This window comes from Zea mays, chromosome 3, assembly GCF_902167145.1.
Source record: "Zea mays cultivar B73 chromosome 3, Zm-B73-REFERENCE-NAM-5.0, whole genome shotgun sequence".
In the NCBI taxonomy this organism is placed as follows: domain Eukaryota; kingdom Viridiplantae; phylum Streptophyta; class Magnoliopsida; order Poales; family Poaceae; genus Zea; species Zea mays.
The window spans coordinates 75,100,209-75,172,297 of NC_050098.1; the positions used below are offsets into that span (position 1 = coordinate 75,100,209).

General features: G+C 42.2%; 1 protein-coding gene and 1 long non-coding RNA gene across 2 annotated transcripts; both read left to right on the forward strand.

Annotated features, from left to right (window-relative positions):
• Positions 1-29,983: 29,983 nt before the first annotated feature.
• Positions 29,984-30,445, forward strand: LOC103650218 (uncharacterized). The gene is made up of 3 exons (XR_002268372.3): positions 29,984-30,094; positions 30,174-30,252; positions 30,341-30,445. It is a non-coding gene; the product is annotated as an uncharacterized lncRNA (long non-coding RNA).
• A 1,297-nt stretch (positions 30,446-31,742) lies between these two features.
• Positions 31,743-33,139, forward strand: LOC103652014 (60S ribosomal protein L11). Its single transcript, XM_020551082.3, has 3 exons — positions 31,743-32,072; positions 32,497-32,539; positions 32,625-33,139. The coding sequence occupies exons 1-3, from the start codon at positions 31,860-31,862 to the stop codon at positions 32,795-32,797; spliced, it is 429 nt and encodes a 142-aa protein (XP_020406671.1). The 5' UTR covers positions 31,743-31,859; the 3' UTR covers positions 32,798-33,139.
• The last annotated feature ends 38,950 nt before the right edge of the window (positions 33,140-72,089 follow it).

The following is a 72,089-nucleotide window of genomic DNA, read 5'->3' on the forward strand; positions in this document are numbered from 1 at the left end:
TTTTGGCCCAAGCCATGATCATAGGGTTTACATGACCTTTTGATCCTACTTTCATCTAGGGTTCCCATTGTCCAAAGGGGTTTGCTTTAGGGTTTTGGGCAATTCTCTCCTTTAGATATGCATGATAAGTTAGGGTATGATATCCATGATAGGTTGCACTTGCTTAGGACCTTGAATTCTAAGTTTGATGTACTTTGCTCAAAATAACCCACATGTGATAGTAGGTTAAATAGTGTAGCCCTAGGTGGACACCCTGAGTAACACCTGGGATGTTACAACATAGATCATTGGCTGTCCAAGCAAAAACATCCTTGTTGTTAAACAAGAATCTTAACAAAGTTTTTTCCTGTTCATTAGAGAGCTGAGATCCCAGTAATACTCTTTGCTCTGCTATATCTTAACACAAAAGCATAGGCTTCGGTTGGTCTGCTGAAGCAGCTTTCTCTCTTTTATGCTTATACTGCTAATAAGCTTCGGCTTCATCTATATTATGAATAGCCTTCGAATCTGTCCAATTCCCTTTAGCTCTCCTGGAAGCTTCTTGACTCCCGTGTACAACAATGGGCCCTTGTTGCGAAGGTATCTGCATGCAAAGATATGCTAGATGAAGTATTGCTTCGAAGGCATTAAGCATCCCTCGACCAAAGATTGCATTGTATGGATACTCCATATCAACAATGTCAAAGACAACCTGTTCTGTTCTTCTGTTATGAACATAGCCGAAGGTAACTGGCATTGTTATCTTGCCAAGTGCCACAATCTGTCTTCCTCCGAAGCCACAAAGAGTGTGTGTTGCATCATGTATCTTATCCTCTCGCTCTTGCATTTGCCTGAAAGCCTTTGCAAAGATGATATCGCTACACTGCTTGTGTCCACTAAGACATTGTGCACCAGAAATCACTTGATAACACAAGATATTACCATTGCATCATTGTGAGGATAATCCTTAAGCTGAAGGTCTTTCTGAGAGAAGGTAATTGGAATATGAGACCACTTGGACTTGATGAAGGGTCCTTGCACCCCAACATGTTGTACTCTTCTCTGCACTTCTTTCTTTTGCTTCTTGTTAGCTGGCTCAGAGCTTGAGCCGCTTGTGATTAGGAGCATCAGCTTTGTGGCCGAAGGTGCTACAACTTGGTTGTTTTGTGAAGCCTTCATCGCAACTGTGGAAGTGAGTTCACCGGAGGTGGGCGCCAATGTTGGTCTTTGTTGTCGAATGCTATACATCAAGAACAAAGCAACACAATTGTTAACAATTAAAGACCTTCGTCCTTCGAAGCATTATCTCCTTTGGGATATAATGATCTTCGGACGAAGGTCATGAAGGACATACCTTCTACATCTCAATGAACGAATATAAATAAGGGTACATGAAATATAAAAGAATATAAATAACTATTACGAATCAGTAAATTATTTATATTCTCATTTCATAAACATGAATAAACATCAACGATATTTATATTACATTGATACCTTCAGCTTGCCAGAAGGTGAAGATGCGAGAGTGATGTAGGAGTAATTACAATCCAGCGTGAATAGTACAGGGGTACTGTTCGTCTATTTATAGGAACAGGACGTAGCCCGGACAAAATTACATTCATGTCCCTGACAGCTAATTGTAATCATAATGCGAACTATTAAGGATAGGATAGCTTATCCTCCTTAAGTCGGTATCGTCCTTTGTCTTCATCATAATGCTAAGCTGAAGCTCCTTCAGTCATGGCTTCGGCTTCTGTTCGCATTATCTTCGGGTTGTATCTTCATGTCGCGTATGCCTCTATAGTATTTTGCCGAAGGTGTTTTTCCTTGAGGACCTTCGGCGGGAAAGAAGACCCCCAACAGCAGCTTCCTCTCTCAGGTGTTCAATAATGGCGGACAGGGGATAGTGGCATGGGTCGAGGGAGATCAGAGGGAGGAGGGGACGGTCGCCCGGATACTTATAGCCTGGTTAGTTGGGATCTTAAATGAATCCCAAGTTCCCACTACCAGAATTCACGGCGGCCAACTAGCTCGGATTCGCGAGGGAGAAGAGACGTTCTGGTGAATTGACTGCACAGGTCGAACGACTGGGAGCGGCGCGTGTGATTGAGGAGCTGCCACGATGGTTGAAGCGGTCCACCGAGAACTCCGGTGGCGCGGTGGGGATTCGGTTGGGCCATTGTTGAGGATCTGCGGTGCCCAGCTTCCGTATCCGTCGTGAGGTTGCGGGTGACCCTGGTGATGGGACCCACCTGGAAGTGGTTTGTTGTCACACCCGGGCTTTAACGAACAAAGTCGGGTGCATCTCATACATGCGCCAAGAAGACAACATATATAATAACAGAGTGTATAGAGATAAATATCACAATAACATTAGAGTATTTATTACATAGCGGAAGTCTTATTACAAAATAAAAGATAAATATAAAACGAACTAAGGATCATCCTTGGCGCAAGTCAACTAGGAAACGCCACCTAGATCAGATCAAACTCCTTGCTTTGTGGCTCATCCTGGACCACCTGTTCTTCTCCTGTGGGGGTGTGAGACAGCAAGGGTGAGCTCACACATGATCATAGCTCAACAAGTTGTGGGGAAACCAGTGGGCATGAACTCACCAAAGGTGGGAGTTCATGTGATGTGTAAGGTTGATCAACAATAGGGGTTAAAGCTGAGCATTGCTTTTAAGTTGTTGGTCAAAATTTTATTAGCAGATACTAAATGTAAGTAAATACCAAACCTTAATAAAAGTAATAGAATAAAATTAATACATAATCCCATGCAATGCAAATGACAAATTGAGTTTAAGTTCCATAAATTAATCATGCGAGAGTCCTAAGCTGCTCATGACCGCGAGCACGGCTAGTACACCAGTTTTACACTCTGCAGAGGTTGTACCCTGTACCCACAAGTCATGTTACCCATCTGCCAAGGGATCGCGACTCATACACCTCTACCAAGGAAGCGAGGCAGGGCAACACTACGAGGCCTTTACAAAGTTCCACTAGTTTCCGAAAACCCGCTACAGTTTATGGGAAGAGCACCTGCAAGAATCCCCCGTCTGACCGCCATCGCAGCAAAATCAACCCGAGAACCTCCTTGCATGCAACTCCCCTACTTCCCTTGCCCCTTTCGGGTAAGGTAGTCTTCCACTAGCTTTCCTAATTAGTTAGCCAAGGGCATCCCATACTACCCTTGTGGTGGCACGTGTTTCTCAAGTTAAGCTCCATGTTCTAATTAACATTAATGATCTTGACATGAACATAAATAGAATAACAAAATAACTGGAACATGAATATAATATAATAAAATATTATCCCAAAACCATGTAAAGCACTACTAGAAATATGCTTATTTAAGACATACATATTAAGACAAATATCAGTGCATTTTATAGAAGCGTCTTTTATCATATGGTGCTGAGTAAGGTAAGACGGTTTGTTGGAAATCCATCTTTAATGAAGAAGGTTTTTGAGACAGATATATGGTTGAAAATGTCTTATATTGATTTAATACAGTTTGATTTGGAAAACCGTCTCAAATAAATATACCTTTTGAGGAATTAAGTTTACAAGAAGTGTCTTTTATTTTGGTTAGTATATTAGACACTTCTGTATATAGAACCATCTCAAATAAAGATATTTTTAGAGTCATCTAGACTATACAAATTGTCTTAGATGTTAGTGAGTATACTAGAAACTTGTAAACATAAAACCGTCTCGTATGATATTTCTGATAAGACATATTATGAAAAAACGTAGTCAATAGTAAATTCTGATTAGATTGAACTAAACATTTTTTGGAATTTAAAATGAACTAGTTAGATAACTGTATGTTCGTACGGTTTCTATATATTATATAGGTAAAAAATCTTGCTTAAATAAGAAACTTCTCCAAATAAAACTATACGTTTGAAATATGATTATTTTTTTCATTAACAGTATATTCATAGTTATAATATCGTTTCTTTGTATGGTATAAGCAACCTGATAAGCGGTGGTTAATGCCACGGATAATTCTCTTTATATGCGTATTGCACATATATACAATACGTTTTATTAATATAGCATAAGCAGCCATGTAGCATAGTGGTTAAAGACTTAGAGTATTGTTGGAGACATCCTGAGTTCGATTCAATCCCCAACTCATCTAATTTACACTCATTTTTTTGCAGGCGGAGTGGCAGCACGGAGTGGGTTGCGGCATGGTGGGCAGCCTGGTGGCGCGGTTGCGGGCCCAAGGTGGCGCGGTTGCGGGCCCACGGTGGCGTGGTGGCGTGGCGCGGACTGGGCCGCGGGCCCATGGTGGCCTGGTGGGCGACCGCGCGTGGCCTGGGCGACCACGGACTCGGACTTGGCCTGGTGGGCGCGCGTGGCCTGGTGGGCGACCACAGACTCGGACTTGTGGTGTGGATCGAGTCTCAAAACACTCCTAAAAATACATATCTTCCCTTTGATGAGTCCATCTAACTCCACGTTGAAGTACGAGTTCCTCTCACACTTTTGTGAAGAAATTTTCTCTCATTCATTCATCTTTCAGGGTAATTTAGCTGCGATTAAAATATATCATGTAACCTACTAGTTTATTAAATATGTGATATTTTTACGCTAAATATTTGTTTTAATTCCTTCAAATTATGTTAGGATCGTATTAATTTTGCATGCATAGTAACAATACTATTTTAATTATGACAAATGTTTTAATTATTTAATTAATTGTTTATTTGTTAGTCATTAAATAACTTTATAATATATGAAAACCTAACAAATTACCTAGTTTGTTTTTCCCTATATAATCTCATATTGTTTGCTTCTAGTTTATGAGGCAATGTAATATGAATCTTTAATAATTTTTTCAGATATAGACCGAGAGAAATGGATGTATGGAATTGATCGGTCTGATATCAATTATTTCCGTCATGTGCAAGGGTTCCTAAATATGGCTGAAAAACATCGATTAGATAATAAGGCAACAGCTATCTTATGCCCTTGTGTGGACTGTAGAAACTTCGATCCAATTATCGACTCACGTGTAATCCTCGGACACTTGATAATGCGTGGTTTTACATCGGGGTACACATGCTGGACAAATCATGGCGAATGTTCTATTGGTGATAACAATGGAAACACTGAGTGTCCTTTAGATACTAATGGCGGTCCTATGGATACTAATGAGGCGAATGACCATTATGTGCATATCCAAGATACAAAAAGTCATTTTGCGGACGCGACGATTGTTCATGTGCCCGTCGATCATCTAGAATACATGATACATGATGTTACTGTAACTCGTAATTTGAGTGAGGCTCAAGCATCACAAGTACGTGAGATACTAGTTCGAGAGCGTGAGACACCATTATATCCGGGAAGCAGTGATAATCGACTGAGTTTTACTACGGAACTTCTACGATTCAAGGTGGCTAGTGGATGGAGTGATAAGAGCTTTACAAATTTGTTAAATTTTTTAGCAGACAAGCTGCCTAAAGGGAATATGGTGCCACGAAGCACAACTAAAGCAAAGAAGATTTTGTGTCCTATTGAGTTGAAATATGAGAAAATACATGTTTGCCCCAATGATTGCATTATATGTTGGGGAAAGCATGAGAACAACATATCATGTCCAACATGTGACACATCATGCTACAAGAAGATTGATAACCTAGAGGAATTGGGCTCCAATGAGAAGATAAAGATTCCTGCAAAGGTTTTCTGGTACTTCCTTGTGATACCTCGATTAGAAAGACTTTTTGCTAATCCAGCAAGTGCAAAACGTTTGTGTTGGCATGCTGACGAACGTAAGAAGGATGGAAAGTTGAGGCACCCTGCAGATGCTTCACAATGGAGAGAAAATGATAGTAATTATGAAATATTTGCAAAAGAATCACGGAATATCCGATTCGCTCTCAGCACCGATGGTATGAATCTATTTGGCAATATGACCACTACCCATAGCACATGCCAGTATTATTAAGCATATATAACCTGCCACCTTGGTTATGTATTAAACGGAAGTACATCATGTTGTCAGTATTGATCCCTGGACCAAAACATCCGGGCAATGATATTGATGTGTATCTTGAGCCGTTGGTACAAGACCTGTTGAAGCTATGGGAAACTGGTGTTGAAGTTTGGGATGCTTGTAAGAAAGAATATTTTAACTTGAGGGCCTTGCTTTTTTGTACCATCCATGACTATAAAGGCCTTGGAAACATTGCAGGATTATCCACTCAGGGATACAAAGCGTGCTATATTTGTCAAGAGAATACAAATAGTCGTTATCTAAAAATAGTAGAAAATTTGTATACCTGGGACATCGTAGGTGGACACACAGAAATCATCCATACCGAAAGAATGTTGATGCATTTGATGGGAGTATTGAAAATGAAAAGGCTCCATCACGCAGGTCTGGGCATGCGGTTTATGAGAGTGTGAAGGACATTGAAAATAAGTTCGGGAAACACAATTTAGCATTGTCTGGAATTTGGAAGAAAAAATCCATATTTTGGAGGTTACCTTATTGGCGCGATCTAAGTGTGTGTCATTGTCTTGATCTTATGCATATTGAGAAGAATGTGTGTGAAGCTTTGATTGGTACAATTTTTAACATAAAAGGGAAAACTAAGGACAACACCAACAGCCAGTGTGACCTTGATGAGCTCAACATTGGAAAACCCCAGGAATGGCATACTCTGACCAAGGAGGAAAAAAATAAAGTTTTTAATCTGTTACATGATGTCAAAGTTCCATCTGCTTATTCAGCAAATATTAGAAGGCTCGTGTCAAAGAAAGACCTAAAACTGTCAGGTATGAAAACTCATGACTGCCACGTTTTAATGACACAGATCCTCCCCGTGGTCCTTCGTGGGTCTTTCAAGAATATCAAAATACGAGATACTATCATTAGATTATGCTATTTCTTTAATGAAATAAATTCAAAGGTGCTAGATATTGAAGCCCTTGACAACTTACAAAGGGAATTGGTTCAAACTTTATGCCAACTTGAGATGTACTTCCCACCTTCATTCTTCGACATCATGGTACATTTGACCGTGCATCTAGTTGAAGAGGCTAAGATTTGTGGGCCACATTTCTTACATTACATGTATCCGATCGAAAGGTTCATGGGAATCTTGAAACGCTTTGTTCAGAATAATGCACGCCCGGAGGGTTCTATTGCAGAAAGTTATGTAATTGAGAGTGTCATCGATTTCTGTGTGGACTACATGGATGAGGTGGCACCGATTGGCCTTCCACTGTCACGCCATGAGGGAAGACTTAAAGGGCAAGGGGGACTTGGATTGAGCACAGAGATACCAGATCAAGAATTGCTCCATAAAGCTCATTTCTTGATCCTTCAATCTGCTAAAGATGTTTCAAAGTACATTGACAAACACAAGAAACAGTTGAGAAAGAAAAACCCAGAAATGGTGCACGAAGACATTGTGAGGCTCCATAACAAAGAGTTTTGTGATTGGTTTCAAAAGCGGTGTGAAAACAAGGTACCAAAGAATGACACTGTGAGACGGTTGGCACAGGGACCCTCGTCCAGCGTAGCGACATGGCAGAGTTACGACATTAATGGATACACTTTCTACACTATGCAACAAGAAGGTAAAAGCACCCGACAAAATAGTGGAGTTTGCAATGACGCGATAACTGAGGTGTTTGATCGCAATAAAAAATCAGCATATCTAAGGAAGGACACATATTATGGACAATTAGAACAAATATGGGAGTTGGACTACACACTTTTCAAGCAAGTTGTTTTTCTTTGTAAGTGGTTCAACCCTAAAGGTGTTGTCGTTGACCCAAAATATGGGGTTACCACTATAGATTTTAGACGAGAAGCTTACAAGGATGATCCATTTATTCTTGCAAAGCATGCAAATCAAGTTTTCTATATCGATGATCTTGCAAACAGGCATCATCGAGTGGTGCTTAGGGGAAAAGAAGAATTGTTGGTGTTGAAAATGTAAATGACGAAGAAGATTATGACCTCTTTAGTAATATGAGTAGTTTAGATAATATGGTCATTGATATGGAATGAGTTTGGACTTAATGTAAATTATTATTGTTCTAATTTCTATATGTATGGTTGCTTAATATTCTGCATCGCTGCTTATTATAATTTCTATCTATATACATATATTGTAATAAACAGAAAAATGTGACTCCACCTATCCACAATTCCCAATTCCACATTGCATTAGGGTTCCAGCTCGTATTAGGCTATCTGCGTCCCTCCCCGCGTTCCTCCCCTCGTCCCGCGTTCGGCAATCCTCGTCCAGGCTCCAGGATCCAGCATCCTCCCCTCGTCGTCCCGCACCGTCGTCCTACGCCCGCGTCCTCCCCTCATCCCGCGCCGGCGTCCTCCCCTCATCCCGTGCCGGCGTCCTCCCCTCGTCCCGCGCCCGCGCGCGTACCGCCGGTGCGAGCTCCAGGCAGCCCGCGTCCTCCCCTCGTCCCGCGCCCGTGTGTCCCTCCCCTTGTCCCGCGCCTCGGCGTCCCTCCCCTCGTCCCGCACCCGCACCCGCACGCGTACCGCTGGTGCGAGCTCCAGGCGGCCCGCGTCCTCCCCTCGTCCCGCGCCCGCGTACCACCGCTGCGAGCTCCAGGCGCCCCTGCGTCCCTGCATCTCCTGCGTCCGACGCCCATCGCCGAGGCTGAGAGGCAAGATCCGTTGTCCGGCGTCCAGAACTCCTAGGCAAGATCCCTGTAGTGTTTATTAAGATGGATAAATGTTGCTTAGAGGTTTCGTTGTTGTAGAAGTTTTCCGATCATGTTTGTTATGTGTGCTATGGGTAGGATTAGCTATCTGCTATCTGCTAATGTATTTCCAATTTTTATAATTGGGTTCAAATGTAACATGTCTCTTGCACATTTGCTAAGGTAGAAGTACTAATAGTGTATCAATATAGTTTAATGATCTGTATTCATATTCATATACTTAACATATTTTTTGTACAATGGATACACCTTTATTTACATCTGACACAAATGCGATGAGATTAAAAGTCGAAGTGAACAAGTATAAATGGATACACTTTAGATGGCTTCCCAATGGTGTTTTCTTTGAGCGTGCATAGAGTTTTGCTTCTGTTTACATAGTATTCTTTGATGAGTTTTCCTTTGGTTTACATAGTATTCTTTGATGCTGCTAATGCCTATATTGTTTTCGAATATAATTATGTACAATGGGTACTAATGGTGCTAATTCAATAGGAACAAATGAGTTTTGAGTCATCTTATGATACATCTGGGTCATCAACTTCAAAAACCTCTGGGTCCACAAGTAGCTCATCTTCCACTAGCTTGCATTCAAAGGACATTGTCGAAAAAGGTTCTTGTACTTCTGCCAGGCATAGAACGAAACGAGGTCACGCCAAATGCAAGAAGCTAGAAAAAGGAGGTCCCCGTCATCTTACGTTTGATAAAAATGGGATTGCCCAGTCACCGATAAAACATGTCAATGAATTCTCAAGCTATTGTAGTTATATAGCACACATGCGTGTTGATATTAGGATAAAGGATTGGCGAAAAGTGCCTACAGTGGTAAAATCAAACCTATGGGAGGATGTTTCTGTGATACCCAATTTTCTGAAAAGAAGTTAAATGTATTTTTCCCTTTTCTTTCGTGATCTGTGTAGTTGGGGTTGGAGTTTTTTACGAAGCATTCACTAATAAAACAGTAGAATACTTGTTGGATTTGTGCGCTGGGGTCGGGAGCAGATGTGAGAGCGAGTTTGAGCCGTGGATCTCGATCCGGCGGTGGGGAGCCCATTAGTTTCCCCCCTTAACCCTAGCCGCCCCCTCCCTCTCACTCCCCCACCCCTTTGGCCGCCCCTCCCCTCTCTCTTCCACTCTTGCAGCCACCCCAATCCCTCTCCTTCTTCCCCAAGTGATTGCAGCGCCACCCCTCAACCCTAGCCCCCCCCCCACCTCTTCCTCTCCAAGGTGGAGCCTCCCCGCTTGGTGTCCGTCGTGTAGGTGCGAGTCTTCCATGGGAGATTGGAGGGAGGAAGAAGGAAGAAAAGAAGGAAGAAAGGAGGAACCCAAGGTGATTTTTGTGATCATTTTGTTGTATTTGTGCTGCAATCCAATTGGTTACATGTTTACCTATGCGATTTGGTAGAGGTGCTGTCCAGAAATTTAGTGGGTGGACGAACAGCAGTAGTTCTAGGGATTTCTGGGAATTTTTCGTGGGCAATTAGTAGAGATCAGTGGGAGAATCATGTAGAGCTTTGTCATACCTTTCCAACGAGTACTTATGCGCTCGATTTGGAGTTATAATTTAGGAGATATCGTTGTTTGAATCCGGTTATGTTGCTGTCCAAAAAACAGATTTTTCAGGTGGGTGAACAGCAGTAGTATTAGCAGTTTCTGGGAATTTTTCGTGGGTAATTAGTGTTAACCAGTATGATAATCATGTAGGGCTTTGTCTTATCTTTCCAATAAGTACTTATGCGCTAGATTTGGAATTATATTTTAAAAGATATCGCTGTTTGAATCCGGGTATGTCGCTGTCCAAAAGACAAAAAAAACAGATTACAGGGTTCATCTTGTGGACTGTTTTGGGCTAATTAGATGTTGAAATTTAATTATAAATTGTATACAAAACTTGTGGGGAATTTCATGTAGATGCCTCTGGAGTTTTTGTTTGTTACCACCGCTGTCATAATTTTAAAGTTATGAAATTATTAAGCAGCGCCGCTGCAGTTTGGTGGGTGTGGGGAGAGATGTAACCCGCGGCGGGGTTTGAGTTTGTGCGTAGGTGCGGCGTCGTTTATGAGCCTGATTATGTGAAATTGGTGCACTAAGTTGTGTGTCAAAAACAGGTGGTGGACTTCCGGATCGTACTTAGGGATTTGCCCGAACTTCCGGTAAAGGCAAGTAAATACAGTGGTGGTTGCTACGGTTTGGGTTGCATCCTATTCCCTGACATTGAGTATGCATAAGTTTTAATTATGTTAATCATTGAATTTTATGATGAAGTTTATTTGTTTGGAAGTATTAATTCTCAATTGTCTAATATTGTGGATGATCATAATTTGGTAATGATATATGTGGTTGATTCCCATCTTGGATGAAGTTGAAGTATTTTTTTGAATCACGTTATATGAAGTGTTGTAGGCATGACATGCTCATCGCATCATCCATCTTGTATTTTGAAGTTATGTCGTGATCTTATGGTCCGACCGTACCGGTACATTTTTAGCATCGTACGTTGCCCGAGGAGGGGTACGATGCGGCTTCATATCCTTAGAGGTATGAAGGCAGAAGTCATCCTTGCATTTGTAGACATTTGCACTCATGAGGTATATATGAAGTGTGACATTACTATGTTACTATTGTGGTTTCTTCCTGCAAGGTGTGGTGACTAGGTGTGTTGTATGTTGTATACGTGCTGCACCTTCGTAATAAGAAGGTTGTGGAATCAAGTGGTGGTAAAACAATGTTCTTATGTGGTTAAACAGTTTGATATTATTTTATTTGCTGAGATGTGTCATCTCACTCTTGCATTACTCAATGCAGGTACTTGATACATGTTGGGAATGAGGGGAGTAGCAGCACGTCCACTTTCACTCTCACAATAACGCTGCCCAGGCACAGCCATGATTTAATTAGAAACTTATTGTCAAAGGAAGTTTGTTTTTTTAACTAGTCGTGCGCACTAGTTAATTCACTTCATGTCGTATGTTTAACTTCTCTTTGCTAGACGATTAATAATACTTAGTATGTTTTTGTCATGATATATGTTTATACACTGTTGCCCCCTCATTTATGCAATTTTGCAAGGGGGATGCTGCCGAAATTTTATATATAGATGTCAGAAGTGTTGTTTAGTAGCATTCCGGGGTGTTGGTGGACCCCGGCGTGTTACAGTTGGTATCAGAGGATAGGCTTTAGATTCTACGCAATTTGAAGATAAATTTGACACACTTGCACATATAGGAAGGGTATGGGTTCGTATCTCTTTCATATTAGTATTTTATTGTATAGATGACTAGAACTTCCTTACTCCAAATCCCTTTATGGTTTGATGGGGTATGTCATTAACGACGTAATGCTTGATATGATATGTTACTTCTATTTAGTATTGGTTTCTTGATGTGGTTGTTATTGAAGATATTATGCAAGTGAAGCTACTAATGTACTTGTTTTATATACATATCGTCATGATGTTTTTTTGGGATGCAATGTTTTCAAATCTCTGAGCTATTACCATCATATATTTCTATATGCTTGACTGTGGATGTTTTTTTTCCAAAAGGATTCTTGGGTTCTTGTACTTATAGGACCGATTGTTTATTGAGCTTGTGTATAGTGGGTCTAATCCGACTTGGTGTAGTGTGAAAACACTATATAATGTAGTTTTATGGTGTTGTTGAGTTTGATTGACTGTTGGGTTACAACCCAACTTATCAATGTAATATTTCCATAGGTGCAATGCTTTGCGCCTCACTTTTTTTAGGCTAGTGTGGCTACTTGCTAACTTGATCTTAGTATAAAATTGATTTGTCTCTATAGAGCAGATGCAACGTTGTAATATCTATGAAATCTTTAGACTGGTAGAACTCGAGTGAATTTGTGAGATGACGTAGATTGATAAGTCCAACCATGTCTACCTGATAGGTTTTCTTATTATGTGCAACCTTATTTTTAACAATAAATAGGGTGGTTTCAAGTGGATTTTATGTCGTGCATGTTTTCCTTCTATGGCTTGTTTCAATAGCCATAAAGGCTATGCATATTTTTTTAGTTGTTGCAGGCTAGTCATGTGGGCGATATTGACAACCTGTTTTATATTTTTTTTATTTGCCAACATTGTATGGCAGTTTGATTTTTTTATGAGCAGTTTCTCTATACATGCTTGTTGAATCATTATTTGGACCGCTTTATCTTAAACGAAGTCAATGCTTAACTGGGAGTTGCTTATGTTTGTTAGTCATCGATCTCTTTAATGATGGGGTTGTTGCATCGGATTGAGATTTTTCTTATATGAATGATGGTTTGATAGATCATGTATGTCTACTACTTTGAATGCATCCTGTGATATCACGAAGTACAAATTGTTCAAGTGCAGTAATAGTAGGTTTTGTTGTATGTGAGGTTAATCAAGGTAGTTTGGTTATGTGGATTGTCTTATTGACGTCCAATTACTCCTGTTGAGCATAGTATCGTGTTATTATTTTAGTATTGAAAGTAATATTTATGAAGCTTTTGCATGAGTCTGTGTCAAGAAGTACATTAGTTTTTCTTGTTATCCCTCCATTGCTTTATGAGTATTGCAAATTTTATCTCTTTTGAGAGAAGGAAAAGACGTTACATGACATGAGCACCATTTGCTTCACGTCAACAGAATAGTTGTGGAGAGCTCTAATAGTTGGATTCTAGTGTAATAACAGCCATGTTTTATAGTGCTAGAGACGGGTATGTCAGGTGTTTCATACATTGTCGATACATGGATGTTTGACCTTAGTGGCATTAACAAATGAGGTTGTTGAATTCGTTGATTGTGGTGCTTAGTGTTCTAACCTATTAGGTAAAGTGTTGCTTAAAGGCTTTGGGGAGTTGCATCCCCATTTGGTAGTGGAAAATCCTAATGTTGGTAAACCTGCCAATGCCTTGGGTTTTATTTTATATTGTTTTTTTATTATGGGTAAGGTGTTGTTTTGTTTTGGGAGTCATTTTAAATTAGTTGGAGGCTGAATCAGGCTTCACTTATCTAGAATGTTTTGTAGTAGGTTTCTTCATCTTTGCATAGGATGCTCAATCACCCAGTTTGGTCTAAACATTTGAGAGTTATGGGTTTCCTATAGCAGCCTTAATTTTGTACGGAAGTATAGACATTGAATACGGTAAATTTTGGGTTTTGTTGGATTATGAAAGTTTTAGTAATTTCATGATCTTCCCAAAGAGTATTGGTTTGTAATTTTCATTGCATATAATTGGAGTTAGGCTACTCTGAAGTTGTTGCACCGTTGTGTCTGAACTTTAGGTGTCGTTAAAACCACTAATAAATCGACCGCGTTTTGATAGTTTCAGAGCCCAAATTTGGGAATTCTCTTTAAGAAAAACTTTTAGTTTTCTTAGTACCTTTTAATGGGTATTTACTTGTAATTGTCTATTAAATAGATTGGGAGAGGTGGTTGTCCGGATATAAGTCGAATCTCTGATGTGCAGTATCTCAGGCTGAGTTTAGCTGTAGGTCATGCAGAGTTGAGGGCTATAAAGATAAATTTGGGTGGAACTTTATTGCAAAAGTCGTGGACAATTTCCAAACTTTTCCAACGTGTGTTCGTTGTAGTTTTAAGTTGAGTACAGCAGGAGTTATAGTATTTTGAATTTTAGTTGTCCATTGTTTCTAACCTATCAGTTTTGCAACAAAGTAGTTGCATTGTTTTATCGGTTTGGAAACCAATTCTGAGACACTCATTATAATAAAAGTTTTAGGGAATGTTATAATCTTTTCAATGAGTTTATATTTGTAAAATTTTGTTAGATGCAGAGAGTTATGAGGTTTTGAATTTATGGGTCATGTTCCGTCAGGTTCTGGTGGCAGATCATGTATGTCACCTTACAAGTCAAATTAAAAAAATGGAGATAAAAAAAACTTTGTTTATCCTTTGAATACAAAAGTTGTAGGTCATGAAGTTTAGATGATTTTACAATATTTCTTTGTTATCATTGCTTTTATAGTGAAAGAGGTAGAGACAGAATGAGAATTTGTGCTGTTGATTGTCAATTTTCTATTTAGGGATATTTCTTTGGGAGTTTGGTTTAGTTATGGTGAGCTCTTTCGCGATCCATGTTAATTATGTTGTATGGTGGGAGGGAATAGATGTAGTGGTTGTGATAGTTATCTTGTTATTGTATATGTGGAGCGTGGGCTGAAACAAAGAGATAGCGAGGGATATTTGAATAGGCCAGTACGTATTGTTGTGAAGCCATGTTTTCTGGTCTTGGCGTGTTTGCGTAAGTATGAAATAGTTACGTCGTGTGAAGTCTAGGTGGAGATGCAGATTGTCTGAGTTATTGGATGGATATATGGGCAGGCATAGTATACTTAAATTGATTCTTGCTTGCATGATGTGAGATCAGGCTTAAAATGATTTAAAAAGTAAGCATATTGCTTCTACCCTTATGTTGGCTCTAAGTGTCTCGTAATGAAGAACCTAAAGTTATTAGTCCTTCGATGAACGCTTAATCTTAGAAGAGTATAGAACCTGAATAAATCTATTGCTTGCTGTTTGGGACTACATGACCAGTTTTGGTTATGCCGCTAGTTCAATGAATTACACCATGTTTTCGGTAGAGGTGTTGTATATAAAAAGTTGTAGCCAACTTCTTCATCTTACTTGTGTAAAATTTCATGACCATAGGTCTAGTAGTTTGGGAGTTATGATTTTCTCAAGTCTAGTCTTGAAATCTGTCCAGATTCTGTATAGATTTCGAAACTGACCTTGTTTGCCCAAGTTAAACTTCGAATCAGTTCTTATAAATTATAAAGAAGTGGTAGTACTTTCCTTAAGCTTTCCAACAAATTTTGGATCAACCTTTTTGGTGACCTATAAGTTAAGCTACATCTGTTTTAATTGGAATCTTTGAATCTGTCCAAATTTGGACATCAAAGCCTTTCTTATGTCTTTTGATCTTGATATGCATTGAATTAACCTGATAGGTTTATAAATGAAATATAGACAATTTTACTGGCTTTCTAAAAAGTCTAGGAGCGCCTGAATGGGATGACTAAGACTCCAATTATGGATTTTTGAAGTGAGTAGTTGAATTCTGTTCAAGTCTGGACAAAATTTACGTTTCGCATTGTTTGGCCTTTCTAAGTGTCAAATCTTGTGGTGATGATAATACCAAGGGTATAAAGTCCTAGTTTACTTCTATTGGATGTATATTTTGTGAGTTATGAGGAAAACAAATAACCGTTGTGCTGCTGTCTAGAAATATGCAAGCATTAAATTGATCTTTTGAAGTTACTCTTGTTTGGATAGGTTTGGTTTAGGCTATTTGAGCACAGTATGTATTCAATTCATATATATATATTCATTGAAGTACTTGCATGTGTCAATGTTGATCTGGTGTCAGGAAAGCTTTGTCCGAGTTATATAGGACCGTCTACTATCTTAGCCCGAGTTGGCAGCTTGGCTTAGCACCTACAATTGTCGGAGTCTATGATCAGAGTACACCATGTATTCCATGTCTTTATGTTGAGGAAGTATTTGCGGAATCCAGACCATCAAATCGAGCTAGAGCCGATTCCTGTGTAGCAAGACCAGACTCTAGAGTGTCGTCTGCTGCGTATCTTGGAATCCTAGGAGCTTGAGGAGCTGATGCGGCAGAAATATCCAAACCTTTCTTTATGTGTGAGTTTTGTTGATTCATTGATATTTCCTTGTCGTTCCGATAGAAGCGTCGGAATTCGAGGTCGAATTCTTTTTAAGGGGGGTAGAGTGTGATACCCAATTTTCTGAAAAGAAGTATTTTTCCCTTTTCTTTCGTGATCTGTGTAGTTGGGGTTGGAGTTTTTTACGAAGCATTCACCAATAAAACAGTAGAATACTTGTTGGATTTGTGCGCTGGGGTCGGGAGCAGACGTGAGAGCGAGTTTGGGCCGTGGATCTCGATCCAGCGGTGGGGAGCCCATTAGTTTCCCCCCTTAACCCTAGCCGCCCCCTCCCTCTCACTCCCCCACCCCTTTGGCCGCCCCTCCCCTCTCTCTTCCACTCTTGCAGCCGCCCCAATCCCTCTCCTTCTTCCCCAAGTGATTGCAGCGCCACCCCTCAACCCTAGCCCCCCCCCACCTCTTCCTCTCCAAGGTGGAGCCTCCCCGCTTGGTGTCCGTCGTGTAGGTGCGAGTCTTCCATGGGAGATTGGAGGGAGGAAGAAGGAAGAAAAGAAGGAGGAAAGGAGGAACCCAAGGTGATTTTTGTGATCATTTTGTTGTATTTGTGCTGCAATCCAATTGGTTACATGTTTACCTATGCGATTTGGTAGAGGTGCTGTCCAGAAATTTAGTGGGTGGACGAACAGCAGTAGTTCTAGGGATTTCTGGGAATTTTTCGTGGGCAATTAGTAGAGATCAGTGGGAGAATCATGTAGAGCTTTGTCATACCTTTCCAACGAGTACTTATGCGCTCGATTTGGAGTTATAATTTAGGAGATATCGTTGTTTGAATCCGGTTATGTTGCTGTCCAAAAAACAGATTTTTCAGGTGGGTGAACAGCAGTAGTATTAGCAGTTTCTGGGAATTTTTCGTGGGTAATTAGTGTTAACCAGTATGATAATCATGTAGGGCTTTGTCTTATCTTTCCAATAAGTACTTATGCGCTTGATTTGGAATTATATTTTAAAAGATATCGCTGTTTGAATCCGGGTATGTCGCTGTCCAAAAGACAAAAAAACAGATTACAGGGTTCATCTTGTGGACTGTTTTGGGCTAATTAGATGTTAAAATTTAATTATAAATTGTATACAAAACTTGTGGGGAATTTCATGTAGATGCCTCTGGAGTTTTTGTTTGTTACCACCGCTGTCATAATTTTAAAGTTATGAAATTATTAAGCAGCTCCGCTGCAGTTTGGTGGGTGTGGGGAGAGATGTAACCCGCGGCGGGGTTTGAGTTTGTGCGTAGGTGCGGCGTCGTTTATGAGCCTGATTATGTGAAATTGGTGCACTAAGTTGTGTGTCAAAAACAGGTGGTGGACTTCCGCATCGTACTTAGGGATTTGCCCGAACTTCCGGTAAAGGCAAGTAAATATACTGGTGGTTGCTACCGTTTGGGTTGCATCCTATTCCCTGACATTGAGTATGCATAAGTTTTAATTATATTAATCATTGAATTTTATGCTGAAGTTTATTTGTTTGGAAGTATTAATTCTCAATTGTCTAATATTGTGGATGATCATAATTTGGTAATGATATATGTGGTTGATTCCCATCTTGGATGAAGTTGAAGTATTTTTTTGAATCACGTTATATGAAGTGTTGTAGGCATGACATGCTCATCGCATCATCCATCTTGCATTTTGAAGTTATGTCGTGATCTTATGGTCCGACCGTACCGGTACATTTTTAGCATCGTACGTTGCCCGAGGAGGGGTACGATGCGGCTTCATATCCTTAGAGGTATGAAGGCAGAAGTCATCCTTGCATTTGTAGACATTTGCACTCATGAGGTATATATGAAGTGTGGCATTACTATGTTACTATTGTGGTTTCTACCTGCAAGGTGTGGTGACTAGGTGTGTTGTATGTTGTATACGTGCTGCACCTTCGTAATAAGAAGGTTGTGGAATCAAGTGGTGGTAAAACAATGTTCTTATGTGGTTAAACAATTTGATATTATTTTATTTGCTGAGATGTGTCATCTCACTCTTGCATTACTCAATGCAGGTACTTGATACATGTTGGGAATGAGGGGAGTAGCAGCACGTCCACTTTCACTCTCACAATAACGTTGCCCAGGCGCAGCCATGATTTAATTAGAAACTTATTGTCAAAGGAAGTTTGTTTTTTTTAACTAGTCGTGCGCACTAGTTAATTCACTTCATGTCGTATGTTTAACTTCTCTTTGCTAGCCGATTAATAATACTTAGTATGTTTTTGTCATGATATATGTTTATACACTGTTGCCCCCTCATTTATGCAATTTTGCAAGGGGGATGCTGCCGAAATTTTATATATAGATGTCAGAAGTGTTGTTTAGTAGCATTCTGGGGTGTTGGTGGACCCCGGGGTGTTACAGTTTCAAAGAAATTTGTCATGCCAAGGGATGAAACCCATACCCTCAATGTGAAGAAGGTCGCTTTGAAATCTATGAGCAAGGATTGACTTCTCGAGATTGTTTGATCCTGTTTGCATCATTTCTTGGGATTTATAATTTATTTTCCTTTTATTCGTACAGGCCATGCATGGAAGGATTTCAAGTGGAAACTAAATATAAATTATGTCAGGAAGGACAAAACTCCATTTGAGGACTATCCAGAACTCAAGAAAGAGTGGTGGCCAGACTTTGTGGAGTGAGTTACCTCTGATGAGTATATTGCTCTAGGAGAAAAGGGCAAGCAAAGCCAAAGCATGAATAAGTTCCGTCAAAAACTAGGTCGGCGAAGCTATACTGTACAAAAGAGAAAATGGGAAAAGGAAGATGCACAAGCATTAACCGAGGGTAAATCTATTCCATTTCAAGACATGCCAGATGGTCGTCATAAGGATTGGGCAAGGGCGAGGAATCCTTCTGGCGATGTGAACATAACTGAAAGGGAAATGTGCCCTTGGGCCATTTCTAAGTATTTTGGTGATTGAGTGCAAACACAAGTGCTTAAATGTGAATCTATGCCCATGGATGAACAAAGTGCAAATCACAAGTAAAGGTATGTTTCTAAGCCTTAGTACATTGGTTTTGTGTACTAATATACTTGTCTAAGTGTTAGAAACAGAGAGAAGAAGAAAAGAAAAGAGATTGAAAAAGCTTGGCTGTGTTCAGCCAAGACTCAGTTCGGTCTGGAGCACCGGACTGTCCGGTGGCGCACCGGACAGTGTCCGGTGCACTAGGCTGACTCGGCCTGAAGAGGCCGCTCTCGGGAATTTGCCGACGGCGTACGGCTAAAATTCACCAGACTGTCCGGTGTGCACCGGACTGTCCGGTGAGCCAACGGTCGGCCGAACCAACGGTCGGCCGCGGAATCTGCGCGCGACACGTGGCCTGGCCAACGGTCGGAAGGGGGCACCGGACTGTCCGATGTGCACCGGACTGTCCGGTGCGCCAACGGCTCCCAGATCTGCAACGGTCGGCTGCGCTGTTTAAGGAAGGAAATCGGGCACCGGACAGTGTCCGGTGTGCACCGGACTGTCCGGTGCGCCCGACGACAGAAGGCAAGGATGGCCTTCCAGATTTGTTCTCAACGGCTCCTAGCTGCCTTGGGGCTATAAAAGGGACCCCTAGGCGCATGGAGGAGGACACCAAGTATTCCTACAACATTCCTAAGCACCAAGACATCGATCTCGCGCATTTGTTTCATTGTGATAGCATATAGAGCTCTTGTGGAGTTGTGAACTCTTTGAGTTGTGTTGCGAGCTCTTGTTGCTACTTGTGTGCGTGTTGTTGCTCTGATCTTTTGAAGTCTTGTGTGCGTTGCTCATTCCCCCCTTGCTCTGTGTTTCTTTGTGAACTTCAATTGTAAGGGCGAGAGGCTCCAAGTTGTGGAGATTCCTCGCAAACGGGATTGAGAAAAAGCAAGCAAAACACCGTGGTATTCAAGTGGGTCTTTGGACCTCTTGAGAGGGGTTGATTGCAACCCTCGTCCGTTGGGACGCCACAACGTGGAGTAGGCAAGCGTTGGTCTTGGCCGAACCACGGGATAATCCACTGTGTCATCTCTGTGATTGATCTCTTGTGGTAGTGTGTTGTTGAGACTCCTTTATAGCCACTTGGCAATTATTGTGCTAACACTTAACAAGTTTTTGAGGCTATAAGTTTAAGTTTTACAGGATCACCTATTCACCCCCCCCCCTCTAGGTGCTCTCAATTGGTATCAGAGCCGTTCTCTTCACAAAGGGACTAACCGCCCGAAGAGATGGATCCTAAAGGGAAGGGAATCGTGATCAACGACAAGGAGAAGGAGTCCTTCGTCAACGAGCCAAGGGATGACAAGTCCAACGACTCAGGCTCGGGCCACAGACGCAAAGATGGGAAGAAGAAGAAAACAAGACGCATCAAGGAGATCGTCTACTACGACAGCGATGAGTCTACTTCCTCCCAAAAGGACGACGACCACAACGAATACGAGAGAAAGAAACCGGTCAATTCGAACTTTTCTTTTGATTACTCTCGTATCCCTCAAAGTACTAATGCTCATTTATTATCTATTCCACTTGGTAAACCTCCTCATTTTGATGGAGAGGACTACGGATTTTGGAGTCACAAAATGCGTAGTCACTTGTTCTCTCTCCATCCTAGCATATGGGAGATTGTAGAAAGTGGAATGCACTTTGATAGTACGGATAGTCCCATGTTTATTAATGAACAGATTCATAAAAATGCACAAGCTACTACTGTGTTGCTAGCCTCTTTGTGCAGGGACGAGTACCATAAGGTGAGCGGCTTGGACAATGCCAAGCAGATCTGGGACACCCTCAAGATCTCTCATGAGGGGAATGATGTCACCTTGCTCACCAAGATGGAGTTGGTGGAGGGCGAGCTTGGACGGTTCGCAATGATAAGGGGCGAGGAGCCAACTCAAACATACAACCGACTCAAGACCCTTATCAACAAAATAAGGAGCTACGGAAGCACGCGATGGACGGATCACGACGTCGTCCGCCTAATGCTAAGGTCCTTTACCGTTCTTGATCCTCATTTGGTGAACAATATTCGTGAAAATCCTAGGTACACCAAGATGTCGCCCGAAGAAGTTCTGGGGAAGTTCGTAAGCGGGCGAATGATGATCAAGGAGGCAAGATATGTGGACGACGCGTTGAACGGTCCTATTCATGAGCCTCAACCCATTGCTCTCAAGGCAACGAGGAGCAAGGAGGCGCTACCAAGCAAGGTGGCGCAAGTTGAGGCGGCTGGGCTAAATAATGAGGAGATGGCCCTCATCATTAAACGCTTCAAGACGGCGCTTAAAGGTCGCAAGGGACAGCCAAGCAAGACCAAGACAAAGGAGAAGCGCTCGTGCTACAAATGTGGTAAGATTGGTCATTTCATTGCTAACTGTCCCGATAATGAAAGTGACCAGGAAAAGGGGAACAAAAGGGAGAAGAAGAAGCATTACAAGATGGCCAAGGGCGAGGCACATATCAGAAAGGAGTGGGATTCGGATTGCTCCTCCTCCGACTCCGACAATGAAGGACTCGCCGCCACCGCCTTCAACAAGTCATCTCTCTTCCCCAACGAGCATCACACTTGCCTCATGGAAAGGGAGAAGAAAGTAAGCACTCATGATACTAGTACTTATGCTTCTTCAAGTGAGGATGAGTCTAGTGATGATGAGATAGATTACTCATGCTTATTCAAGGGATTAGATAGATCTAAAATTAATAAGATTAATGAGTTGATTGATGCTTTGAATGACAAGAATAGATTACTAGAAAAACAAGAAAATCTTTTATATGAGGAGCATGATAAATTTGTTAGTGCACAAAATTCTCTTGCTCTAGAAATTAAAAGGAATGAAATGCTCTCTGGTGAATTATCTACTTGTCATGAAACCATTTCTACTTTACAAGGTGTTAACAATGAGTTAAATGCTAAATTAGAAGTAGCAAATAAATCTAATTCTTGTGTAGAACATGTTCTAATTTGTACTAGGTGTAAAGATTTTGACATTGATGCTTGTAGTGAACACCTAGTTTCAATTTCCAAACTTAATGATGAATTGGCTAGTCTTAATGCTCAACTTAAGACTAGCAAGAATGATTTCGATAAGCTAAAATTTGCAAGGGATGCCTACACGATTGGTAGACACCCCTCAATTAAGGATGGACTTGGCTTCAAGAGGGAAGCCAAGAACTTAACAAGCCATAAGGCTCCCATCTCCGCCAAGGAGAAAGGGAAGGCCCCTATGGCAAGTAGTGCTAAAAAGAACCATGCTTTTATGTACCATGATAAGAGACAAACTAGAAATGCTTATAGGAGTTACAATGCTTATGATGATTTTGATTCTCATGACATGTTTGCTTCTAGTTCTTTCTATGTGCATGATAGAAATGTTGGTAGGAGAAATGTTGTTCATAATATGCCTAGGAGAAATGTTGTTAATGTTCCTAGGAAAGTTAATGAACCTTCTACAATATATCATGCTTTGAATGCTTCCTTTGCAATTTGTAGAAAGGATAGAAAGGTGATTGCTAGGAAATTAGGGGCAAAATGCAAGGGAGATAAAACTTGCATTTGGGTCCCTAAGACAATTGTAACTAACCTTGTAGGACCCAACAAGAGTTGGGTACCTAAGTCCCAAGCCTAAATTTGCCTTGCAGGTTTATGCATCCGGGGGTTCAAGCTGGATTATTGATAGCGGATGCACAAACCATATGACGGGGGAGAAGAAGATGGTCACCTCCTACGTCAAGAATAAGGATTCCCAAGATTCAATTATATTCGGTGATGGGAATCAAGGCAAGGTAAAAGGGTTAGGTAAAATTGCAATTTCTAATGAGCACTCTATCTCTAATGTGTTTTTAGTAGAGTCTCTGGGATATAATTTGCTATCGGTTAGTCAATTATGCAATATGGGATATAACTGTCTATTTACAAATGTAGATGTGTCTGTCTTTAGAAGAAGTGATGGTTCACTAGCTTTTAAGGGTGTATTAGACGGCAAACTTTACTTAGTTGATTTTGCAAAAGAAGAGGCCGGTCTAGATGCATGCTTAATTGCTAAGACTAGCATGGGCTGGTTGTGGCATCGCCGCTTAGCACATGTGGGGATGAAGAACCTTCACAAACTTCTAAAGGGAGAACACGTGATAGGTTTAACTAACGTGCAATTCGAAAAAGATAGACCTTGTGCAGCTTGTCAGGCAGGTAAACAGGTGGGAGGAGCGCATCACAGCAAGAATGTGATGACCACATCAAGACCTCTGGAGCTGCTGCATATGGACCTCTTCGGACCCGTCACCTATCTGAGCATAGGAGGAAGTAAGTATGGTTTAGTTATTGTTGATGACCTTTCCCGCTTCACTTGGGTGTTCTTTTTGCAGGATAAGTCTGAAACCCAAGGGACCCTCAAGCGCTTCCTCAGGAGAGCTCAAAATGAGTTTGAGCTCAAAGTGAAGAAGATACGGAGCGACAACGGGTCCGAGTTCAAGAACCTTCAAGTGGAGGAGTTCCTTGAAGAGGAAGGGATCAAGCACGAGTTCTCCGCTCCCTACACACCACAGCAAAATGGTGTGGTAGAGAGGAAGAACAGGACGCTCATCGATATGGCGAGGACGATGCTAGGAGAGTTCAAGACCCCCGAGTGCTTTTGGACGGAAGCCGTGAACACGGCTTGCCACGCCATCAACAGGGTCTACCTTCATCGCCTCCTCAAGAAGACGTCATATGAGCTACTAACCGGTAACAAACCCAATGTATCTTACTTTCGTGTATTTGGGAGCAAGTGCTACATTCTAGTGAAGAAGGGTAGAAATTCTAAGTTTGCTCCCAAAGCTGTAGAAGGGTTTTTGTTAGGTTATGACTCAAATACAAAGGCGTATAGAGTCTTCAACAAATCATCGAGTTTGGTTGAAGTCTCTAGCGACGTTGTATTTGATGAGACTAATGGCTCTCCAAGAGAGCAAGTTGTTGATTGTGATGTAGATGAAGAAGATGTTCCGACGGCCGCTATACGAACCATGGCGATTGGAGAAGTTCGGCCACTGGAACAAGTTGAACGAGATCAACCTTCTTCCTCAACTATGGTGCATCCCCCAACTCAAGACGATGAACAGGTTCATCAACAGGAGGCGTGTGATCAAGGGGGAGCACAAGATGATCATGTGATGGAGGAAGAAGCGCAACCGGCACCTCCAACTCAAGTTCGAGCGATGATTCAAAGGGATCATCCCGTCGACCAAATTCTGGGTGACATTAGCAAGGGAGTAACTACTCGGTCTCGATTAGTTAATTTTTGTGAACATTACTCCTTTGTCTCTTCTATTGAACCTTTCAGGGTGGAAGAGGCCTTGCTAGATCCGGACTGGGTGTTGGCCATGCAGGAGGAACTCAACAACTTCAAGCGCAATGAAGTTTGGACGCTGGTGCCTCGTCCCAAGCAGAATGTTGTGGGAACCAAGTGGGTGTTCCGCAACAAACAGGACGAGCACGGAGTGGTGACGAGGAACAAGGCTCGACTTGTGGCAAAAGGTTATGCCCAAGTCGCAGGTTTGGACTTTGAGGAGACTTTTGCTCCTGTGGCTAGGCTAGAATCAATTCGTATCTTGCTAGCATATGCCGCTCACCATTCTTTCAGATTGTTCCAAATGGATGTGAAGAGCGCTTTCCTCAACGGGCCAATCAAGGAGGAGGTGTACGTAGAGCAACCCCCTGGCTTCGAGGATGAACGGTACCCCAACCACGTGTGTAAGCTCTCTAAGGCGCTCTATGGACTTAAGCAAGCCCCAAGAGCATGGTATGAATGCCTTAGAGATTTCTTAATTGCTAATGCTTTCAAGGTTGGGAAAGCCGATCCAACTCTTTTCACTAAGACATGCGATGGTGATTTGTTTGTGTGCCAAATTTATGTCGATGACATAATATTTGGTTCTACTAATAAAAAGTCTTGTGAAGAGTTTAGCAGGGTGATGACGCAGAAATTCGAGATGTCAATGATGGGCGAGTTGAACTACTTCCTTGGGTTCCAAGTGAAGCAACTCAAGGATGGCACCTTCATCTCTCAAACGAAGTACATGCAAGATCTGCTGAAGCGGTTTGAGATGAAGGACGCCAAGCCCGCAAAGACGCCGATGGGAACCGACGGACACACCGACCTCAACAAAGGAGGTAAGTCCGTTGATCAAAAAGCATACCGATCAATGATAGGGTCTTTACTTTATTTATGTGCTAGTAGACCGGATATTATGCTTAGCGTATGCATGTGTGCTAGATTTCAATCCGATCCTAAGGAGTGTCACTTAGTGGCGGTGAAGCGAATTCTGAGATATTTAGTTGCTACGCCTTGCTTTGGGCTCTGGTATCCAAAGGGGTCTACCTTTGACTTGATTGGATATTCAGACTCCGACTATGCTGGATGTAAGGTCGATAGGAAGAGTACATCAGGGACGTGCCAATTCTTAGGAAGGTCCCTGGTGTCATGGAACTCTAAGAAACAAACCTCTGTTGCCCTATCCACCGCTGAGGCCAAGTATGTTGCCGCAGGACAGTGTTGCGCGCAACTACTTTGGATGAGGCAAACCCTCAGGGACTTTGGCTGAGCAAAGTCCCACTCCTATGTGATAATGAGAGTGCTATCCGCATGGCGGAAAATCCTGTTGAGCACAGCCGCACAAAGCACATAGACATCCGGCATCACTTTCTGAGAGACCACCAGCAAAAGGGAGATATCGAAGTGTTTCATGTTAGCACCGAGAACCAGCTAGCCGATATCTTTACCAAGCCTCTAGATGAGAAGACCTTTTGCAGGCTGCGTAGTGAGCTAAATGTCTTAGATTCGTGGAACTTGGATTGAATTGTAGCATACATGTGTTTATGCCTTGATCATGTTCATTCTGCATTTTGTTGCTTATTGTGGTGCTCAAGTTGTACAAACACTCCCTGGACCTCACAAGTCCGTTGCAAAGTGATGCACATGTTTAGGGGGAGATGTGTTACAACTTGACCCTTTGAGACTAACCATATGGTTGAGTTTGCTTGTTTTAGTCTCGAAGGAGAATTCAAAGGGAAAAGGTGGACTTGGACCATGAAAGACTTCCACTGCACTCCGATGAGAGGGTAACCTATTCCAAGTCCATCTCATGAACTCTTATTGCCATTTGCTCTTAATTGAAGATTTTGGTGAGGCAATGGGGTTAGGGGGCCAAAGTTGATCCCGTTTTGGTGCTTCATGCCAAAGGGGGAGAAAATAAAGGCCAAAGCAATAAATGGATCAGCTACCACTTGAGAAACTTTGAAAATAGTAGAATAGAACTTTTGGTTTGTCAAAACTCCTGTATTGTCTCTTTTATCAAAAGTTGGTTTCTTGTGGGGAGAAATGTTGATTATGGGAAAAGGGGGAGTTTTTGAAATCTTTGATCAATCTCTTTTGGAATGACTCTCTTTATGCTTCAACATGTGTGTTTGACTTAGAGATAGAGATTTGAGTTTGATTTTCAAAAACAAACCAAGTGGTGGCAAAGGATGATCCATATATGCCAAAAATGATTCAAAATAAAATTTGAGTTTTATTTGAAGTGATTTTGCACTTGTTCTAGTTGCTTTATGTTGTGTTGGCATAATACACCAAAAAGGGGGAGATTGAAAGGGAAATGTGCCCTTGGGCCATTTCTAAGTATTTTGGTGATTGAGTGCAAACACAAGTGCTTAAATGTGAATCTATGCCCATGGATGAACAAAGTGCAAATCACAAGTAAAGGTATGTTTCTAAGCCTTAGTACATTGGTTTTGTGTACTAATATACTTGTCTAAGTGTTAGAAACAGAGAGAAGAAGAAAAGAAAAGAGATTGAAAAAGCTTGGCTATGTTCAGCCAAGACTCAGTTCGGTCTGGAGCACCGGACTGTCCGGTGGCGCACCGGACAGTGTCCGGTGCACCAGGCTGACTCGGCCTGAAGAGGCCGCTCTCGGGAATTTGCCGACGGCGTACGGCTAAAATTCACCGGACTGTCCGGTGTGCACCGGACTGTCTGGTGAGCCAACGGTCGGCCGAACCAACGGTCGACCGCGGAATCTGCGCACGACACGTGGCCTGGCCAACGGTCGGAAGGGGGCACCGGACTGTCCGGTGCGCCAACGGCTCCCAGATCTGCAACGGTCGGCTGCGCTGTTTAAGGAAGGAAATCGGGCACCGGACAGTGTCCGGTGTGCACCGGACTGTCCGGTGCGCCCGACGACAGAAGGCAAGGATGGCCTTCCAGATTTGTTCTCAACGGCTCCTAGCTGCCTTGGGGCTATAAAAGGGACCCCTAGGCGCATGGAGGAGGACACCAAGTATTCCTACAACATTCCTAAGCACCAAGACATCGATCTTGCGCATTTGTTTCATTGTGATAGCATATAGAGCTCTTGTGGAGTTGTGAACTCTTTGAGTTGTGTTGCGAGCTCTTGTTGCTACTTGTGTGCGTGTTGTTGCTCTGATCTTTTGAAGTCTTGTGTGCGTTGCTCATTCCCCCCTTGCTCTGTGTTTCTTTGTGAACTTCAATTGTAAGGGCGAGAGGCTCCAAGTTGTGGAGATTCCTCGCAAACGGGATTGAGAAAAAGCAAGCAAAACACCGTGGTATTCAAGTGGGTCTTTGGACCTCTTGAGAGGGATTGATTGCAACCCTCGTCCGTTGGGACGCCACAACGTGGAGTAGGCAAGCGTTGGTCTTGGCCGAACCACGGGATAATCCACTGTGTCATCTCTGTGATTGATCTCTTGTGGTAGTGTGTTGTTGAGACTCCTTTATAGCCACTTGGCAATTATTGTGCTAACACTTAACAAGTTTTTGTGGCTATAAGTTTAAGTTTTACAGGATCACCTATTCACCCCCCCTCTAGGTGCTCTCAATAACAGAGTCACATCCAATCATAAAGAAAATTGTAATGTTCCTCTCCACACATAACTTGTCCATTTAATTTTCTTACCATATTTGATTCAAACATAAAATTGTTTTTATAGGTAGATCTAAATTAAAAGTCAGTAGCTAGTACCTTTACACCATTGGATAATATGGACATACTTGCAACAACAATAGGGAGTAATCATCCAGGGAGGACAACAGGGGTGAGTGCTTATGTGGGTTTAGGGATGGGTCTTGCTCAAGGTGATGGCCCTCTTAAGAAGAAACGTAGAACAACGAAAGAATATGTCAAGAGGATTGTGGATGAGTTCGAGGCCAAGTTTGAGAAACTGACAGCCCTGTGTCAGAGTATGGAGCGTCGATTAAACAATTCTGAGAGTTGCTCATCTTCAAAATTTGTGGATACACCAGACCATGCAACACATCATTCAGTTGACTCATTACAATTAACTTCATCTACTTGCAGCACATATGACTTATTAGATAACCAAATCAATGTTCCACTAAAATTCTGCATTTTCCCTTAATTCTTCCAATGTTTAACATTTCAGGAGGTGATTAAATGCAAGTTGGTGGTGCAGATAGGTCCGCAATCTGTTGTGGTCGCTAGAGGGCAGGCTTACCCTCCAAAGGATGTTGTAACCGTCCATGGGATAGAGCGGCAAGATGACCACACAAAAGTGCAGGTTGATTTTGTGTTTGACAACTTCTTGGAATTTCCACTCCCTATTCCTATCGCTGGTGGTGATATGTTCAATCTTGGCGAAGCTAAAAATTCATTTGTGTTATGGCCTAAGTCAGGCATACAACTAGCAGAGGTACACTTTACTAACTTCAACCCGATGGAGTTATTATTGTTATTCACAACTTGGTTAATGTCATGTACTTGTTTCTGACTTTTACATAGGAAACAACAGTTCATGCAAAGCCTCAACAAGTCCCAGACACATCGCCTCAGGTACTCCATCACACACCTGAAAAGGATAAAATGCCAACACCAACAATGGGTACCGAGAATATAGATGTCACACATAGTGCCTCCAATGTCAGCAAGAATATGAAACATAAGCATAAAAAACATAACAAAAGCAAAGAGAAGGAGCAAAAAAATTCACAACAGAAAAACATAGAAGATGATGGTCTTGATCCCCTTTGGACTCCCCCCTTTCATCAACGATCTCCACCACCAGATCCAAATAATAAACAATTTGTGCTAGGGCAGCCTTTAGTATCTAGTGCATTGCTTAAGAGGATGGGTAAACAGAGCCAATGTTTCCACAAATGGTATTTTGCTATGACCACACCAATATTTCGAAGGCAAAGTGCCACACACTTCATGGTACGATACGAAGAACATGATTTTCTTGAAAAATCTGGGGTCTATGCAGTAGAATTCGATGATGTATTTCACATCTACAATGATCTTGCCCTTGACATATCCTTACATCGGAGTTGGATGTTGTGAGTGAGATCCACCATTTCCTATAAGTGTCTACTTTTTGTTCTTTATCTAACTATTCTTTTAATAGATGCATGAGGAAGATAGACAAATACAGAGGCATAGTTGGCTTTTTAGATCCAGAGATGATCATTTTAAAGAGAATCAATGAAGAGGCTGATGAAGTCGAAGCATACATTGTGAAAGCATTGCTTGCTCAGCAGGACATGGAGTGCATATTTGTTGTTTGCCAGGAAGGGTAAGGCCCAGCACTAATAACACTCTATAGTTTTTAATCTGTATCTTAATGTTCTATCTTCCTCATTTCAGTTACCATTGGGCCTGGTTAGTTATTTTCCCAAAATGGAATACAGTGTACAATATTGACTCCAAAGGTTACCAATCCCCTAGCTGCTATAGTATTAAGAAGCTATTCGACGAGTGGGTATTACCTTTATCATAATTCTATTTTCCTCTATATTTCAATTGTTATTTACACCGTTAGTCACCATTATTGTAGGGCTTTTGGTGCTTATGTCGACAAAAAAGGTCGCCATAACAAGAATTTTGGTCGCACAGTTATATGGAAACATTTTCAGGTAATCATGTCCTTGACCTGAAATTATTAGCAAGACATATAATTAGACATTCCCGCTGGATATTTTCCTTATGAATGACATCTTTTAGGCACACATACAACCACCTGGCAGTGTGTTTTGCAGACAATATGTGATGTACCACATGTTATCCTTTGCGGATAATCTTAGTTTGGACCATGATCGATATCCTCAGGTTGTTTTTACAGTCTGCATTCTATTTTACTCAAACCTATGCAATATGACGTTATAAATATTTACATGGTTTATGTTTTTCAAGGGTCATGCTGGTTTTGCAACCTGTCCATTATTGCCTGATGAGATAGCAAATGTCCGAGAACGGTTGCTCGACTTCTTCATGAATGAGGTGATAGACATTGGTGGATCATGCAGGGTTGAGGGTGCTTCATATAACTAAATCTAGCATGGCTTCCTAGGTAAGATGTTACATTCATATAACCTTTTACATCATATGCCACATTGTGAGGTGTTCATATGTGTCTAACTAATAATTATTGTGTTCTCCTATTTGTTGTACAGGAAAATATGGAATGGCCGCACCAGTGTGGAGACTTGATTTCATATATATTTAGTTAGGCACAACAATAGCGCAAACAATTGATTACCAAGTTTGTCATTAGTATTTTAGTTTGGATATAGAGTACGCTTATGCATGAGCTATTTGACAATGTTTATTCATGAGATATATAATGGTAATTATGAATGATATCATCCTACTTTCATATATTTGATGGACATCACATATGCATCTAGATTTTTCTCCAAGTTTCAACATGTAGTACATAGGGCTAGGTGTCGATCCGGATTGTGGCGCCCGATGAGGTGGGGGCGTGGAGAGTGGCAGGGAATCCTCATCGTTGTACTGAAGCTTACATGAAAGGTACGAGTTATTTAGTCTAAACTTCATTGACTTGAGAACACACTGCCATTTGGTCCTGTTTCTCTACTTATAGTTGTCATTTATGAAGTAACAATATATGTTCTCCTATTTTGTACTGTGAGAAAAGGAAGTTCACTTTATAACTCTCTAATTTTATTTCTTCCCGCTAATCTAAAAAAATTGTTTAATTGTCTGTTCAAGTAAAGTGAAATTTCATGTCCAACTTCTACATTGTAGCCAAATGAAAGCTTGTATGAGCAGAAGCCCGAAGAAACAGCTCCTGTCCTGCCATCATCGGTGATTGCAAGTACTACAGCTAGGAGCAAACCCCATACTTCCCGATTTGAATATGTAGAAAATGCACCTGCTCCTAAGACTGGGAGCAGCTCAGAAGGCAATCTCATGAGTGGACATGTTGCACCCCCAAAGTCATCGAACTTCTTTGTTGAATTTGGGATGGATAGTGGATATCACAAAAAATATACATCAAGTTCATCCAAAGTGCAGGTAACTGTTTTATTCAGAAATATACGATTAATCATCATTCATCAATATGTGAACTCCATTGAGGAAGTATATTGTAAAGTCAGAACTAAAAAGAGGAACATTTGGTTCCACCATTTCACCTTATTTTGTACTAAGGGGAAGTATTTAGAGATTGAATTGATGGCAATTACTTCAGTCTTTAAACCTGTTATTAGTGTTGATAATGTTGATTCCATTCAGCTCTGTTTTTTTTTCTGCCCACCGAATCATTCGTTCCTCGCGCGTGTGCGATTCTGACGATGTGTCATGGTGGTGCCTGCGATTTCAGGCGTCGGAGAAGAAGCAGTCGAACCCGATGCGGGAGATGAAGGTCCAGAAGCTCGTGCTCAACATCTCCGTCGACGAGAGCGGTGATCGCCTCACCCGTGCCGCCAAGGTATATATGCCCATTCCCCAGAATACTTCTATGTAGGTTCTACCTGCTGTTTCTTTCAGTTCGTTCTGCACTCGTGTGACCTAGAGCAAATGTGTTTGAGTCACATCTAGTTGTGCTCCACTAGTCCACTTCCATTTTTGATGAGAATTAGTTCTGCACTGCAGCCTAATCTCAGGTCCTCAAGCCGTCCAATCTCCTGTGTTGTTGACACCACTTAAATTGTGCCATCCAAATGCTAAGTAGTAATATGATTGTTTTCAACATCAGCTGTGGTTAGTTATTGTTCCCATAATTTCAGTTAGAGACTGATCAATGGTCCCAATTTTGCTTTTATTTCTTAGGGCTAAAATGAGGCTTTTCTTTGTCGCCTATTGATATTGTTCACACTGAACTGTTGCTCTAACCTATGTTTGTTGTTAATTAGGTACTGGAGCAGCTGAGTGGCCAGTCACCGGTATTCTCCAAGGGTAATTTTCTTAAACCTAACGTTATCAATGTGTAGTGTGGTCCTGGATTCATGATGGTCGTAGCAACCATGTTGTGACATTGCAGCAAGGTACACTGTGAGGTCGTTTGGGATCCGGCGCAGTGAGAAGATCGCATGCTATGTGACGGTGCGGGGTGAGAAGGCAATGCAGCTGCTGGAGAGTGGCTTGAAGGTGAAGGAGAACGAGCTGCTGAGGAGGAACTTTAGTGACACTGGTTGCTTTGGATTTGGTATCTAAGAGCACATTGATCTTGGCATCAAGTAAGATGATCTCATGTCTTATCGTAAATAATTTGAATGAGGCCTATTTGTTTCTGTGAACGGGTGTTTTATGATGGGCATTGTTGCTTGCCTGTAAGCAGGGGAAAATATATGTAACTTTGTATTCATGTAGCTTGTACCCACTATGGTCACTACGTACTGGGATAGCTTAAGGCTAAGTTCTTAACACAATTTATAACCATGCATGTGATCGATCTATCAGAGATTGAATAGCTCGAATATGGTATTGCTTTGGATTTGGCAGCAGCCAGCAAGGTTGTTCAGGCTTGAGTAGGTCGATGAAGTGGTTTTGCAGAAGTTTTAAGTCCCCATTTTCTGACCAAAACGAAACTGATGGTGGGGCCAGTTCGATCCCCTTATCAAAGCCAGTAGTCACATAGCTGCAGTAGACCATTCAAGTGCTCAGGTGTCTTTCTCTTTGTGGCTTACAGGCTATCATCAGCACAACACCTTACTCATCTCCTATCTTCTGTTTTAAACTATATCATGTAAACAGTGCAAGCGATGAGTGAAGGGTGACTAATAGGCTTCTTTAATCAGCACTGCAGTATCTTTTGTTGAATTAACCTATACTCACTTCATTTTATTTATATAATACAGTCCATTTAGCAAATTTTGTTTGATGTGCAGTGACACGACCTTGACAGTCAAGATGCTCTTTCAGGTTATTTTCTCCTGAAACCACTTCTTTTGCCATTTCCTAATGTTATGGTCCCAGTTACATCTCCATTCATTGCAGGAGATGGTCCTAGTTACTTTACATGGTTCTGTTGGACACAATGAAGCCATCCAGATATGCTATTAAAAATCCTGCTAGTCATTATGGCTTTAAACTGTACCATGTTTGTTCTATTTTCAGCTAGGCAGAGCATGTTCTATTTATAGCAGGCCAGCAGACACCAGGCAGTAAGGTGATGTATGAGTCAATTATCAGGTGACAAAATGGTTATGTTTAATCATGCATGTTTTCTTCCTGGCTCTCTATGTTTCTTTGAGGCATTCAAGTACTTGTAGTATCAGTGCATCACTGTTATGTATATATGTGTTGATGTTCGTCATCTAAGATTAAATACATCCTGATAGGTCATTACTTGCTAATGTGCATCTGATTTTGCTGTTGCCAAGATGGAAATGTTTTTTGGCAGCTTTCTCAGTGAATCAGTATCACCGCAGAACCTTTTTGGACACCCAGATGTCGAGAGATGCCCATTCCTGAGGAATATCAATGGAGCTACAACCTTTTCCCTCTCTTCTGCTTTGCCAGTAGCTGCTCACACTACTACAGCATACCTCTGTACAGGCGGTTTGGTTCGCCACCACACATGCGTTTCTAGGAACCGCTTGTGGTGCACCGCGTAAGATGTAAAACAACATCACAGGCGGTCAATCAAAAACCGCTTGTGAAAAACACAGATTACAGGCGGTCCAGTTCAAAGGAACCGCCTATGATAGACACACATCACAGGCAGTCCAGTTCAAAGGAACCGACTGCATACACTATAAATCACAGACGGTTTTCATTATACAGATTCATATATACAGAATTTTCAAACACAGAATATACACAGATTTCATACACAGATTATACACAGATTCACATAGATTGCATAATACACAGATTATACACAGATTCATCCACATACACAGATTTACACATATTACAAGTTCCATAACAGGTATAATACACAGATTACAAGTTCCATAACAGGTATAATACACAGATTCATCCACAAATCAAGTTCCATCGTCATACACAGAATTATACACATATCAAGTTCCATATACAACTAAACATCTCAAAGTTCCATAGACAACTAAACATCTAAAGTTCCTAACTAAAGACCTAAACACTGTGTGATATTGTGTACAAACTTAGTTCTGGGAATTTTTGCAAATTTCCATTTGTATTGTAGAATAGCCCTTGTGGATGAAGAACTTCACGGCGCATAAAGTAAAGCAAGTCTCTTACAACCTTAGCAACGCCGACGGAAACCATATCTCTTTCTAACCATTCAGCATTGATCTTGGATTTAGGAACCTGCAATGAAAGCAAAAAGCAAGCGGTGCTAAGAGTAATGTGATGAGCAACAATATAACATAAAAATTGCAACATAGACAATGATAGCGAACTTACATCCTCAGGATTGACCATGTAATGGAAGGTGACACGACACCATTCGCATACATAATAACCGCACAGGACAGTACCCGGAGGTTGTTTGCCACCATATGGAAATAATGATATTGACAAATTAGGCTTGTCCTCTGGATGTTCGCCGCCAAGATCTTTCCAATAAAAACGGTATGCACTGCATATAAGAATAGCATTGTGAGATTAAGAATACATTTGTTAAGTTGTAATAAGTACAAGTGTGCAATAATAATCATACTTCTCTAAAATCTTCAAGAAGTCATTATACGTAGCCTTTTCCATTCTCAGTGAGTCGAAGACCACGACTTTACAATCCTTTGGCCAGATCATGATACAAATGTAGTGGTCACTATATAGACATAGACGAAAACACATGTTAAGATCACGATTGCCATAATTTATAGTTCAAAATTAAACCATGTCGATAACTTACTTAAAGTGGTGCAGAGCTATTATTAAGTCCTTGCCATGTTGTACATGACTATACATGGCTCGTCCAATGTATGCCGCCATTACCTTCATTTTCTTTCTCTGATTCTGTTTGACGGCTTTCTCAAATTCAGCATCGTCCAAGTCTTTGTATTCTTCTCCATGCCTCCGAGCAACTACTTTGTAGCGAGCTTGGGATATCATCAACGGGTCAAGAAACCCTGTCTTAAGTTGTTTCTTCTTATCATCCATGTATTGCATCCTACGTGTAATAGTGTTAATCGTTAGACTCTCGTTTATGTGTGCGTGTACAAAACTAACAAATATGAAAGTTTAGAGGTACTTATAAGCAAAAGAGGGTTAAGTAGTTGGTTTCCATCCTTTGTCGGTGGTACAACGACCAGAGATCGTCAAAGAATAAATGCCGCACATGATCTATATGATCATTGCTCCAAAATGCATCTTTTGGCACAACAAATGTGAAGTCCTCGAGTTTGTATTTGTTGCTAGCCACCATGTACCACTCATGCATTCTAATCTCCGGAGTCGACAACTTAGAAAGTTGCACCGTCGTCAAGAATGGCCTCCCATTCACAAATTTTGGAGGAACATCCTCCTTCTTGTATACCGAGATATTGGTTTTAAGACGTAATGATTCTCGAGTATGAATCATTCCATCTTCTTCCCATACTTCGAAATTGTCTATTTGGGACCGTGTGCCTACTCCATGAGATACTGATTCCGCTTTTGATTGATTTGTGATAACTCTCTGCAATTTATGCAGGTAGCGTGCCACTGATTCTGACGGTTTCTTGACATCGTCAGTGGCGATTCGCTTATGAATTTTCTTTGAAATAGTTGGCCCTTCAACATTGGTGCCAACCTTTGGTTCCTTTTTGATGTTGACGTCGACATTCTGAGGAACAATTTTGTCTACGTCCCCCTCGTCGAGTTCCTTCGCAAGAGGCGATATGATTGTTTCAAGGATTTTTTTGGAGGTCGGTGTCATATTTTCCAGCACCATGGGGTGTGGAATGATCGAACTATATTTTTGTTGCATTGGTGTTGAATTCGGCTCATCACCCAACTTGATGTCGCGTCGATGCCAAAGGACCAACTCGTTCATTGCCTCCTGCAAAGTTATGATCCCCTCAACTGGAAAATCTATCTCCCAATCTTCACAACCACTGTCTGTGATTTCTAGAACTTGGACCACAGCATAGTGTGGCGGGACAGGATTATCCTTGTAGTTAACAAGTCCTGGTTTTACCAAAGCAGTAGCAGCTTGCTTTGTTTTTGTCCCAGATCGATTGATTGGAATATGAAGAAAGCAAGGCTTGTCCTCAACAATATCGTCTACAGGGTACTTGGTCAAGTCTTGCACAGATCCAACGCTGCTAGGGACTATAGGTGGACTCATGTGGCTTGGCTTGAGTTCAAATGATATGCATTCTGTTTTCTTCATTTTGTTCATCACGTCATTAATAGCCTTTTGTACCCTTTCATCAATAGTCTCTTCAAGGGTCCTTTTCGACTTCTCGTGTTTCCTATATGACGACGCATACTCTGGAAACGCCTCTCTCCAGGAAATCTTAGAAGAGATTCCCCGAGCCCGCCCAGTGTGTTCAGGATTGCCTAGTGCTGCAATTAGTATGTCATTCTCCCTCCGAGGCTTAAATTCTCCTTTTTTCTCTTATCTGCATATTCTTGAATTTTTGTCGAAACTTCGCCTACCAACTCTGGATGCAAAAGTTTGTCGTCCTCACTCAAACCTGCCCGACCTAAGATCCAACGAATAGCTCGCTCATAGATATCTTTTAATATTGGGTCCAAAGTGCCGTTAGTTATAGCTTCCTCGATTATCCTGTTCCACTGCACAACTTTATGGTGATATCCAGTTGACCCCAGGCGATGGGGGTGTTTGTTCATCTTCGCTCTCTGAGAATTAGTTTCGCCCAGTTCTTTGGCCTTCAGTTCGGTCTTCTGACGAACAAATTCCTCCCACTGAGCTTGAGTGATTTTCCCCATTTTCTTGGGCGGAGGAACCTTATTCTTCTTAACAAATTCCCTATTCATCTCGGCTTTCCACCCATGAAACATCTTGGCCATAGCAGAGAGCATCGACTTCCTTACTGCATCCTCTGTGCCTTTTAGGAACTTGAATGACTCAGACAACTTAGCCCATAGCTTATTGCGGGTGTCTTCATCTAAATCCTTCCCTTTTTGAAGTGTGATTGGCACTATATCTCTAACAGTAGACCTGCAGGAATTTCGAAACTTTGTAACCACGTCAAGTGGTTCTTCAGGAAACCCCTCTGCATTTGTTTTGTTACGTACATAACTGTACCTTCTTTCATCTGATTCGGACCTCGTCGCCCTCGTTTCCGCTTATGTGAAACGGATGATTCAGGCATCGGAGCATCCTCCGTGTTTCGTGTAGAAGATGCATCCTCTTTCTTCTCTTCATTTGAAATCTATATAGTGAAACAATTAATGGCCTTTCATATATGAACATTATTTTAAAATATAGTCGGCATATTTCTATTTACCTCTTCATCGTTGGGAATATAGTCGGCATCAAGCTCATCTGATGTTTTTTTCTTCCTTGGAGGTATAGGAGTACAAGGATTATCGTCAGTAGAACTATCCTCCCCGCTCCCTTCACCGGAGCTGCTCGTTGTCTGCCATTCAAGTTTGGTCGCGTCTTCATCAACTTTGTTAGACGCACCGGTGCAGACCACATCCATACTAGGCTGCTCGTTGTCTGCCATTCAAGCTGGTTCCATCGATAAAGGCATATACTTTTAGTCTGATATACTGGTTCCATCAATAAGGGAACTTGGAGAAAAGGTGATTCAAAAGAAATCGAGCCCAAACCCGCCTCCGGGGCAGGATCGGGTCGGGAAGCAAGCTCGCAGATAGAAGTGCACTTTCCAATGCAGTTAGACAGAGAAGGCATGGCTGTGATGTTATAATGCTGAAGGACCCCAAGAAGAGATTAAGCCCTGTAGTCTACCACCTCCCGTTATTTGTGGGCTTCACCGAGGGCGGGAAACATTTGGTGACATCAAACGACCTTCGGGCTGGGGACGTCTGCGAGCTTGTTAAGGGGCCAGACGATGGTGAGCCGGTGTACTCTGTCCGGATGTGTGGTCACAAAATTTAAAGCCGCCCCGGCTTCATCTGTGCGCTTCTCTTCTCTTATGTCGGCTACTAAGATCACTTAGCACCCCACCTAAGAGAAGAGAAGCACACACATGCAGCCGGGGCAGCTTTAAATTTTGTGACCACACATCCGGACATAGTACACCGGCTCACCATCGTCTGGCCCCTTAACAAGCTCGCAGACGTCTTCAGCCCGAAGGTCGTTTGCTATCACCAAATGTTTCCAGCCATCGGTGAAGCCCACAAATAACGGGAGGTGGTAGACTACAGGGCTTAATCTCTTCTTGGGGTCCTTCAGCATTATAACATCATAGCCATGCCTTCTCTGTCTAACTGCATTGGAAAGTGCACTTCTATCTGCGAGCTTGCTTCCCGACCCGATTCAGGCATTCCGCCGATGCCATTCTCCATATAAGTCCTAAACAGAGAATAGGGATGAGGTAGTCAAGATTGTAGGCGCTAGTGCTCAACTACTAGCATCTATAGATATGGACACAAGTTCAAATTTGGTGCTACTCGGCACCATCGATATCATTAGAAAAAAAACATCAAAGAGATCCACTTCCCAATAGTACTCGAAGATAGTTCATTGACTTGACACTCTCTAAGAGGTTCATACAAAATACATTATCTCTAAGAGTGAAACCTACGATACTCATATCGTGTTGTTTAGGACTAAAAATCAACAACCCCTTGACTGGTCGCTATCATACTCAATTCCAAAATATTTTTCCAATATGTCGGCTTGAGTAAGGAGATCTGGGCTTGGGAGTTCCTCCAAATCATCTGCAGCTTCATCATCTTCAGCATATTGCAGGGCTTCATCTTGAATAATTTTAGCCCTCTTGGAGTCAGCATACTTTTTGATGGACAGAGCACACTTCTCAAGCATGTCGTATACATCTCCAATTTGAAACAAAGTGGTCTTAAGTGTGTACACTGATTCCGGTTCAATAGTATCCACAACCCCATTAGTCACTAGACTGCGAATGATGTTAACATGTGTCTCGATGACTCGAACTGAGCTCTCAACCATGTCAAGTGGCTCTTTTTCCATCTCTAAAACTGAAAATGGCCAAGTCTCACAATCAAAATTGAGATCGCAACAAAGGCAGGGATCAGAGGGAAAACAAGGATGTGGCTTATAGGGCAAAAAGAGGGGTCCAAATAACATTGTCATGGCTATGAACAAGTCAAAGATGGGAGATAAGAACAAGTCTTATAACATAGGGTTGGGAAGCAAAGATAGGTAGTCAAAAAACTAAGAAGGGAGATAAGAACAAGTCTTATAACATAGGGAGATAATAACATTGTCATGGCTATGTACTTCCATGATGTATGTGGCCATAAGCACATTTGCCCTAATGATTATCAAACAAAGATAGGTAGTCAAAAAACACTAAAAATAGACTTGTTGCCCCAATCACTATGGAGATTTTCTTATAACTGAATATGTAAGTGAAAAAACATTTAATCAGAAGGGATAAAAATAGATCCCAATCGATGGAGGGACACAAAATTCTTCATTCGAAGGATACTAACACCTTAATGGTATACAAACATTTAATCAGAAGGGATAAAAGAAATAAAAAAATTGATACATGAGAAGTAATTGACAACCAAGCAATAAGCAATAAGCATATTGACAACCAAACAAAATATGTAAGTGAAAACAACAGTAATTAATCTAAGAACTGATAATCAGGGATAGCCATTGATTAACACCTTAATGTGTTTGAACCATTGATTAACCTAAGCATTTGATTAACCTAACCATTTGATTAACCTAAGCTATGATTCAAACACATATATATCCAGCTGTGTATTCAAACACATATATGATTCAAACACAAGTAATCTGCCATCAATTAACATATATGATTCAAACACATATATGATTCAAACAGATATAGGAAATTCGAGCCATGAACTTAGAAGAAATGAACCTGAACTTTGACCTTACTACGAGAGGAAGAAGAAAGAGCTTGGGGACGGCGGCGCTTCGGGCTCGAGGACCGTGACGGCGGCCCTTGTTGCTCGGGGACGGCGTTGCTCGGGGACGGCGTTGCTCGGGGACCGTGACGGTGGCGCTTCGGGCTCGGGGACGGCGGCGCTCGGGCTCGGGGACAAGGACGGCGGGGCTCGAGCTCGGTGAAGGGGATGGTGGCGCTCAGGCTCGGTGAAGGGGACGGCATTGCTCGGGCGCTCGGGGACGGCAGCGCTCGGGCTCGGGGACGAGGACGGCGGGGCTCGAGCTCGGTGAAGGGGACGGTGGCGCTCGGGCTCGGTGAAGGGGACGGCGTTGCTCGGGCGCTCGGGGACGGTGGCGCTCGGGCTCGGGGACGGGGACGGCGGCACTCGAGCTCGGGGACGGGGACGGCGGGGCTCGGGTTCGTGCTCGGGGACGGGGACACGGCGGCAGCCTGGCGGCGCTCGGGTTCGTGCTCGGGCAGGAAGAGTTAGGGTTCCTGCCGACCAACGAGCTTTTTATATTGTAAAGAATCACAGGCGGACATTTAGCAAAACCGCCTGTGATAGACAACATCACAGGCGGTTGTTAATTCCGACCGCCTGTGATAAATTAACTTCACAGGCGGTCGACATAAAAAACCGCCTGTGATGTTATCTATCACAAGCGGTTTTGCTAAATATCCGCCTGTGATGTGTGTACACTATAAAAGGGCTAGCCCCCGATGGGTTCCAGAACCCTAATTCACAGCACTAGCGGCGGCGGGTTTTTTTTGAGATCTACAGGGAGAAGGTTTTGTTTTTGAGTTTATTGATTGATTTCAATAGTTTATGCATATATATGATCTCCATTTGTTTTCTTTCTCATTTTGATGCGATTTTTTGCCTTAATTTTGTAATATAGAACGGATTTGAAGAAAAGCTTTGGAATTCAAGATTTGGACTTATAATAGTTGATCTAGTTTAAAGATTCTTTAAAAACACAATTGTCTCACCTCAAGGTATCTATTGTTGCAATGTTTGTTTTATTTTCATACATATCAATTCGTTTCATGTTTTATGGATGAATTCAATTAATTAATGATTTTATTGATGTTAATCAATATAAGGATAGGTAATGGACCGAGGTTGGATTTACAATGTGCCAAGACCACATCCGTCATATATTCGAAATTTGAGAAGCTTTATTGAAGCGGCCAAAAAGCACGCGAATTTGCGAAAGAGCAAGGAGATATTATGTCCGTGCATCGACTGTGATAATAAGATAGCTTGGAGTGATACAGGAGTAATCCAATCACATCTGCTAAAAAGAGGGTTTACAAACAATTACACGATATGGTCAGAACATGGTGAGTTGGATCCGTGTGAAGTGCCTGGTAATGACGAGAGAGTTGTCGGAATTTTAGATCTTAAAGTTGATGGTAAAGTGGATAATGTGGATGCTAATCAAGTTTTTGAAGAATTTGATTGCGAAGAGATGTTGCGCCATATGGAACCAGAAATGTTGAGTTCTGTGGGATCGCAGAAAGGGCTATCTAAAATGGAGGGACTGGAAAGTGCTTCAAAAGAACCTTTATATGATGAATCAAAGGGTTGTGACAAAGAGTTTACTACACTGCGTACTGTTCTAGAACTTCTGAAGTTGAAGGCTAGCGCCGGATGGTCTGATACTAGCTTCACAGATCTTTTGAATTTTCTGTCCCAATTACTACCAAAACCCAACAAACTACCAACAAGCACTTATAAAGCGAAGAAGCTTATATCTCTCATAGCTCTGGGTGTGCAAAAAATTCATGCATGTCCGAACCATTGTATTCTGTATCGTGGCGATTTTGAGAACGCATCAAGATGCCCAGTTTGCAATGTCAGTCGATACAAGAAGAGCTACAATCAAGACTGTGTAAAAAAATTCCCGAAAAAAATAAAAACAAGAAATCCACTATTGGACCTGAAAGTGACGATGATACTTTTGATGACATGGATGGGAAAAAGAAGTCAAAGATCCCAGCTTTGGTGATGCGGTATCTTCCAGTAATTGATCGCTTAAAACGTTTGTTCTCAAATCCTAGGGATGCTGAGCTTATGCGTTGGCATGCTGAAAATCGCAAGCAGAATAACAAACAGATTCGACACCCTGCTGATGCATCACAATGAAAAAATTCCGATCTTATGTATCCTGAGTTTGCCAAAGAAACCAGAAATGTAAGATTTGCTTTGGGTACAGACGGAATGAATCCATTTGGTGAAAAAAGAAGTGTACATAGCACCTGGCCCGTGACTTTCACGATGTACAACCTTCCATCATGGCTGTGTCACAAAAGAAAGTACATTATGTTGACTATTCTTATTCAAGGTCCGAAATCAGCTGGTGTTGATATTGATGTGTTCCTAGAACCTCTTATGGAAGATATGACAAAGCTCTGGAATGAAGGAGTTAGAATATGGGATGAGTATTGCCATGAGTATTTCAACTTAAGAGCAATTATATTTGTTACCATCCATGATTCTCCCGGTGGCGCCACACTATCAGGGCAAAAGACTAAAGGAAAGAATGGTTGTGTAGTGTGCGTCAATGGAACTGCTTCCATGTACCTTAAATCATCCAAGAAGTTGGTGTTCATGGGACACAGACGGTTCTTGATGAAGCAGCATAAGTACCGAAAGATGAAAGCGGAATTTAACAATCAACTGGAAAGTGAAGGTGTACCAAAGCCTTATAATGGGAAACTTGTTTTTGAAATTGTAAAGAACATTCATGTTGTATTCAGAAAGGGAAAAAACAAAGGAGAAAAGAGAAAGAGAACTGACCCTTCAACTTACACAACTTTCAAGAAGCAATCAATTTTTTTCAAGTACCTCCCGTACTGGAAGGATATGGAAATTTGCCACAGCATTGATTTGATGCATGTAACAAAAAATGTTTTTGACAGCATCATTGGAACCTTGCTGGGCATGCCGAGTAAGACAAAAGACGGACTCAAATCACGCAATGATCTAGTAGATCTTCAAATCAGACCGGAACTTCATCCAGTGGATAGTGGCAAAGGGAAGCCTTACCTCCCCCCAACTAGCTACAACTTGTCAGTTGAGGAGAGAACAAAGATTTGCAAATGTTTGCGTGGGGTCAAAGTGCCCACAGGTTTCTCATCCAATATCAGCAGACTAGTCAGGATGAAGGACTTGTCTCTATTTGGCTACAACTCTCATGACTGCAATGTGATGATGACGGTGTTCCTCCCAATTGCGGTAAGAGCCCTCGAAACAGAGCATGTCAAAGTTGTCATCACACGCTTGTGTTACTTTTTCAATGCGGTTTCACAAAAAGTAATAGCTTTAGAAGACTTGGACTATCTAAAGGCATACATCATCGAGACTATGTGCAAGCTTGAAATGTGTTTTCCTCCATCATTTTTTGATATGCAAGTACACCTAATCATACATCTCGTGGATCAGATAAAAATATTAGGGCCACTATATTTACATCATATGTTTCAGTTGGAGCGATACCTGGGAGTATTAAAAGGTTATGTGCGAAATCGCGCTCACCCAGAGGGTTCAATCATGGAGGGATACACTACAGAAGAAGTGATTGAGAGCTGTATAGATTACATCAGTGATGGAACAATGATAGGTGTACATGTACCTAAACATGAGGGTAAACTATGTGGGAGAGGGAGAATGGGCAAGAAAACTTTTCGCGTTGAGGATTACAAGCTAGTACATTGTGCTCATGGTAGTGTACTACAACATCTCACGATAGTCGAGCCTTACATAGAGGAACACCTAGATGAGCTTCGTAAAGAAAATCAGAACCGCACAGAGGACTGGATCATGGGGAGCACAAACATCGTTTCAGCGAATGGTTAATGGACAAAAACATCCCATTCGGAGACTCTTTGGAAGAGAAAACAATGAAGAATTTGGCTTCTGGACCATCGTGTTTTGTGACATCATGGCAAGCATATGACATCAATGGGTACACATTCTACACTAAATCAAAAGACATGAAAAGTGTTGCACAAAATAGCGGTGTTCGTATCGATGCTTTTGACCTACATGGGCAGAAGACCACATATTTTGGATTCATAGAGGAAATATGGGAACTTGATTATGGCCCAAGCATGAAAATACCCTTATTTAAGTGCCAATGGGTACAACATCCCGTGGGGGTGATAGTGGATAACTACGGACTCACACTGGTAGACTTAAAGAAAGTAGGATATAAAGATGACCCGTGGGTTCTCGCCGAATGTGTTGCACAAGTGTTCTATGTACTCGATCCAGCAGATGAGAAGATGCATGTAGTTATTTCTGGAAAGCAAAAAATTGTTGGAGTTGAGAATGTGGGAGACCAAGATGAGGAATACAATAAGTATGAAGAGATGTTCGTCTTTAACGGTCCAGAGAGAATCAAGCGTGTTGAAAAGAAAATTGATAAGAACTTAAAGCCATACATGCGGAAAAATGGTAGTTCATGAAAAATTGTATGAATCAAATTGTATTTGTTATCATGTATGATCGACTATGAATTGTGGTTGCCAATTAATTTAAAATCTCTCTAGTTATCTATGTGTGCTATTATAATTCATTTAAATTGTATTTGCATATTATTGTTAAAAATTAAATATTAATTCATTTAAATTGTATTTGCATATTTCTGTTAAAAATTAAAATTATTTTCATATTTAAATTGTATTTTCATATTTTTACAATCACAGGCGGTTTTTCCTTAGGGTCCGTTTGTGAAAAGGATAGAGCACCACAGGCGGTCCTAAACAAAAACCGCTTGTGATACTATTACATCACAGGCGTACTGAACCGCCTGGGACGTCACATGCGGTTTTCTAACCGAACCGCCTGTGATGTAAAAAGCCTACCGCTTGTATAGAGCCAAATTGTACTAGTGTCAAGGAGGCAAGGGTCCAATTTTTTAGGAAGGGTCAGGCTTTGAGTCAGCATTCAAGCTTTTCCATGGTCGAGATGGAATAGTTCCCCTTTCAGAAAGATCATATGTATCTGATGAAAACCACAATGAGAGCATTGACGTCAAGTTATATACTTAGTTAGGCTCAATTTAGAGTACACTTATGTAGAGTACACTTATTTATATTGAACCGTCGAAGTTCCTACATATATATCAAGTTATATACTTAGTTAGGCTCAATGTTAGCACAAACAGTTGATGAGCAACTTTAAATTTAGAGTACACTTATGTATGAGTTATTTGACAATGCTTATTTATGAGATATTGAATGTTATTTATCTATATTATATTAATTATACTGTTATTAAATATATGTGTATGTATTTTTCTCTTTTAAATTATTATAATGTGGTAATTTAAGAATATACTGCCAAGTAAGTCGTTTCAAATCTTAATAAGACATTTCTCAAAACGTCTAATATCAGTGTCCTAAATAAGACAGTTTTTAAAACGTCCAATATCAGTCTTCTAAATAAGATGGTTTTTCTGTTGCGAGTGTCTATTATTATAGGCTATTCTAGTCAATTTGAAAAATACTTTGTGACTTATAATGCTCGTATTTTCGACAGTTCTTTCGAAGAAGTGTCTTAAACAAAACCTAATGTAAGACGGTTTATTGGACAAAATGACGTAACAAATTTCTTTTTTAGATGGTTATAAATTAAAAAAATGTCTTATTTAATATCTTTTAAGACGGTTTATAACCATCTTAAAAACGGAACATCTTTTGCTACTCCATCAAATTTGGACACATCATAAGCGTCTTAATAACTAAAAATTAACCGTCTCATATAACACGATTTGTAGTAGTGAAGTGTGGCAGAACCGCCCGAATTATTCCAGCTTAAGTGCCCAAGTCACGCCTCAGGGGTCGTAACACACTTAAACTGGAATAACCCGTCAGTCCCTCAGATATAGTCTGATAAAGCCACTTAACCAAGATCAAATACCACAAACTCACTCGAACGTGAGTCACAGAAGAAATACAATAAAACATGAAAACCTCAATTTAAAGTACTGGAGTTATTACATAAATCGAAGTTTTCCATGCAGCTGGTAAAAGTTCACAAAATAAAATGCAGGGGATAATCGATATTGTCGGTAGCGAGGAATTGGGCAAGGCCTAGCCCACTACTCCTCCTGCTCATCTCCTGCCGGAGCAGCATCCCACTCGACCGTCCAACCCGGTGGTAGGGTTGTAGGCCAAGTCACACCATCAACCATATCCTGAAGCGTACCTACTAAAATTATGCCACAAGCAAGGCTGGGTATACTAATATTCAGCTAGACTTGTCCGGTGTGAAGAAACTACTCCTCTACCTCTAGAACATGCAGCTGTTTGGCTGAGGGGTTTGGTTTGCCAAAAGCACTAGCTGAGTCTAAAATCAATTTTTAGCTTTTCAAATTCTAGCATCATTATCTTAGCTAAATTTGCTCCTTCTAGGCATACATGGTAACAAGCATTTAGTACAATCAACAAGTTATCTCATGTAAACCTCATTTCACTTCTTACTCAATATAGTACAAGGGGTCAAGCAGTCTCATTAGCTGCGAGAAGCAGACGATTCGAATCGAGTTTATATCCTTGCAAGGTAAACCTAAACACACGACATGTAAGGGCACTCCGTCTCCACACATATCAACCGTACCCATGATTCCCCATTCGCGGCCAGGGCTCACCATCTTGGCATACAATGCTCCACTGACCCCGGCTGCCGCCGTGCAGTGACTGCACTTATACCCACCATAGCTAGCATGGGAGACCAGTCTCAAGACAAGTGAGGGGAGAAGTCCGGGCCCGGCTTCACTCAGGTACTAGGTTTACCGGTTACCATATTTCCCGACATGTGTTTAGTATGTTCAAACGCTTGACTCAGGTAGCCACACATTAATCCTTAATTCCTTTTCCCGTCTCATGGACAAGGCATCCTCCCTGGATCCAAGTCCATGGACCATCATAGATCCCGTTATCAAGATGAATACAATCAATTCCTGACCTCGCGCGAGTGCTAGAAAAATCACCCGACTTCTACCGAGATCCTGATTAGCATAGCAGCTACTCGACCTAGCATACTAGTATCCATCTCAAAAAGGAATCCTGAGTTCATGCAACTAAAGGTTTCAAGCAACTCCTACACTTAAGTGCACATTACAATCCTACAAACATTAAGTGTAGTAAAGTAGCATATATAAATGGTCATGCATAGAATATGGGCTTGCCTTTAATAGCTGGGGCTGCAGGGAGATCCTCGATGGCAGTATCGGGAGCTTGCTCCTGGTCTTCCTCGTGGACAGCTCCTTGCTCGGGGATGAGCATGTACTCTCTGTCAGCGAGATTGCAATCTAATGAATGCAATGAGTAAGATATATGCATGGCATGATATGCAATTTGCAATTAAACTTTGATGGTGAATGATCAAATTAATGAGGTAGGGCTTAATCTTGCTACTGAAGATTCTTGTGGTATACTTAGCAAATTAGGGTCAGCTTGGTTAAGCTAATTGGTAAGTTTATTTTGGTGTTCCACTGATTTCCCTTTAATGTCTTAGTGAGAGTTTATTAAGGTGTTTAGCTGAATTATTAGAGTGAGATTTATTATTCCCTATCTTCTTTTCTATTTCTTTTATGCTTTTAAGGTGGGTTTGAACTACAAGATAGCTTAATAAATTTCTAAACATTCTGCAAAAATTACAGTGGCTTCTTACTAGTGTATAAGTCTCTGTCTCAAAATTTGGGGTTTAAAAAGTGAGTGGTTCTCTCTGTATAAAATTATCAAATATTAGGGCAGAGGGGGTGTTTTGAACTACAACCTTCTTTTTACAGTGAGTTATTGTCCAAGACTTATTTTTGCTAGCATCTGCATGTTATAACATGACTTTGTACAAATTTTTAGCTACTAATACTCATTAGTTATTTTATTATGATTTTCTAAAATTTCTAGCCAAAGGGGTGTTTTCTACTACCATTATATTTGAAAAATATCAAACAACAGATTTCTAATTTTTCCTATTTTCTTCTTTGTGCAAGAGCAATCATTCTGAAGTTTGGTAACTTTTTGCTTAAGGGAAAGGTGGTAGGAATTTCTTGAACTAAATGGTGTTTTTCATGAAGTATTGGCAATGGGTATTATTTGTAGCTTTTAATTGAGTTTTGCATTTTTCTCTAGTGGTCTATTTCATTACTAATCTAGTAAAAATTTATTTGCTCATTGCTGCGCACTTTTTGGCTTGCTTATGATTTAATTGAAAAATGGCTTAAAATCAAGTTCTATTTGTTTACCCTACTTAAAATGATGGACTGGGGTGTTTATCATTTTTGTAGTGGGGTTATAGTGGTTACAAGTTCACTGGATTTTTCTTAACAATTTTGAAATTGTTTTCATAATTCTAATAATTGTTTTTCTAGTTTGATTAATGCTTAATAAAACATTTCACCTAGAATCTGTTCTGGACTAGGGGTCCCTTTATTTTTCCTAGGCTCTCTATCACCTTGGTAGACTAGGAAAAACAATTACATTCATTGTTCATTATTTTCTAATACCTTTATGACTTTCTTAAGTTTTGGGCAAAAATGGCTTTTAATAGATAATCCTACTTAAATCTTCAATACTGGGGTGTTCAATATTTTTAAACAGTGTCTAAATGGGGTTTGAACTTCTACAAATTTTCTTAAGTTCAGCACAGAAGCATAACTAATTTTCTTTCTTTTTAAAAGGTTTGGTCAGCTTCTTTAATTAATTTCAAACTCTAAAAACTAAAACAGAAAGCATAGGGTTCAATATTTTTATGTGGCAATTCATAATATTTTCAATCCAGCAAAATTGGTTTGGCTAAATTTGGTTGAATATAACTCAAGATATAATTTTTCTAAGTTTTCTGCTAAATTTAAAAAGATTAACTAGAAATGGTTAAAGGAAAAACAATTTTGCGCTGGGGTCCCTGGCGAAAGGTTTTGAATGAATTACAGACAGGTCCTCGGTGCACTATTCACTTGAGTCTACGGCTCTGCAGAAAACCCCCTAGGGTTTTGCAAAATCGAACCCACGGTCCTTCTCTAATGGAACAATGGCCGCGGAGGAAGAAAGGGGCGGAGGGGCTTACCGGCGGCGAGACTGCTTCGGTGAGGTGGTCGAGGATGTAGGGGAGGTCCTGAGGGTCACGGCGATGTGCGGGTCACCGTCGGGAATGGTCGGAGTCGGCCGGTCCACGTGCGCAGGCGGAGATGCTCGTCGGCGGCGAGGAATCCGACCTGCTCACGGCGCGATTGTCCAAGTGAACCGGTCAGAGAGCTTCGCCATGGGTCAAGAAGGACAGTGGTGCAAAGAATTAGAGAATGGCTCACCAGATTGCTCTGTCCACGCGCCGCGGCGGGCGACCGAAGTCCGGCGAGGGTGGATCCGCCTCTCCGGTGAGGCAATGCCTCGACTCAAGCTTGGAGAAGCTTCACGGCTTCACGAGGAAGCGGTCCAGGGGCTGGGGCGAGGCTGGGGGTCAACAGAAGGGGCTAGCCACAACGGCCGTGCTCGGGCAGTGATGGCCAGCGGTGGTGCTTGCTTTCCACGACGAACTCCGGGGATCTCTGGCTCGGGCGGGGCTTTGGGTGCGCGAGTGCAAACGGCTAAGGCCTCTGGAGGCATTTATAGGCGAGGGCAAGGTGCAGATGCGCGGGACGGGGTGACAACATGCGGGGCACGCGCTACCGCGACCAGTCCGCGCTCGGCCGGCCTGACACGGCGTCGAGCACGTGGCTCTTTGCTTCTGCCCGAGTTCAAACGCTCATAGGTTGGAGATATTCGCGTATATGGGCATGATCACTGCACAAGATTTGCTCTCCCGATAGAGCTTTGTCGTTTATGTGTGGAAGTCGAGCAATTTGGGGCTGTTTATAGAGAGTTGTCGCGTTGCTAAGGTGGCAGTGTCACAAGGTTGAGTCCCGAGGTAAATCCCTGTCAAGATCGTGTCAAACGGTGGAGAGAGGTTTTCAAACTTTGTCATGGTGTGTTCCAGGAAATTTGGCGTCACTTTGCTATTTGGACTTGTTTGATTTAAGTTTTGAAAAACAGAGAACGCGATTGATCTTTGGAAAGGGGATGAAATTCAGATTTCTAAATTTCTGAATTTTTCCCAAGTGCATTAGTTCAGGGGCTGATTTAGGGATTTTGAAAAATTCAAATGACAAAACTTTCTTACTATATTTTGTTGGTTATTTAGTGTACTAAAACTTTGTTATTTGGTTTTTACCAAAATTTGTATTTTTCTCCCAAGTCTTTTCCCAAATGCCCTTTATGTGCTTAAATGGTCCACTTAAGATTAATTAGGGTTTGAAAGTTCTTCTTACCTTGAGGTTCATGACATGATTAAGGAGAATTTCTTGAGATAAAAGACTTACTTCAACCTTTGTTATTAATTTTTTTTGTTTGATGTTCATCCCTTCATTTGGTTCACATGTGAATATGGTTTGGGTTAGCTTAAGGAAGAAACCCTAGGTGACACTGGGGTGTCACAGCCTTCCTCCCTTAAAGGAATCTCGTCCCGATATTCCGGTCAGAGTCCTCCCGGGGTGAAGCAAAGGGTGAGACTTATTTGGAGTGGATGCTTTATTTATTAAGGCAACTGCTCTTCGAATGTCATTCTCTTTGCAACTTCAGAAGGAAGTCCTTTTATTTCTTGTCTTATAATTAACTCTCTTTATATTAAGATCATTTTTCTGAAATTTAGATTTGAAGGGCAGGAGGAGGGGTTGGGCATGATTACGTACCAATTCCCTTAGGTAGGCAATCGGGGAAGTTGGAACGCAGGAATTCCTCAGTCTCCCAAGTAGCCTCTTCTTCTGAGTGATTACTCCATTGGATCTTATACATCTTGATTGATTTAGCCTGAGTTGATCTTTCTTTGCAATCCAGAACCTTGGAAGGGTACTCTTGGTACGATATATCTGGCTCTATCTCCAATTCTGGTTCTGCTATGATCTCGGTCGGCAATCGAACACACTTCTTCAGTTGAGATACATGGAACACATTGTGGATGGCAGACATTTTTGGAGGTAACTTCAATTTATATGCCATGGGTCCACATGCTTCTATGATCTCATAAGGTCTAATGTAACGAGGGGCTAACTTGCCTTTGATCCCGAATCTCTGCACTCCCTTGGTGGGCGATACCTTCAAATATACGAAATCTCCCACCTCGAACTGGAGAGGTTTCCTTTTCTTATCATGGTAACTCTTCTGCCTGGCCTGAGCAGCTTCTAGATTCTTCCTGATTAGATTGACCTTCCTTTCGGCATCAGTCACTAAATCAGGTCCGAAAACTTTTCTTTCTCCAGGCTGAGACCAATTGAGGGGTGCTCTACACCTTCTTCCATAGAGAGCTTCGAAGGGTGCCATCCTTAGGCTAGATTGATAACTGTTGTTATAAGCAAACTCCGCCAAGGAGAGGTGCTTATCCCAGTTCTTGCCACAATCGATCGCACAAGCTATCAACATATCATCAAGAATTTGATTTACCCTCTCAGTCTGACCATCAGTCTACGGGTGGTAAGCTGAAATTCTGATTAGCTTGGTTTCCAAAGACTATTGCAGTTGTTCCCAAAATCTGGCAACAAATGGGGCTCCTCGGTCAGATACAATGGTCCGGGGCAATCCGTGCAGACACACGATTTGGTCAATGTACAACTCTGCATACTTTTGAGCCTTATCGGTGGTGTGCACTAGGAGAAAATGTGCCACTTTCGCTAGTCGGTCCACAATAACGCAAATCGAATCATGATGATGAGAGGTGTTGGGCAGACCCACAATGAAATCCATGCTGATGTCATCCCATTTCCATGAAGGTATAGATAGGGGTTGCAAAGTTCCATCTGACTTCAAGTGGCTTGCCTTTATCTTCTGACATGTCTCACATTCTGATACATGTTGGGCTATCTCCCTCTTCATTCTGGTCCACCAATACAAGGGCTTCAGATCATGGTACATTTTGGTGCTCCTTGGATGCCTAGAGAATTTGGAGAGATGGGCCTCATCCAAGATTTTCTTCTTGAGATCCTTATTTTTAGGAACTACCAATCTGCTTTCAAACCACAATATACCCTTTCCATCTTGGCGGAAACATTTATACTTTTCTATCTTCTGATGGAGGTTCTCCTTAATAATTTGCACTCCCTTGTCACTGAGCTGGGCCATGATGATCTGGTCTTGCAAAGCTGGCTCAACAGAAATGTGAGACAAAGCACCAGAAGGAATCACTTCAATCTTCATTTTGCTCAACTCATCACACAAGGTGTTAATGCGAGAATCCATCATAACACAGTTGCATTGCAATTTCCGACTCAAGGCATCTGCAACCACATTGGCTTTCCCTGGGTGATAATGCACCTCTAGGTCATAATCCTTGATCAGCTCTAGCCATCTTCTCTGCCTCCTGTTGAGATCGGCCTGAGTAAAGATATACTTAAGGCTCTTATGATCAGTGAAGATGTTGCAGTGGGTTCCCATCAAATAGTGTCTCCACATTTTCAATGCATGAACCACGGCTGCTAACTCCAGGTCATGAGTGGGATAATTTTGCTCATGAGGCCTGAGTGCTCTTGATGCATAAGAAATGACTCGGTTGTCTTGCATCTAGACACAACCCAATCTAGTGCCAGAGGCATCACAATACACTTCAAATGGCTTGCTGCTGTCGGGTTGCGCTAACACTAGTACGGTTGTCAGATGTTGCCTTAATGCATGGAAGGCATCTTCGCACTTCTGACCCCAAACAAACTTGGCTTCTTTCTTCAGCAATTCAGTTATGGGCTTCGCAATTTGAGAGAAATCCGGAATGAATCTTCGGTAAAAACCAGCCAATCCCAGAAAACTTCGAATCTGACGGATAGTCGTTGGTGGCTTCCAGTTCATCACCTCTTGCACCTTATCAGGATCAATAGCTATGCCTCCTTGAGAGATAGTGTGACCCAAGAATTTGATTTCCTTTAGCCAAAAATGACATTTTGACATTTTGGCATAAAGACGGTGCTCTCGCAGACGTTGAAGCACTACATGCAAATGCTCAGCATGCTCTTCTTCGTTCTTTGAGTACACCAGGATATCATCGATGAAAACCACTACGAATTTATCCAGTTCGGGCATGAAAACAGAATTCATTAGATACATGAAATATGTTGGTGCATTGGTCAGCCCAAATGACATCACCAAAAATTCATACATCCCATATCTAGTTAAGAAAGCGGTCTTCGGAATATCACTTGCCCGTATCTTGATCTGATGATAGCCAGAGCGAAGGTCTTTCTTGGAGAACACTTTGGCTCTGACCAACTGATCGAAAATAACATCAATACGAGGCAAAGGATACTTGTTCTTGATAGTTACCGCATTAAGGGGGCGGTAATCTATGCACAACCTCAAGCTTTCATCCTTCTTCTTTACAAACAAGGCTGGATATCCCCAAGGCGAAGTACTTGGGCAAATAAAACCCTTGTCCAGTAATTCTTGCAATTGTTTCTTCAATTCCGCCAACTCAGCGGGTGGCATCCGGTAAGGCTTCTTGGAAATAGGTGTCATTCCCGGGTGCAACTCGATGGCGAATTCGATGTCCCGGTCTGGTGGCATTCCTGGCAATTCATCAGGAAAAACATCTGCATACTCACAGACCACTGGAATCTTCTTCATAGGTGACTCCATCATAGCAAAAGCACATGATTGAGTAGAATCTTGGCTGGGTAGATATAACACAAGGTCTTCGGAGGTAGGGGAACGAATCTCCAGAGCTCTGGCAACTACATCCATCACTACTCGATGATGAGTCATCCAGTCGGCTCCGAGAATGATGTCCATGCCCTCCAATCCCAAAATTAGGAGTGTGGTTTTGAAGATTTTACTTCCCATTGTGATAGGCACACTCCGGTTTAATTGGTTGGTTGCAATTTTACCCCCAGGTGTGGCTATCATGAATGACCCTTTTGTATGATAGAAAGGCAATTGACATTTAGCACTGATCATCTGGCTGATGAACTATTAGATGCACCAGAATCAAACAAAATTAACGCACGGTGATTAAAAACTGAAAAGATACCAGTCATGATGGGGGCTCCCTCAGGTAACTCCTCTAGAGTAGTGAAGTTGAGCTTCCCTTGCCTGACTTGCACCTTCTGCTTTCTTCCCTTGTCTTGATTTGGTGCTGGCATCCGCCTCTGCTCATTTCTTGGGCAATTCTTGGCATAGTGGCCCACATTGCCACAAGTGAAGCACTTGTTCCCATTACCCTGGCGGAACTGTTATTGCTGTGAAGGCTGATTGTTCCTTGGAGCGGGAGCTAGAAAACGAGTGGGCGCCAGCTGCTGCTGCTGAGGTGGCCTGATCACCCATTTGCCTGCCTACTGCTGAAATCCCCTACTCTGGTTGTGAGAAACAATCATGAACCTCTGGGTCTGAGCGGATGGTGCTACCATTGGTGCCTTTCTCTTCTTCTCTGCCCGGTGAGCTACAATACAGTCCTCCTTGGAGATGGCCAGGTTGACCAACTCATTGAAGCTATCAGCCCGGACAGTGTTGAGACGTTCCCGCAGCTTGGTGTTGAGACCCCTGCGGAAGAGGTCTCTCTTCTTCTCATCGGAATCAGCATGATAACCTGCATACTGGCACAGGTCATTGAAGGCCTGAGCATACTACAATACCGTGCGGGTTCCTTGATTGAGTGTCAGAAATTGATTCAACTTGCGATCAAGAATTCCAGCTGGGATATGGTGCCCTCTGAAAGCAGTCTTGAATTCCTCCCAAGACACTTCTCGATCATCAGGTTGCATAGCACGGAAGTGGTCCCACCAAGTCCGAGCAGGGCCACGAAGCTACTGCGCGGCGAAGCAAGCCTTAGTATCATTAGGGCATTCTCTTGTGAGGAGGGGAAACTTGGATTCCACGACGCGTAGCCACACGTCAGCATCCAACGGATCCTCTGCCTTGGTGAACAAGGGCAGCTACGTAATCAAGAACTCCTGGTAGGTTGCCGCTGCCGGAGGTCGCTGCGGCTGGTCTCCACCATACTACTGAGAGTGGGGCTGGCGCTGCAAGAGCTATCACAGAATCTCATTCTGCTAGGCCATCAGCTCCTGCAATGTGGGAGCTGGAGGAGGTGGCAGGGGAACTTGCTCGTTTTGCCCACGACACTGCCTAGCTGCCATATGAAAACAGAGATTGTCGCCATTGTTATCTCAATTCACAATTTTGAACGACATGCTATTATCTCATATGGAAAGAAATTGCCATAATCATAATATTAGGTTCGAATGAAGATAACATGGTTACAAACATCCCACAGATCTCAAAAGTTCGCAAGGGTTACATCAATTAGGGGAAAGTACCCGTAAGCCTAGTCCCAAAATCTGCCATCACTAAGCTCGCGTAGGTTTCTATCCGCCTAAAGCGTCAAAGCGACTGGTCAACCCTGAGCGGTGGAAGCGACACTAGATGCGGGTGAAGGGGGCATCACAGAGGCAGTCACATTGGTACCAGGGGCTGGTCCTAACTCCTCAGGAGCCTCTTCTCCCTTGCTTCCGGCCTCATTGGCCTCCATCTTTAAGTGATGCATGTCTAGGTGGTCATTAGCTTCTTCGAGTTCCCGCTGCACATCATGGAGTTGGTTCTCCAAGACATCAATAGTGTTGTCTCGGATCTCTACCTGCTGCTCCAAGGTGGTGACGCGCTGGCTCAGCCTTTCCACCTGTAGGTCCTTCTCCACCAACTCGGAGGACAAGTCGACCAAAAAGTCTTCTCGGCTGTCGAGGGTGAGCTTGGTGGTTTGAGCGAGGTTAGCAAGATGTGCCATAGCGTCGCTCTGCAGGGCCTGAAGGCGGTACAACGTACTCATGCACTGAACAGTGACCCTCCCAACCAAGTGAGGATACATCGCCCACACATCCTTCACATGGCTTGCACGGTTGCACCACATGGGGTCATCCTTCTTCTCAACAGGGAAGAGTCCCAAGGGGTACATCACCATGTCCAGGGGATGGTAGCCATAGAAAGTTGTCAGGGTCTTCATGGCTACTGCTTCAGTGGTGTCGTTCGTCCTGAATCCAATCGTCTCGGAGTCAAGAGAACGCCAACCCGGCTGAAGGGGATGAGCCTCCAAAGTCAGCCAGACCCGGCAACGTGGTACCCGATGCTCCTCGTACAACTGCACCATGTACAAAGGGGGCGTAGTGTAACCGGCGGAGTTAAGCACTTCCCACAAGATGGAAGGAAAGCCATCGTGAGAAAGGAAGTCAGGGCTGAAACGAGTGTCTCCTCCATTGGAGGGGGTGGGTGAAGTCATCTGTGGAAGGGTATCAGATGTAAAGATTATGGTGGAAGAGGAAAAATAAAAGACCTTGGGTGGTTTAAAAGGAAGCGGGTTAGCTCAAATTTTTACTTCTTTAGTTCTTAATCCTTCAAATTTTATAATGCAAGCATGCTGAAAATAACGTCTCCTTTCCGAATAAAAGGGTGCTTTTAGGGCATCCTTTAAAAATCTAAATACTGGCCCATAGGGCCTACTTAATTAGCCACCTATTTTCCCTCTATTCCTAAGGCCTTTCGTCCTAGGACTAGCGGTCTAGTCCTGACGATTCACACTAGTTTCTAAGCAAGTTTTAGATTTTGAAAATTGGTATTCATGGTTTATTGTCCTTTTATGTGGTGGTATCCGATACCATCTGTGGAAGAACCGCCCGAATTATTCCAGCTTAAGTGCCCAAGTCACGCCCAGGGGCCGTAACACACTTAAATCGGAATAACCCGTCAGTCCCTCAGATCTAGTTTGATAAAGCCACTTAACTAGGATCAAATACCACAAACTCACTCGAAGGTGAGTCATAGAAGAAATACAATAAAACAGAAAAACCTCAATTTAAAGTACTGGAGTTATTACATAAATTGGAGTTTTCCAAGTAGCTGGTAAAAGTTCACAAAATAAAATGCAGGGGATAATCGATATCGTCGGTAGCGAGGAATTGGGCAAGGCCTAGCCCACAACTCCTCCAGCTCCTCTCCTGCCGGAGAAGCATCCCACTCGACCGTCCAACCCGGTGGTAGGGTTGTAGGCCAAGTCACACCATCAACCATATCCTGAAACGTACCTGCAAAAATTATGCCACAAGCAACGCTGAGTATACTAATACTCAGCTTGACTTACCCGGTGTGAGGAAACTATTCCTCTACCTCTAGACCATGCAGCTGTTTGGGTGAGGGGTTTGGTTTGCCAAAAGCACTAGCTGAGTCTAAAATCAATTTTTAGCGTTTCAAATTCTAGCATCATTATCTTAGCTAAATTTGCTCCTTCTAGGCATACATGGTAACAAGCATTTAGTACAATCAACAAGTTATCTAATGTAAACCTCATTTCACTTCTTACTCAATGTAGTACAAGGGGTCAAGCAGTCTTATTAGTTGCGAGAAGCAGATGATTTGAATCGAGTTTTTATCCTTCCAAGGTAAACCTAAACACACGACATGTAAGGGCAATCCGTCCCCACACATATCAACCGTCCCCATCAATTCCCCATTCGCGGCCAGGGCTCACCGCCTTGGCATACAATGCTCCACTGACCCCGGCTGCCGCCGTGCAGTTATCGCACTTGTACCCACCATAGCTAGCATGGGAGACCCAGTCTCAGGACAAGTGAGGGGAAAAGTCCGCGCCCGGCTTCACTCAGGTACTAGGTTTACCAGTTACCATATTTCCCGACATGTGTTTAGTACGTTCAAACGCTTGACTCAGGTAGCCACACATTAATCCTTAATTCATTTTCCCGTCTCATGGACAAGTCATCCTCCCTGGATCCAAGTCCATGGACCATCATAGATCCCGTTATCAAGATGAATACAATCAATTCCTGACCTCGCGCGAGTGCTAGAAAAATCACCCGACTTCTACCGAGATCCTGATTAGCATAGCAGCTACTCGACCTAGCATACTAGTATCTATCTCAAAAAGGAATCCTGAGTTCATGCAACTAAAGGTTTCAAGCAACTCCTACACTTAAGTGCACATTACAATCCTACAAACATTAAGTGTAGTAAAGTAGCATATATAAATGGTTATGCATAGAACCGGGGGCTTGCCTTCAATAGTTGGGGCTGCGGGGAGATCATCGATGGCAGTATCGGGAGCTTGCTCCTGGTCTTCCTCGTGGACAGCTCCTTGCTCGGGGATGAGCACGTACTCTCCGTCAGCGAGATTGCAATCTAATGAATGCAATGAGTAAGATATATGCATGGCATGATATGCAATTTGCAATTAAACTTTGATGGTGAATGATCAAATTAATGAGGCAGGGCTTAATCTTGCTACTTAAGATTCTTGTGGTATACTTAGCAAATTAGGGTCAGCATGGTTAAGCTAATTGGTAAGTTTATTTTGGTGTTCCACTAATTTCTATTTAATGTCTTAGTGAGAGTTTATTAAGGAGTTTAGCTGAATTATTAGAGTGAGATTTATTATTCACTCTCTTCTTTTCTATTTCTTTTATGCTTTTAAGGTGGGTTTGAACTACAAGATAGCTTAATAATTTCTCAAAACTTCTGCAAAAAATTACAGTGGCTTCTTACTGGTGTATAAGTCTCTGTCTCAAAATTTGGGGTTTAAAAACTGAGTGGTTCTCTCTCTATAAAATTATCAAATATTAGGGCAAAGGGGGTGTTTTGAACTACAACCTTCTTTTTACAGTGATTTATTGTCCAAGACTTATTTTTGCTAGCATTTAGATGTTATAACATGACTTTGTACAAATTTTTAGCCACTAATACTCATTTGTTATTTTATTATGATTTTCTAAAGTTTCTAGCCAATGGGGTATTTTCTACTACCATTATATTTGAAAAATATCAAACAACAAATTTCTAATTTTTCCTATCTTCTTCTTTGTGCAAGAGTAATCATTCTGAAGTTTGGTAACTTTTTGCTTAAAGGAAAGATGGTAGGAATTTCTTGAACTAAATGGTCTTTTTCATGAAGTATTCGCAATGGGTATTATTTGTAGCTTTTAATTGGGTTTTGCATTTTTCTCTGGTGGTCTACTTCATTACTAATCTGGTAAATATTTATTTTCTCATTGCTGCACACTTTTTGGCTTGCTTATGATGTAATTGAAAAATGGCTTAAAATCAAGTTCTATTTGTTTACCCTACTTAAAATGATGGACTGGGGTGTTTATCATTTTTGTAGTGGGGTTCTAGTGGTTAGAAGTTCACTGGATTTTTCTTAACAATTTTGAAATTGTTTTCATAATTCTAATAATTGTTTTTCTAGTTTGATTAATGCTTAAAAAACATTTCACCTAGAATCTGTTCTGGACTAGGGGTCCCTTTATTTTTTCTAAGTTCTCTATCACCTTGGTAGACTAGGAAAAATAATTACATTCACTGTTCCTTATTTTCTAATACCTTTCTGACTTTCTTAAGTTTTGGGCAAAAATGGATTTAAATATATAACCCTACTTAAATCTTCAATACTGGGGTGTTCAATATTTTTAAACAGTGTCTAAATGAGGTTTGAACTTCTACAAATTTACTTAAGTTCAGCACAGAAGCATAACTAATTTTCTTCCTTTTTAAAAGGTTTGGTCAGTTTCTTTAATTAATTTCAAACTCTAAAAATGAAAATAGAAACCATAGGGTTCAGTATTTTTATGTGATGGTTCATAATATTTTGAATCCAGCAAAATTGGTTTGGCTAAATTTGGTTGAATATAACTCAAGATATAAATTTTCTAAGTTCTCTACTAAATTTAAAAAGATTAATTAGAAATGGTTAATGGAAAAACAGTTTTGCGCTGGGGTCCCTGGCGAAAGGTTTTGAATGAATTACAGACAGGTCCTCGATGCACTATTCACTTGAGTCTACGGCTCTGCACAAAACCCCCTAGGGTTTTGCAAAATCGAACCCGCGGTCCTTCCCTAATGGAACAGTGGTCGCGGAGGAAGAAAGGGGTGGAGGGGCTTACCGGCGGCGAGACTGCTCTGGTGAGGTGGTCGAGGATGTAGGGGAGGTCCAGAGGGTCACGACGATGTGCGGGTCGTCGTCGGGAATGGTCGGAGTCGGCCTGTCCACGTGCGCAGGCGGAGATGCTCATCGGCGGCGAGGAATCCGGCCTGCTCACGGTGCGATTGTCCAAGTGAACCGGTCAGAGAGCTTCGCCAGAGGTCAAGAAGGACAGTGGTGCAAGGAGTTAGAGAATGGCTCACCGGATTGCTCTGTCCACGCGCGGCGGCGGGCGACCGAAGTCCGGCGAGGGTGGATCCGCCTCTCCGGTGAGGCAATGCCTCGGCTCAAGCTTGGAGAAGCTTCACGGCTTCACGGGGAAGCAGTCCAGGGGCTGGGGCGAGGCCGGGGGTCAACAGAAGGGGCTAGCCACAACGGCCGTGCTCGGGCAGTGATGGCGGGCGGTGGTGCTTGCTTTCCACAGCGAACTTCGGTGATCTCTGCGCGAGTGCAAATAGCTAAGGCCTCTGGAGGCATTTATAGGCGAGGATGAGGTGCAGACGCATGGGGTGGGGTGACCACGCGCGGGGCGCGCGCTGCCGCGGCCAGTCCGCGCTCGGCCGGCCTCACACGGCGTCGAGCACGTGGCTCTTTGCTTCTGCCTGAGTTCAAACGCTCATAGGTTGGATATCTTCGCGTATTTGGGCATGATCACTACACAAGATTTTCTCTCCCAACAGAGCTTTGTCGTTTTATGTGTGGAAGTCGAGCGGTTTGGGACTGTGTACGGAGAGTTGTCGCGTCGCTAAGGTGGCAGTGTCACAAGGTTGAGTCCCGAGGTAAATCCATGTCAAGATCGTGTCAAACTGTGGAGAGAGGTTTCCAAACTTTGTCATGGTGTGTTTCAGGAAATTTGGTGCCACTTTGCTATTTGGACTTGTTTGATTTAAGTTCTGAAAAACAGAGAACGCGGTTGATCTTTGGAAAGGGGATGAAATTCAGATTTCTGAATTTCTGAATTTTTCCCAAGTGCATTAGTTCAGGGGCTGATTTAGGGATTTTGAAAAATTCAAATGGCAAAACTTTCTTACTATATTTTGTTGGTTATTTAGTGTACTAAAACTTTGTTATTTGGTTTTTACCAAAATTTGTATTTTTCTCCCAAGTCTTTTCCCAAATGCCCTTTATGTGCTTAAATGGTCCACTTAAGATTAATTAGGGTTTGAAAGTTCTTCTTACCTTGAGGTTCATGACATGATTAAGGAGAATTTCTTAAGATAAAAGACTTACTTCAACCTTTGTTATTAATTTTTTTGTTTGATGTTCATCCCTTCATTTGGTTCACATGTGATAATGGTTTGGGTTAGCTTAAGGAAGAAACCCTAGGTGACACTGGGGTGTCACATAAAGTAATAGCATAACTACACAAATGATTCAGGGATAACAAGGTAAAGTGATAAACAATCTAGGGTGATCTGTCGGGTCCCATCAAAATTAAACCTATGCATGAATAAGTCATATTAAAGAACATTATTAGGTAAAAAGTGGTCAAGGGCACAACTTGCCTTCAATGAGCTCCTGCTCAGCTACTTCTATCTGCTGGTCGCCAGGATCCTCAGTCACAGGTTCTTCTACTCGCCACAATACAAACAAGCACAGTGTATAGAGAAAATTAACATCACACCAAACATGTAAACAAAATACATAATAATAATCTACACATTAAAATATAATCCTAGGAATAGGAATCATAATTTTTGGAGTTATAGATTTTAAGATATGAATTTCAAAAGGTTTTATAGCTTAAAATAGGTTTAAGTGAGAAATTAATTTTCTTACTGTTTTCATGTCAAAACAGAGACTCTAAGTGATAGATAATAATATTACAAAATTTTAGAAACTGGAACGGAGTAATTTGGAGTTCATGTGAATTTTCTATGAATTTAGCAAGTTTCTGCAATAAATTTAATACTAAAATTCGTTTTCTATTTGACTCTATGAATATTATCCACTGTCTGGACCTCACATCAATTTCCAGAGAGTCCAAGGGTCCCGGAGTAAGTTTGCCTAAGACACAGAAAGCTACTGGCGTGGACAGCGGGTTGATTCGCTAAAATTATAAGGTTCTTTCTGCAAACTGCACACGCCAAAGGGGCAAGAAGCATTAACGGTCGTCCGATCAAGCGCGGATGGCTCAGATTAGATCAGTCCCACCGCGAACCGGTACGCAATCTCGGCCCTCAGATTTGGATCTGACGACATAGATTTTAAATACTAAGATCTAACTGCAGCCACTGGATATGAGATCTACGGTCAGGATTGATTGCGCGAAGGGGTAAGTAGTGATCTAATCTTACCCGCTATTCCTGAGATCGATGGCTTCTATCGCGTCGTTCCCCATCACCTGCCTTTCCCGGCGAACAGACACGGCGGAGCTCTCACATGCGGTGGCGCCATGGCCGGACACGGCGAATCGGCGGCTTACCAACCTAAACAGAGCGAAAGTACACCGAGAGAAAGGGGAGAGGGAGGCGAACTCGCCAGAGCGGTCATACCAGCCTTTCATCGCAAGGACGAGTCCGACGACGTGACGGTGTGACTCCCTGGCCCAGTTCGACTCCGACGAGCAATTCAACGCTCCTGGGACGAAGACAAGCCCGGGTGACTCTTGCGTCGGCTTCAAGGGATCATGGAGGTGAACCCGCACACTCAACGAAGGACGAGTCGACGGCGAGCGACTCTAGGCGCGCATCAGACTGAGTTCTACCATGGTGGCGGCACTTTTGAGTTCTAGGGAACGAGAGGCGGTCAAGGGTTTCGGGTGACGGGAATGTGGTCTTTAAGACGTGTAGGAGCGCGACTGTTTCGCAACTCCAAGGTCCCCAGAGAGCTCACCGCGTGAGGTAGGTGCGGTCCATGCGGCGAGGATCTCGCGGGCTCGGTTACGAAGGAGAGGGAGCTTCCAACGAGCTGGGACCACCCACCAGTGAGACGCGGGCGTTGGAAACGCAGGCTGATGAGCGGCCCCCCGAGTCAGCAGCAGAGCGTAGGAAGCTAGCGCGAGCGAAAAGCGGACAAGTGTTGATAGCTAGGCCCCACATGGCAGTTGGTCGGGCGCGCGCTTTGGAAGAAGGGGATTGGGCCACGCGCGGTAGTGGAAGGTTTGTGGGCCGAGTAAAACTATGGACCCAGACGCTGTCTTCCTATTTCCCTTTTATTTTTCCTTTATATCCCTTTTTCCCTTTTCATTTAAATCTCAAATTTGAATTTGAATCCTGTTATGAGTTTCCTTTGAGTCAATCCTACAAATTCAACCCTTGTGTAGAAATAATTTATCTTTGTTTTTACTTATTTTTATATCCAAATCATATTTGTTTTCATTTCTTTTCTAAATTCTGGGATTTCTTTTAGAATTTAAAATTCCACTTTGGGTTTTATATATATTTCTTGTCACATTGGTATTTTATTTTGCCACAATATGCACACAAAAGAAAATCCCTGCATGATGCATGATTTATTTGGGTGTTCTTTTTTCATTTATTTATTTGTTATATGTGGTGTTCACATGAAATATCAAATATAGATAACAACCATATATATAAAGGAATAGAATTTCTCTTTTTAGACTTTTCTTACAAAGTGGGTATTACAAATCCTACCCCCCTTAACAAGAATCTCGTCCTCGAGATTTTAGGAATGACTAGAGAAAAGATGGGGAAAATTTATGCGAAGCTCTTCTTCTCTTTCCCAAGTAGCTTCATCTTCACCATGGTGACTCCATTGTACTTTGCACATCTTTATCACCTTATTTCTCATAACTCGAGTCAATGTGTCAAGAATCTTGACAGGATACTCCGTGTAAGTCAAATCACCCTGAACATTGAGTTCATCCATTGGTAACTATTCCTCAAGGACACGGAGACACTTCTTAAGTTGTGACACATGAAATACATTATGCACATCAAATAGACTAGCAGGTAGCTTGAGTTGCTATGCCATCTCCCCAACTCGCCTAAAGATCATGAATGGTCCAATAAAGCGAGGGGACAATTTGCCTCTGACTTTAAATCTCCTCATTCCATGAAGTGGTGACACCTTGAGGTACACATAGTCTCCTTCCTCAAATTTTAGTGGTCTTCTTCTATTATCAGCATAACTCTTTTGCCTGGTTTGAGCTACCCTCAAATTCTCCCAAATTATACAGACTTGTTCTTCTGCCTCTTGAATCAGTTTAGGCCCAAAGAACTGTCTTTCTCCAGTCTGATCCCAGTATAGAGGTGTCCTGCACTTCCTCCCATATAAAGCTTCAAATGGTGACATCTTCAGATTGGCATGTTAACTATTATTATTCGAGAACTCAGCATACGGTAGACTTTTATCCCAACTTCCTCCATGCTGAAGGGCACAAGCTCTCAACATATTCTCCAGTACTTGATTAGTCCTTTCAGTTTGTCCATGAGTCTGAGGGTGACAGGCTGTACTAAAATTCAACTTTGTGTTCATATTTTCATGAAAGCTTCTCTAGAATCTTGAGGTAATCTATGAACCTCGATCAGACATGATCTTCTTTGGTACTCCATGTAAACACATAATCCGAGCCATATATAACTCTGCCAGCTGAGAGCCTTTATAAGTAGTCTTGACAGGAATGAAGTGAGCTTCTTTAGTCAATCTATCCACGATCACCCATATAGCATCATATCCTTTCTGGGTGCGAGGCAATCCAGTAATAAAATCCATACCAATCTCTTCCCACTTCCACTCGGGTATCTTCAGTGGGTGCAGTAGTCCAGCTGGCCTCTGGTGTTCAGCCTTAACTCTTTGACACACATCGCACATAGCCACATGTGCAGCCACATCTCTCTTCAATCCATACCACCAATATTTCTGCTTCAAATCCTGATACATCTTGGTACTACCAGGATGAATAGAATAATCCGATTCATGGGCCTCCTTTAAAATAGTCTCATGAAGGCTTTCAATATCAGGAACACATATCCTGTCCTTGAACCATATGGTGCCTTGCTCATCTTCCATGAATTCTGGACCTCGACCTTCCGTAATAAGATCCTTAATCTCTTGTATCTTAGCATCACCAATCTGTCCTTTGCGGATTTCTTGCTCCAAGGTAGATTCCACATCAATAATAACTCCTTCAGTGTGAGCAACTATCCCCAGGTTAAGTCTCCTGAAATCCTCTACAATCTCATCGGGTAGCTGGGCAACAATAGCTGAATGAACATGCTCCTTTAGACTCAAGGCATCTGCAACCAAATTTTCCTTGCCCGGTGATAGTGAATCTCCAAATCATAATCCTTAATAAGCTCCAACTAACGGCGTTGCCTAAGGTTGTGATCCTTCTGAGTGAATATATACTTCAAACTCTTATGATTCGTGTACAGTTGACACTTGGTTCCCATGATGTAATGTCTCCATATCTTAAGAGCATGCACAACGGCTGCCAGCTCTAAGTCATGAGTGGGGTAGTTCAACTCATGTTTCCGCAATTGACGAGAAGCGTAGGCAATCACATGTCCTTCTTGCATGAGCACACATCCCAAGCCTTGGCCACATGCATCACAATAAATGTCAAACCCTTCTGTAGATCTGGCATAACCAACACTGGTGGTGACATCAATCTCTTCTTCAATTGATCAAAGCTATCTTGGCACTTTTCATCCCACTTAAATTCTCTTCCCTTCTCCAGAAGTGAGGTCATAGGCTTGGCAATCTTAGAGAATCCTTCAATAAATCTTCGATAATATCCTGCTAGTCCCAAGAAACTCTGGACCTCAGTAACTGTAGTGGGTATGCTCCACTCCATTATCTCCTTGACTTTAGCAGGATCCACTGATATTCCTCCATTAGAAATGATATGTCCAAGGAATGGCACCTCGCCAATCCAAAACTCGCATTTGCTATACTTGGCATAGAGTTGATTATCTCGTCGCTTATGTAGCACCAATCTCAGATGTTCCTCATGATCGCTATCACTCTTGGAATAAATAAGAATATCGTCGGTGAATACTACGACGAATCTGTCCAAATACTCCATAAACACCTTATTCATCAAATTCATAAAATATGCTGGTGCATTAGTTAGTCCAAATGACATAACCGTGAACTCATATAATCCATATCGAGTCGAGAAAGCTGTCTTGGGAATATCTGATAGCCTAATCTTCATTTGATGGTATCCCGATCGGAGATCGATCTTCGAGAATACTCTAGCACCTCTCATTTGATCAAATAAATCCTCAATGCAGGGTAACGCATACTTGTTCTTCACAGTAACATCATTAAGGGATCTATAATCCACACACATCATTGTGATCCATCCTTCTTCTCTACAAATAGAACTGGCGCTCCCCAAGGTGAGAAACTCGGACGAATGTACCCAGCCTCTTGTAACTCAGTTAACTTCTTCTTAAGTTCCTTTAACTATTCTACATACATCCTATATGGCCATTTAGAAATAGGAGCAGTCCCAGGTAAGAGATCTATTACAAACTCAACTTCCCTATCTGGTGGCATCCATGGCAACTCCTCTGGAAAGACATCCGGAAAATCCATAACCACACGGATGTTGTCACCAACAAACTCCTCAGCTATAAAGAACATTGCACGTTTGGATGAGGTGGTTACTGCAATTTGAACTTGAAATCTTTCTCCTTTAGGGCTGGTGAGTTCTACAGTACGCCTACCACATGCTATAATGGCCTTTGCCTTTCTTAACCATGACATACCAAGGATCAAATCTATACTGCTTGGCTCTAATATTATAGTAGTAGCTCCAAATTCTCTACCCATAATGGTCAATGTCAATTTATGTGTCATATGATTTGCCTCAACAGGCCCTTTAGGTGTAATCACTATCATTGGTTTTCTCATATTTAGCAGTGGTATCTCATTTGTGTTGGCATATCGAGCAGACATGAATGAATGTGTAGCACCAGAATCAAATAATATTGTTGCAGGAATTGCATTAATGTAAAACATACCAAGTGCAATGTCAGCTCCTTCTATAGTAGCATCAATGGTGACTTGATTAACCCTAGCAATAGAGTATCCCTTGACAGATCCTGGAGTCTACTGCTTATTCTGACTAGGGTAGTAGCAATCCTCTATGGGCAAACATTTGCATAATGTCCAGTCTTCCCACACTTGAAGCAAGTAGTGCCTGCACTCGGTCCTGAGAATTTCATCGGGGTACCAGTGGGGGTAGCCTGACGAGTCGGTGGAGACCTCTGAGGTGATTGCTGAACTAGGCGCTGGCCTCCGCCAGTGCAAACTGGTGTACACTGGGGTGAACTGTAGCGTGGACGAACACTGCTGCTTCCTTGTCCTTGGGATATAGCCTTCCTCTTCAAATCTCCTAGCTGAACACGCTTGTGTTCAATAGCTAGGGCCTTGTCAAGCAGCCTCTGAAATGATGGAAATGTATGTGCCACAAGAGCATACTATAGGGGTCCATTAAGTCCTTCAATAAAATGCTCCTGTTTCCTCTCATCTTCAGCAACTTCATTAGGCGCATATCTGGATATCTGGATGAACTTATCACGGTACTCGCTGACTGACATGCTTCCCTGCTTTAGTGACAGAAATTCTTTCTTCTTAATCTTCATCAATCCAGCTAGTATATGATGATTCCTGAACTGCGTCGTGAACTCCGCCCATGTGATAGTGTCAGCAGCATTGTGGGCAGCAGTGTATGAATCCCACCAAGCAGCAGCAGGATCTATCAGACGGCCAGAAGCATATAATACCTTCTCCTGGTCAGTACACTGAGCAATGTTCAACATCTTCTCTATGGGCTTCAGCCAATCATCTGCGTACAATGGATCAGGAGAACTAGAAAATGTCGATGGCTTATGGCTCATGAACTCCCTGTGCTTATCTCGGGGTAGAACTGGTGGTGGTGGTAGAGGCAGTGGTGCTTGCTGATGTTGCTGTTGTTGTTGTTGTTGCTGTTGTGCCCTCCTTTCCTGGCGTATCTCTTCTCATTCTTGGCGCAGCTCTCGACGTATCTCCTCCCGCTCTTGGCGCATCTCCTGGTGTTCCTGCTGCATCTGAGCATGCATATCTACCATAGTGTCAGCCATTTGTTGCATCATCCTCATCTGAGCTGCAACCAGTGGGTCAACTCCTGCTCGTGGAGGCGGTGGTGGAGGATCCATCTCTGCTGGTTGTGGCTGGGGTTGTCTAAATATCCTCTGAGTGTGTCGATTGGTAGGTAAATCAATTCCACCACCCTTCCTAGTATTGACCATCTGAGTTAGAAACATATGGTAAGAGAGAATAGTAGACAAGGCAGGTGATTACGAATCAAGTTACTTTGGGGATTTATTAGCTAAGCAGATTAATGTTTTACCTACCAAAGCTAATTCGTTACCTTATGGTGGTACATGCTAAGATGTCCATCTATAATATTTCAATCAATCAAAGAAGCAAATCAGACATTTATCATCAGAACAATCAACCAACATTTTTTTAAATAGAGAAAATAGTTTTAATTTTTTCTTAGGTTTCCTATCTCTTAAAAAGATCATAAGTGTAGGATTCCAAGGTGTGAAATCCATCTTGTCTTAGAGTGGAAAAGATAAGAGTAATCAGAGTATGACAACAAAAGGTGAGACATGATCAAGATAAGATAAGTATAGAATGAATCAGAGTAAGGTAAGTAGGTAAGGGTTTGTCCATTTCTATCTAGGTTTCGTCCAACATTCAACATTTCCTCTGATACCACTTCTGTCACACCCGGGCTTTAACGAACAAAGTCGGGTGCATCTCATACATGCGCCAAAAAGACAACATATATAATAACAGAGTGTATAGAGATAAATGTCACAATAACACTAGAGTATTTATTACATAGCGGAAGTCTTATTAGAAAATGAAATATAAATATAAAGCGAACTAAGGATCATCCTTGGCGCAAGTCAACTGGGAAACGCCACCTAGATCAGATCAAACTCCTCGCTTTGTGGCTCCTCCTGAACCACCTGTTCTTCTCCTCTGGGGGGGTGAGACAGCAAGGGTGAGCTCACACATGATCATAGCTCAACAAGTTCTGGGGAAACCATTGGGCATGAACTCACCAAAGGTGGGAGTTCATGTGATGTGTAAGGCTGATCAACAACAGGGGTTAAAGCTGAGCATTTCTTTTAAGTAGTTGGTCAAAATTTTATTAACAGTTACTAAATGTAAGTAAATACCAAACCTTAATCAAAGTAATAGAACAAAATTAATACATAATCCCATGCAATGCAAATGACAAATTGAGTTTAAGTTCCATAAATTAATCATGCGAGAGTCCTGAGCTGCTCATGACCGCGAGCACGGCTAGTATACCAGTTTTACACTCTGCAGAGGTTGTACCCTGTACCCACAAGTCATGTTACCCATCTACCAAGGGATCGCGACTCCCATACACCTCTACCAAGGAAGCGAGGCAGGGCAACACTACGAGGCCTTTACAAAGTTCCACTAGCTTCCAAAAACCCTCTACAGTTAATGGGAAGAGCACTTGCAAGAATCCCCCGTCTGACTGCCATCGCAGCAAAATCAACCCGAGAACCTCCTTGCATGCAACTCCCCTACTGTCCTTGCCCCTTTTGGGTAAGGTAGTCTTCCACTAGCTTTCCTAATTAGTCAGCCAAGGGCATCCCATACTACCCTTGTGGTGGCACGTGTTTCTCAAGTTAAGCTCTATGTTCCAATTAACATTAATGATCTTGACATGAACATAAATAGAATAACAAAATAACTGGAACATGGATATAATAAAATATTATCCCAAAACCATGTAAAGAAATAGCATAACTACCCAAATGATTCAGGGATAACAAGGTAAAGTGATAAACAATCTAGGGTGACCTATCGGGTCCCATCAAAATTAAACCTATGCATGAATAATTGATATTAAAGAACATTATTGGGCAAAAAGTGGTCAAGGGCACAACTTGCCTTCAATGAGCTCCTGCTTAGCTACTTCTATCTGCTGGTCACCAGGATCCTCTGTCACAGGTTCTTCTACTCGCCACAATACAAACAAGCACAATGTATAGAGAAAATTAACATCACACCAAACATGTAAACAAAATACATAATAATAATCTACACATTAAAATATAATCCTAGGAACATGAATCATAATTTTTGGAGTTATAGATTTTAAGATATGAATTTCCAAAGGTTTTATAGCTTAAAATAGGTTTAAGTGAGAAATTAATTTTCTTAGTGTTTTCATGTCAAAACACAGACTCTAAGTGATAGAGAATATTATTACAAAATTTTAGAAACTGGAATGGAGTAATTTGGAGTTCATATGAATTTTCTAAGAATTTAGCAAGTTTCTACAATAAATTTAATGCTAAAATTCGTTTTCTAATTGATTCTATGAATATTATCTACTGTCTGGACCTCGCATCAATTTCTAGAGAGTCCAGGGGTCCCGGAGTAAGTTTGCCTAAGACACAGAAAGCTACTGGTGTGGAAGGCGGGTTGATTTGCTAAAATTATAAGGTTCTTTCTGCAAACTGCACACGCCGAAGGCGTAAGAAGAGTTAACGATCGTCCGATCAAGCGCGGATGGCTCGGATTAGATTAGTCCCACCGTGAACTGGTACGCAATCTCGACCCTCAGATTTGGATCTGACGACATAGATTTTAAATACTAAGATCTAACTACAGCCACTGGATATGAGATCTACGGTCAGGATTGATTGCGCGAAGGGGTAAGTAGTGATCTAATCTTAACCGCTAAACCTGAGATCGACGGCTTCTATCGTGTCGTTCCCCATCACCTGCCCTTCTCGGCGAACAGACACGGTGGAGCTCTCACATGCGGTGGCACCATGGCCGGACACGGCGAATCAGCGGCTTACCAACCTAAACAGAGCAAAACTACACCGAGAGAAAGGGGAGAGGGAGGCGAACTCGCCAGAGCGGTCATACCAGCCTTTTGTCGCAAGGACGAGTCCAACGACGTGACAGCGCGACTCCCTGGCCCAATTCGACTCCGACGAGCAATTCAACGCTCCTGGAATGAAGACAAGCCCGGGCGACCCTTGCGCCGGCTTCAAGGGATCAGGGAGGTGAACCCGCACACTCAATGGAGGACGAGTGGACGGCGAGCGACTCTTGGCGCGCGGCGGACTAAGTTCTACCACAGCGGCGTCGCTTTTGAGTTCTAGGGAACGAGAGGTGGTCAAGGGTTTCGGGTGACGGGAACGTGGTATTTAAGACGTGTAGGAGCACGGTCGTTACGCAACTCCGAGGTCCCCGGAGAGCTCCCCACGCGAGGTAGGCGCTGTCCGCGCGGCCAAGATCTCGCGGGCTCGGATACGAAGGAGAGGGAGCTTTCGACGAGCCGAGACCACCCAACAGTGAGACACGGGCGTTGGAAACGCATGCTGACGAGCGGCCCCCCGAGTCAGCAGCAAAGCGTAGGAAGCTAGCGCGAGCGGAAAGCGGACGAGTGTTGACAGTTGGGCCCCACATGGCAGTTGGCCGGGCACGCGCTATGGAAGAAGGGGGTTGGGCCGCACGCGATAGTGGAAGGTTTGTGGGCCGAGTAAAACTTTGGGCCCAGACG

Excerpts from the sequence above, each read along its gene's own strand:
- LOC103652014 (XM_020551082.3), top strand. The coding sequence starts at position 31,860 with ATGTTGATTCCATTCAGCTCTGTTTTTTTTTCTGCCCACCGAATCATT. Across the intron at positions 32,073-32,496 it reads GCCTCACCCGTGCCGCCAAG|GTACTGGAGCAGCTGAGTGG; the intron begins GTATATATGCCC and ends GTTGTTAATTAG. Across the intron at positions 32,540-32,624 it reads GTCACCGGTATTCTCCAAGG|CAAGGTACACTGTGAGGTCG; the intron begins GTAATTTTCTTA and ends GTGACATTGCAG.